Here is a 60948-nt window from a genome sequence, read left to right as displayed (position 1 = left end):
CCAAGGGCAGGAAGTGTGTGTCCTGGAGACACTGAGCTGCGGGCACCTGATGTCAGTGGAGGGAGACCCTAGGGGCAGGAGGAGGGCGGTCCTAGGAGCAGAGGTCAGCTACAGCCCCGGACCCCCCTCCACCTTGTGAAGCGGCTCATCTGCATCCGGTCCACCCTTGGCCTGCTCGGTCAGACCCCTTGGCCCCATGTGACTTAGCAGAGAGAGTAGGGCACCTCCTGGACCACCCCTCGTCCTCCTGCTCCACCAGCCAGAGCACAGCTCCGGCTCAGCCGAGGTGACTGCAGGCCATGCACAGGGTCCTGAGAGCCTGTCTCCCTCATGGGCAGCTGAGACAGAAACCGGTTCCGTCTCCTGGGAACCCCTCAGTCCATGGCCTTCTCTGGTCATAACTAACTGACTCAACCATTTACTCATTCACGCATGTGTAGCCCAAGAACTGCCTACATGCCAGACAGGAGTCAGACAACTGGCGTTTGATGACGAACAAACAGACAAGAACCCAGCCCCATGCAGCTTGCCTTCTGTGATGGGTAGGGAAACACACAACACACACAAGTAGCATGCTCAGAGGGGTGCTCAGGGGCTCACGCTAAGGAGGGAAAGCCCAGCAGGCCCAGGGGGCCGGGAGACGGTCCCCAAGGTTATCTGCACCCCAGAGCCCATGATTGTGACCTGAGTCCTTCAGGATGGAATCAGGGAAGGATGTGGAGATGAAGAGGTCCCTGTGGGCTGTCCAGGGGGAGACACAGACAGCAGAAGACGACTCCTTGTGACCACAGAGGTAGAGATGGGAGGGATGCGGCCACGGGCCAGGGAGCCTGGAGCCGCCGAGAGGCAGAAAGAACCCTCCTCTGGGGCCTGTGGGAGGAGCCTGGCACTCCCACCCCTGATGTGGGACTCTCAGAATCATTTTCTGTTGTGTTAAGCCTCCTAGTTTGTGGTAGTTTGTTTCTGCGGACCCAGGACACTAATCCCACAGGGAGGAAAACAAGACTGTCCTGGGTGGGTGTGGGGGAAAAGTGCTTCAGGAAGGACAGTCCAGAGGCAGCAGGAGTCCAGAGCTTGAGGCAGGAGGAGGGGCAGGGCCATCTGTAGAGCATGAGGTGGGGGTAAGGGGAGGGGCCAGGGCAGTGGAGTTAGAGCAGAGAGAAAAGGAGGGTCTGGGTGAGACCAGAGAGGAGACACAGGCTCCCACTGGTGGCCCAGCCTCCCTGCCAGGCCCCACCTTTGGGACTGGACACTGAGGAGGTTCTGAGCTGGGAGGACCAGGGACTGAGCCTGTCCCATCGGTCCTGTGACTCTGCGGGGTCAACACATGGCCAGCCGAGCCTCTGGCTTTGGCCTGCACCCCTCCTGACAGCAGCCTGCTGTCCCTCCCCGCCACCCTCCTGGGGATGGAGGTGTGGGACTGAGGGACAACTCAGGGACAGCGGCTCCTCAGGTTGGCCCAGGACACGGCCACCGAGCTGTATGGAGTGAAACGGGGGCCACAAGGTGGACACGCAGACCTGCCCTCAGCTGGTCCCAGAGGCCCGAGGACCCACTAATTGGTCATGTGGGCAGTGTTGCCTGCCTGGCAGGGTAATTGGGCCCTGGAGTCCTTGAGCTCCAACTGAAAAAGCCAAGACTTCTGTGCCTCCCAGCCACCCAGGCAGTTCTCCTCTCCAGAGCGAGTCCCAGTCACACTGGTCCCCGTGGCTTGCCTGTGAGTCATTGGACACCAGGAGAAGCCAGTCACAGAGAAGACCAGAGGACCCCAGGTGGGATCCAGCACCTTCCATGTTGATGCCTGTTGTTTTACTGTGATTCTAGAGCATGGTGTGTACACTGCATCCTGGCTAGTGATTTTGTGTGTGTGTGTGAGAGAGAGAGAGAGAGACTCCACCAGCCATGCCTGCCCCCTCACAACAGCCAATCTGTGGCAGGGGCTGTGCAGGACTCCCCTCTGCAGTCCCATCACCAAGACTCGAGGGTGCTCCAGAAATGGCCCTCACACCTGTAGGCCCTGTGCCGACTACACACTTGTAGGCCCTGTGCTAAGCCCGTTTCTGACATCACCCCCAGCCTCACCAACAGCCTCACATGGACTGGGAAGACCAAGGGCACTTGTCCCCATGCTGCCTCAGGTGCTGTCCAGGTGTTCCCAGGTGTGGGGGAAGCAGCTGCAGGCTGCCAGTGCCGGTGGAATCAGGGAGACCCTGCTCTAAGACTAAGTCTCTAAGACCCCCAGAGGCACGTAAATCCATCCTTCCTGGAAAGGGAATCTTCCTTTGCCCCTCTCAGGTTTTCCCAAAGGACCCAAAAGAGTTTGCATTTGCTGGCCTGGTGGGAGCCTTCTCTCTGCAGCTGCTGGAGAACTTGTTTTGGAGCAGAGAACCCCAGGCTCCTTACTGCTCTTGGACTCTGAGCAGGGGACCAGGCAGGGGTGGGGGGTGGGGGCAAGCACACCAAAAATGCAGGCTGTCTGAAAACCATGTGTGACCCTGGAATGGAACAGGGCCATGAGAGGGACGCAAGACCAAATCCCAGCAGGGCTGGGGTCTGGTTGGCGGCAGGGCACTGGGGTTAAGCCAGAGACCAGAGGAGCTCCAGGGCTGTGTGAGATGTGCCCTCAGAGCGGCGGGCATGTCACTGTTGGGTCCCTCTGCACCATCTTTGCAGCTTGTCTAAAATTCTCCCAAACAAAGGGTTTGCTGCAAAAGAAACCAGCCATTGTCCTAAGTGCAGGGAAGGAGGATGAGCTCCAGTTGTCCTGAATTTCTAAGTAAACACAGTTTTTCACTGAACCAGACAATCCAGTATGAATTATCCAGCACACTGGTGATCAGCTGCTCAGTGGCTAAGTCATGGCCAACTCTTTGTGACCCCATAGACTTCAGCATGCCAGGCTGCCCTGTTCTTCACCATCTCCCAAAGTTTGTCCTAACTCATGTCTATTGAGTCAGTGATGCCATCCAAGCATTGCATCCTTTGTCACCCCCTTCCACTCCTGCCCTCTCTCTTTCCCTGCATCAGAGTCTTCCCAATGAGTCAGCACTTCCCACGAGGTGGCCAAAGTACTGGACCTTCAGCATCAGTTCTTCCAATGAATATTTAGCCTTAATTTCCTTTAGGGTTGACTGGTTTGATCTTGCTGTCCAAGGGACTCTCAAGCATATTCTCCAACTCCTCAGTTCAAAAGCATCAATTCTTCAGTGCTCAGGCTTTTTTATGGTCCATCCCTCACATCGGTACATGATGACTGCAATAACCACAGGTCTGACCACATGGACTTTTGTTGACAAGTGATGTCTCTGCTTTTTAATATGTTGTCTTAGGTACCTGACTGGGTCTAAAGTGAGGGAGAAAAGCATGTATGTAATAGCATTTTGGTGAAACACAGGAGCCTTTATAAGGGAAGGTAATCTGAAGAAATGGCCACACCTAGAGTCTGATGCTGTGTGACGTGGACAGTCATGGACCACGAGGCTCAGGGACTACTCAGGGAAAGTGCTGAGCCTCAGCCAGGCCTGTCTGGCTCCTTCTCAGCATCTGCTTGTCCTCGGAAGTAAGGATGCTCCTCTCCTCTGGGTGCAGGAAGAGCCCCTCTCATGGGAGTGTCTTATGACCTGATCCAGGGGAGATGGTGGTAGGGTGGTTCAGGATGACCCTCCTCTCTCTGCCACTTCTCAAACTCCTTCCACTTTGAATGGTCAATGTGCCAGGGAGCCGTGTTCTGGGCTGTGCACACTCAACCCATGTATGTAGTGCGGTTTCCTTGGTTTTATTGCCACCTTTGCACGTCTCTGAGTCCTCTGCCTCCTCAGCTGGAACACAAATGCCATCCGGAACAGGACAATTGCCTCTCCGGCCCTGCCCCCAGCATGTGTTCAAGAAATATGTCTCAAAGAAAAGGAAAATAGGATAGCAAGGAGGAGGCAAGAAACGTGTGGGATCTGACCTCATGAGAGCCAACCTGGTGAGACAGAGGCCTCTTCCCAGATGGAGACAGAGGCCAGGAAAGCCTTGTGAGTCCGGGGCTCCCATGTTAGTGCTTCCCCAGCGACGCTGTGTCTTCTCACAGGCTCACTGTGTCCTTTGAGCACATCTGTTCTCGTATTAGGAAGTCATCATGTGCAAATCGAGATGTTGTTATTGTTGTTCAGTCACTAAGTCATGTCTGACTCTTAGAGACCCCATCGACGGCAGCGCAGAAGGCTTCCCTGTCCTTCATCATCTCCTGGAGTTTGCTCAACTCATGTCCATTGAGTTGGTGTCGCTATCTAACCATCTCATCCTCTGTTGCTCCCTTCTCCTCCTGCCCTCAATTTTTCCCAGCATCAGGGGCTTTTCCAGTGACATATGCCTGGAATTATTCTTCACCACCATACCCTCTGCCTGGGTCCCCTGCACCCAGCATGGTTGTGGGGTGGTGCAGGTGGTGGGATAAAAGCCCACACCTGTCGGGTGTCCAGGTGCTGCACATCCATCACCTCCTACAGCGTGGCAGGGAGATGGACACACCACTGTGTTTCTGGGTCAAAGACTCAGGGGCCTGAGGTTGGGCAAGAGCCCCAGGTGCCGTCCAGGGAAGGCAAGTGGGTAACAGTTTCAGACAGGGCCCGAGGCTGCTCTGCTGAAGCAGAGAGAAGGGGCACCTCCTAAGGCAGAGGGGAGCTGAGCAGATGAACAAGGAGCAGGACGGATGGGAGGGTGGTGGGAGCCAGGGGTCCACACTCAGGGGGGCAGGAAGGCAGTGGTCTTGCACCTCAGAGCCTCCTTTCCTGTGGTGCCACCAGGTGAGTCGGGCTCCATGAGAAGACCCTCTGCCCTCAGACCAGCCTTCATCTTGGGTGTTTGTCAGAAGTGGTCTCCTTAGCTCCCCTCCACATGCCACTGGCTCTGCCCTCCCATACATCTGCCTCCTTACCATAGGCACCCCCTGCCTGCCTCCTCTGGGACAGTCTGCCCTTCATGTCCTGCTAGTTGACCTGAGGAGACAGCCCCGGGGGCCAGCGGAGGCCAGGCTCAGCCTCTGCCCATCCCGTGATCTCCTGAAGCCTGCAGCCCTTGCCTGGAACCTTCTCCACCCTCCCCCAGCCCTACAAGCTCAGTTGCGGTTCTTCCCTTTTGGCTGGTGGCCCTAACTTCCTACAGGTCCCTTTCTTCCTGCTCAGTATCAATGGAACAGATCTGAAGGAAGCTTCCAGGCCTGACGATTGCTCCCTTCTTCCCATCTGATAGAGACCAGTGCTGGCCACACTCCCCCTGACCCCAACTTCCCACCCACTGCCCCAACCCCTCACTCCACCATGCCCACAGTCTGCGCTGGCCAGGAAAGGCAGCCAAGACTTCCTGTGTGTGTGTGTGTATGGGTGTGAGACTGTGAGTGTAGTTGTGCTGTATGAATGTGTCAATGTGTATCTGTGTGTGTACATATGGGTGTGAGACTGTAGGTGTGTGTACAAATGTGGCAGTGTATCTGTGGGCGTATGTATATGGGATGAGACTGAGTGTAGGTGTTGTATGAATAAGTCAGTGTGTATTTGTGTGTGTGTGTATGTATGGATGTGAGACTCTGAGTGTTGGTGTGCTATGTGAACGTGTCAGTGTGTATCTGTGTGTCTGTTTATATGGGTGTGAGACTGAGCGTAAGGAAGTTGTATGAATGTGTCAGTGCGTATCTGCACGTGTATGTGAATATATGAGTGTGAGAATGTAGGTGTGCGTATGAATGTGTCAGTGTGCATCTGTGTGTTTATGTATATAGGGTGAGGCTGTGAATGTAGGCGTGTTGTATGAACGTTTTAGTGTGTATCTGTGTGTGAGTCTGTACATAGGGTATGAGACTGTGAATATAGGTGTGTTGTATTAATGTATCAGTGTGCATCTGTGTGTCTGTGAGTATGTATGGGTGTGAGACCGTGAGTGTAGGTGTGCTGTATGAATGCATCATGTGTATTGTGTGTGTGTGTGTACATATGGGTGTGAGACTGTAGGTGTGTTGCATGAATGTGTCACTGTGTATCTGTGTGTGTGTGTGTTTGGGTGTGAGGCTGTGAGTGTAGGTGTGTCGTATGAATGTGTCAGTGTGTATGTGTGTGAGACTGTGGTTGTAGGTGTGTTGTATGAACATGTCAGTGGGTAACTATATGTCTGTACACATGGCTGTGAGACTGTAGATGTGTTGTATGCACAAGTCAGTGTGTTTATCTGTATGTACATGGCTGTGAGACTGTGAGTGTAGGTGTGCTGTATGAACGCGTCAGTGTGTGTCTGTGTATGTATGGGTGTGACAATCTGAGTTTAGGTGTGTTGTATGAATGTGTGACCGCATATTTGTGTGTATGTACAGTTTGAGACTCATGGTGGAGGTGTGTTGTATGAATGTATCAGTGTGTACTGGTGTGTGTGTATTTATGGGTGTGAGACTGAGTGTAGGTGTACTGGATGAACGTGTCAGTGTGTATCTGTGTGTGTGTGTATGTATGGGTGTGAGAATGTGAGTGTATGTGTGATGCATGCACGTGTGAGTGTGTGGGTATGACCATGGGTGGGGGCATGGGTTGAGGGTGGGAGCGGCAGGTCACACCACCAGAGACCTGGAGACCCTTGCTCACCTGCAACAGCTTCTCAGGCCCTGACAGCACTTCCCTCTGGGTAGGGGCAGGCATGACCCCAGTCACACCCAACTTGCCTTCCCTGTGCACCTTTCTGCACCAGGGCAGGGCACCGCAGAGGTGGAAGAGCAGCTGCCATGCATAAAACTTGGGAAAAATGAAGTTCAATATGTTTTCCTCATGCTTCGTCCTGATGCAGGTGGTGGAGGCAGTGGATGCTAGTGGTGGCCGAGGAATCCAGGCTCATGTTCTCTTGTAAAACATGCCCTACAGCCAAAGACGGGGCCGATACACCCATCCTGGGTCCCAGACACACATCCCGATGGGCCGTGCAAAGGATCTCCTCTCTTAAGTCAAAACAACTACTCCTTGCATGTCCACTCTCCCTAGATGTCCTCTGTCATTACCTCTAAATGTATGCAGGGCTTTTCTAACACAAAACATGGAAATACTGTTATCATTGCTCCCCTGCTGTCTGAGGAACCAGGCATCACCTCCTTGGATCAAAACCCACCCCCAGGCTGACCTCTGCTTTCTTTCCCCAGCCGTCCTTGGCCCTCATCTGGCCTGAAGGTTGTTTGTGGCCCTGGGTGCCCCGCACAGGAGGATGAGGGGGAAGAATGTGACCCAGGTCAGCGCCTTCATCCTGGTGGGCTTCCCCACGGCCCCCCGGCTGCAGTACCTGCTCTTCCTCCTCTTCCTGCTCACCTACCTCTTCATGCTGGTGGAGAACCTGGCCATCATCCTCACCGTCTGGGGCAGCCCCTCCCTCCACAGGCCCATGTACTACTTTCTGGGCTCCATGTCTTTCTTGGAGATGTGGTACGAGTCTGACATCATCCCCAAGATGCTGGACGGCTTCCTCCTGCAGAGGAGGCGCATCTCCTTTGTGGGCTGCATGACCCAGCTCTACTTCTTCAGCTCCCTGGTGTGCACCGAATGTGTGCTCCTGGCCTCCATGGCCTACGACCGCTACGTGGCCATCTGCCACCCCCTGCGCTACCAAGCCATCATGACCACAGGGCTGTGTGTCCAGTTGGTGGCCTTCTCCTTCATGAGTGGCTTCACCATCTCCGTGATCAAGGTCTATTTTATCTCCAGCGCCATGTTCTGTGGTTCCAACGTCCTGAACCACTTCTTCTGTGACATCTCCCCCATCCTCAAACTGGCCTGCACGGACTACTCAACCGCAGAGCTGGTTGACTTCATCCTGGCCTTCCTCATCCTGGTGTTCCCGCTCGTGGCAACTGTGCTGTCCTACGGGCACATCACCCTGGCCGTCCTGCACATCCCCTCGGCCTCGGGCCGCTGGAGAGCCTTCTCCACTTGCGCTTCTCACCTCACTGTGGTCACCTTCTTCTACACAGCCATGATCTTCATGTACGTCCGGCCCCAGGCCATTGATTCCTGGAGCTCCAACAAGCTCATCTCTGCTGTTTACACTGTCCTCACCCCAATCATCAACCCCTTGATCTACTGTCTGAGGAACAAAGAGTTCAAGGGTGCCTTGAAAAGGCTCTGGTCTTAGGCCAGGTTTCAAAGCAGCACAGTTTTTCTATAGTCTAATTTATGATGGTAGTAACACCTTATCTTCCACTTGAGAATTGTTTGCCTATTCCAACATCATGAAGATATTCTCCTGTGTAACTCCAGAAGCTTTGCTGTTTCACCTTTGTCTCGATTTATAGTCCATCAGAAAATGATTTTTATTTACAGTATGAGATCTGGGTTAGCATTAATTCTTTTCTATATGCATATGAAACTGACCAGAACCCACTCTTTGTTGAAAAGACAATGCTTTGCCCTCTGCAAAATCACCCTTTCCATAAAGCAAATATCTATCTATTCTCATCTCTTTTTGGACTCATTTTGTCCCATGGTCTGTTTGTCTATTCATGTGTATTATGCTCTTGATGTCAAGCCCAAGAATTCTTTCCCTAATCCTAAGTCCTGAAGGTTTTATCCTATGACTTTTTTCTAAGGGCTTCGTAGCTTTGCCCCTACAATGAAGGGCCATGATCCACTGTGAGTCAGTTTTGTATAAGGCGTGATGGGCATATTAAGGTTTGTTGTCCATGGACGTCCAGCTGCTGTAATGCCATTTGCTCAAAAGCCCGTCATTCCTTTGCTGAGCTGCATTGCATCTTTGGAAAGCACTGGTTGACAATACTGGTGCAGATTTATTTCTGATCTCTGTGTCAGTCCTGTCAGGACCACATGGTCTTGATTAACGTAGATGCACAGTAAATCCTCAACAGTGGAGGAATGATCCCTCCCACTTCACTCTTCCTTGTCCAAATGGTTGCTGCTCTTCTAGGGCCTGGACAAGTGAATTTTATTACAAGCTCATCTACATCAATAAAAACGTTGTTGATATTTTGACAGGACTTGCGTTAAACTTACAGATCAGTTGGGGGAGAGTTCTCATTGTTTCTCTGTTGAGTCTTCTTACGTTGTGTAGCTTTCAGCATACATATCCTGTATGTTTTGCTAGATTTGTATGTCTTTGCTAGATTTGTATGTCTGTGCTAGATTTATACCCAAGTATAACATTTTTAGAGCAATCATAAGTGGCATTGCATTCTTTTTGTTTCCCCTTGTTTTTCTGTTGGTATATAGAAATGCAGTTGATTTTCATGTTGATTTTGTAACCTGAAATCTTGCTGAATTCACTTATGATTTTTTGTAGGAGTTTTTTGTAGGTTGCTTTGAGTTTTCTACATAAACAATACATGTTACCTATGTATACAGATAGTCTTACTTCTTCCTTTCCAATCTTTATGCCTTGAAAGTGAAAGTGTTAGTCATTCAACCGTGTTCAACTCTTTGGGACCCCATGGACTGTAACCCACCAGGCTCCTCTGTCGTGCATGTGATTCTTCAGGCAAGAATACTGGAGTGGGTTGCCATTTCCTCCTCCAGGGAATCTTTCCGACCCAAGGATCAATCCTATGTCTCCTGCATTGGCAGGTGGATTAACGCTGAGCCGCCAAGGAAGCCTGCAGATATTGCAGCCTGTTTCTTATTTTAGAAAGAGTAGAAGGAAAGCATCAGTCTTTCACTATCAAGTATGAGGTTTGCTATAGGTTTTTATAGATATTTTTTATCAAGCAATTAGTAAATTGTTGCACCTTATGTGATTTCAGGATAATGCAGCTATAATATTTTTGTTACAATAAGTCCCCTACATACAAACATTCAAGTTGCAAACTCTCAACAATTTGTTTGTGTGTCCAATCACACAAGTAGAACTGTACACAAAGGTTGCAGCAGCTATTCAGAATGCAATCCAATGCTACCGTGTCATCTATGAAGAGAAAAAGAGGTACTATCCAGACATCATCGGATCATTTTTTTCCAAGAGGCTGGATAGAACTGAATCCAGGAAGGAACCATAACCTGTGTGATCCATGTCATGTGTGAGTGAAGCAGCAGCTCACCCTCCATCTCCTGTTGCTGACGATCCTCCAGTTCTACTGTCTCCCACCTCCTCTCTCTCCTCCAGTCAGTAGCTCTTCTCGCCTGTTGCGTCCATGCCAGCTCTTGCGTGCCAGCTGTTAGTATGCACTACTGCACTTTTCAAGGCACTGTGTGTGCTGTCAGGTTAAACATGCTTTTTGTTTGCTTGTTTTTTATATATTGTGAAAAGTATTATAAAGCTATTACAATACAGTATTAGTCAATTGTGTTAGTTGGGTATCTAGGCTCACCTGGTTGGATCTAGAAACGTCTTAGGACTCAGAACAGAACTCATTCAAGTGCAAGGGCCTTAATGTATTGTTGTTTTCAAAGTATCTCATACTGATCCAGAAAATCCAACTTTCTCTCTTATAAGCTAATATTGAACTTCTGCTCATTTGGTTTCACTGCTGTAGTTAAGTGATTATACAATTGCTCCAACTGAAGCTGGACAGATAGGCTAGAGACTCATAAATGGAGCTCCTTTGGAAGGGACATCCCCAAGCGCACTGCTTCCTCTCCTTGTTTCTGGATACGGAATGGCAGCACCTGGTCGTGGCTGGCTGTCCAGATCCCGGAACAAATATTCACGTGTTACTATTAGGGACATCGAACATATCATTTATTTCTGTGCACCAACAGCTCAACTTACTCTAGATATAAGAGTATTTCTGTGTAACTGAGTAAGGTTTGGTTTTAAAAAAGTAGTTGGGGAAACATTATATATAACAAACCATGCCTTCCTACAATATTCATCATAAACATTAGGGTTAAGAGCCGTGAGGAGGTCTGCCCCTGTGGACACCATCTCCTGCTCATGATCTATAGCTGGACGCAGGAACCAGGGAGAAGAGGAGACCAGGCCTGGAAAGGCCCTTGACAGAAAGGCAGTTCCCAAAATAGAGTGGTGGGTGTGGGGCCAAGGAGACTGACCATGTGATTCCATTTGGGGGAGCTGTTTCCAGCTGGCCCCAGTGGTAAAGAATCTGCCTGCTAATGCAGGAGATGAGGGTTCGATGCCTGGGTCAGGAAGATCTCCTGGAGCTGGAAATGGCAAACAGCTCTAGTATGCTTGCCTGGAAAATCCCTTGGACAGAGGAGCCTGGCAGGCTACAGTGCATGGTTTAGCAAAGAGTCGGACATGATTGTGTCTGTGTTTGCATGCACGTGTGTGCAAACGTGCACGCGCGCGTACACACACACACACATGCTGTTTGAGAAAACTTAGTACAGTGATACCTCAGGACAGTGATATTTAACTTAAGGTTATTTTGTTTCCACTGAGATCTCGCTCTCTTTTTCACTATGCCATGAGTACAAAGTTAATAAACACAGAACTTGGTCTTGGGAAGTGATAAGAAGGGTGTGTGTTTGCTTGGGTGAAGCAGGAAGGACAACCAAGTACTGGAGCGACTATGCAAATTGGCTAGTGGCACAAGGCCAGAGAACCTGACAGGGAGGCACCCTCACCCCCCACACCCCAAACTTCTCAGACATACTGGCAAGGACATGGGGCTTTCTAGACATCACAATGTGGAGCCATCACTTGGGTAATAAGTGCTGACTCCACCGGGCCAGATGGCTTGGGGCTACCTGGTCACACCTGGTCATCTAACTGTATTTGAGGCACACCTGTGCTGCGTGAGGAGTCTGCTTGGGGCTGAGGGCACAGTGGTGCAGGATCTGGACACGGCCGTTGCTCTCGGACAACGTATAGAGCCGTGTTTCTCTCAATGTGGGTCATTCACATCAGAACTAGCTGGAAGCTTGCTAAACAGATTTTAGAGCCCATCCCAGATCTTCTAAATCAGACCCTCCGGCATTGGGGGCTGGGGATCTGAATTTTGGACAAGCAGTTCTCTTACTGGAGACACATCCATTGAAAGGACATTTGTTGTGACAACTCCATGACCATTCTGAAAAGCTGAAAACCGAATGAATGTTAAACAACACTTAGGGTATTAAAAACAATACGCCTGAGGAGGAGGAGGTGGAGGAGGGTGAGGCTTGTGAGAAGTTTCAAATGTCAAGTGTAGTAGGAAAGAAATCATCTCAAGCCCCGTGGGCCGGGAAGGGCGATCCTGTTCCCGATCCCTCGTTGAGAGCCTCTCTGAGGATCACGCTTGTCCGGCGTGCGCTCTCACACCGGCCCTCCTTTCACCCGCTGACCGCCCTCCTAGCCTCCGGTGGTTTGTGAGCTGCGGAGACACTTTCAAGATGACTCTGGGTTGCCCTGCAGCCCTGGACGCGGATGAGGCGCGGTAGTAACTACCGGGCCCGGGGCGGCTTCAGCTCCCCACACTGCGCCACCTCAAAACCCGCGGCGGGCGGGCCTCCCTTTAAGATCCAGGCGGCGAGAGGACCGTCCCTCAGAATCCAGGCGGCGGTCGAGCCTCCCCTGGGAACCTGGGCGACGGGAGGACAACCCCTCAGAACTCACCCCTCAGAACTCGGGCTGCGGGCAGGCCCTAAGACGCCAGGACAGGGCGGACGCCAAGGGAGACCCCTGGCGGACCAGCCCGCGGCTGCGCGCTGTGCGCCTGCATTCGCCGCCGGAACATTCCCGTCAGGCGCGGCGCGGACACCCCAGCCGTGACGTCACGGCGGCGCGCCGGCGGCGGGAGAGGACCCTGTCGCGACCGCGTCCCCTCGGGTCCTTGAGCCGGTGCAGACAGCGGAGCCATGGCCTTGAGGCTGCTGAGACTTGTCCCACCGCGCGTGGTGAGCCGGCGGCGGGCGGGAGCTGCGGGGGGCGGGGGGGAACCTGTTTTGTCCTCCTGGCGCCGCCCCTTCCTCGCCTCCCCGGGCTTCCCAGGTCCCTTCCTGGCGGTGGATCCCACTGTCCTCTGAAGTGTCTGGTCGTGCATTGCGAGGGCAGAGCTTGCAAGAGCCGCCAGCTTCTTCAGGCCATTTTCTCTCAGCTCCAAGTAGAACGTGGGGCTCGGAGGTGAATGGGCTGCCTGGCCGCCCGGCAGGGGGAAGCCAGGTTACAGCGGTTGCGGGGTGGGCGAGTGAACTGGTGTGTTGAGCCGCGGCCAGGGGCGTGCGCGCTCATTCACTCGTTAACTCCTGAGGCGGCGCTGTCAGTGGCCGGTAAGGGGTGAGTGACGGAGAGCAGAAATGGCAGAAGGCGTTCAGGTCCGATCTGGAAGCATTAGGAGACCTTCTGGAATGACACTGTTCGCAGAGCCAGCAAGACAAGCAAAATGAGTTGTGTCAGGAAAACCAGTTTATGACAGTGACTGCATCTTAGCTTCTGTGGCTCCTAGTGACTGGAGGAACGTTGGTGGCAAATTGTAGAGACTTGACCTCTGTGCTTAGGATTTTGATGAGCAAAGGTTATTGAACAGAACAGTGCAGTGGTCTTATTAAAAAGTCATATAAATGTGTTTAGGAGATAATTCAGGCTGCAAAAGAGAAGAAAAAGAGAGAGATAGTTGTGTTTAACACCCAGTATACTTCCCTGCATTAGTGGAAGTTAGAGCCCCAGGATAGAGCGGGTACTATTCTGCTGCGGGGTGCTCACTAGATGGACCCATCTGTGACTGTGTCCATCCTGAACATCACTCCCTGCAGGGAATATAGATGGACTTCAGTAGGTCCAGAGGAAAATGAATAGGATGCAAAGAGTATGCAGCTTGTTATTAGGTTGGTGCAAAAGTAATTTCATTTCACATTGTTGAAATACATTCTTAAATGTGGTTATGTTATACATCATTTTAACGCACATTTCTCACTTTATGTTTCTTTGCTAATAACATTACTTCTTGTGTATTTTACATTTATTTTAGACTAGGGAAATGATGTTAGACAAAAAGAAAATTTGAGTGATTTTTTTTTTTTTTTGAGTTCAAAATGGGTCATAAAGCAGTGGTGACAAATTGCAACGTCAACGCATTTGGCCCAGGAACTGCTAATGAACGTACAGTGCAATGATGGTTCAAGAAGTTGCAAAGGAGACAAGAGCCTGGAAGACGAGCTCAGTGGCTAGCCATCAGAAGTTCAGTTCAGTCACTCAGTCGTGTCCAACTCTTTGCGACCCTTTGAATCACAGCACGCCAGGCCTCCGTGTCCATCACCAACTCCCAGAGTTCACTCAGACTCCTGTCCATCGAGTCAGTGATGCCATCCAGCCATCTTATCCTCTGTCGTCCCCTTCTCCTCCTTCCCCCAATCCCTCCCAGCATCAGGGTCTTTTCCAGTGAGTCAACTCTTCGCATCAGGTGGCCAAAGTATTGGAGTTTCAGCTTCAGCATCAGTCCTTCCAATGAACACCCAGGACCGATCTCCTTTAGGATGGACTGGTTGGATGTCCTTGCAGTCCAAGGGGCTGTCAAGAGTCTTCTCCAACACCACAGTTCAAGAGCATCAATTCTTCAGTGCTCAGCTTTCTTCACAGTCCAACTCTCACATCCATACATGACCACTGGTAAAACCATAGCCTTGACTAGATGGACCTTTGTTGGCAAAGTAATATCTCTGCTTTTCAATATGCTATCTAGGTTGGTCATAACTTTCCTTCTAAGGAGTAAGCGTCTTTTAATTTCATGGCTGCAATTGACAGTGACCAGTTGAGAGGATCATCAAAGCTGATCCTCTCACAACTACACGAGAAGTTGCTGAAGAACTCAGCATCGACCATTCTGTGGTTGTTTGACATTTGAAGCCAATTGGAAATGGGAAAAAGGTCAGAAAGTGGGTGCCTCATGAGCTGACTGAAAATCAAAAAAAATCGTCATTTTGAAGTGTCATCTTTTATTCTGTGCAATAACAATGAACCATTTCTCTATCTGATTGTGACGTGTGACAAAAAGTGTATTTTATATAACAATCTGCAATGACCAGCTCAGTGGTTGTACTGAGAAGAAACTCCAAAGCACTTCCCAAATTTGGCCAAGCTTTCACCAAAAAAACATCATGATCGCTGTTTGGTGGTCTGCTGCTCGTCTGATCCACTACGGATTTCTGAATCCTGGCAAAACCGTCTCATCTGAGAAGTATGCTCAGCAAATGGATGAGATGCACAGTAGACTGCAGCACCTGCAGCCGGCACTGGGGAGCAGAGCGGGCTCAGTTCTTCACGACAACGCCTGGCTGCACGTCACACAACCAACACTTTAGAAGTTGAACGAATTGGGCTACAAAGTTTTGCCTCGTCCACCATATACACCTGACGTCTCGCCAACCAACTACCACTTCTTCAAGCACCTTGATGAGTTTTTGCAGGGAAAACACTTCCCCAACCAGCAAGAGGCAGAAAATGCTTTCCAAGAGTTCATTGAATCCCAAAGCATGGATTTTTTAACCTATAGGAATAAACAAACTTATATATTGTTGGCAGAAACATGTTGATTGTAATGGTTCCTATTTTGATTAACAAAGATGTGTTTGAGCCTAGTTAGAATCATTTAAAGAAATTCACTGTCCAAAACCGCACTTACTTTTTCATCAACCTAATAATTGAGGAATAATTGAAGAAATTGGAAATGTGTTATGAAAGATCACTATTCCATGTGATTCCACAGAGCAGAAAAATGAGACTGAGGATAGGAAATTACAGAAAGACTATCATAAATGTAAAAAAGCACTTTGGAAAGATTTTGGAGTCAGAGTGACTGATAGCTTTCTACGACGTTGCTGTGCACCCGCTCTGGGCCACAGCTTGTGGTGTCTTCAGGTTGGGGACATGGAGAAGGAACAGTTTGCACATGGCTCAGAGGTAGTCTGGAGGAGTGAGTGAGTGAAAGTGTCTCAGTTGTATCCGACTCTTTGCGACCCCATGGACTATACAGTCCATGGCATTCTCCAGGCCAGAATACTGGAGTGGAGAGCCTTTCCCTTCTCCAGGGGCAAGAGTGGTTGATTTCCAGGATGCAAGGTACCAATGTGATTAACCCCCTCACTCGTCTCCTCTGCTGCTCTTTCCCCATCCAGTCCCCTTGGCACCAGCTACTCTGGCCTTGCTGACCCTTGCAGTGCTCTAGCCTCAGGCCGTTGGCGCTCACTGTTCCTCTGCCCAGATGTCCATGTGGCTAGTTCCCTCACTGCCTTCCAGTCTTTGTTCAGACATCAATCTCTAAGGGTTCTGTGACCATCCGTTTTAATTTACATCCCATCCCATGCACTGTGCTCCCTCTGCAGCACTCACTCTGTAATTTCTTTTTGCTTTGTTATCCTGTGGGATCTTTTTGAGTCACTGCCGTATCCCCATATCCTGTCTAGGAAAAGGACAGGATGGTACGGGAATCAAGAAACAGTTGCTGAATGAATCAGTGATTGACCTACTGGCACACGGCTGCTGCTTAGTGAATTAGGTTCTTGGTTATTGGGATTTGAGACCTTGGGAACACGGAGACTGCCCTGCCGTTTACTAAACTGGTCTCCTGTCGATGGGCCTTTGGGTGGTTTGTCTTTTCAGGTGTTACCTCTGGAGCATTGTGATACCTATCGTTCTGCCCGTTGGCTTCCTGTGGTCGCAAGGGTTTCTTAGGTTCTCCTGTGTTTGAGGACTGCAGCAGTCTGGGGCAGTACTGGGCAGGTAGTTTCTCCCTCGATGGGACTCGTCTGATATTTTCTCATGACTAGACTGGGGTTGTGTGTTCTGGGAGGAAGAGCACAGAGGTCAAGTGCCGTCCTCCTCACGTACTGTGCAAGGTACACCATGAATGTGACTTGTCACTGTCGACCTTAGTCCCCCGACTGGGGCAGTGGCAGCGTCTCTGCTGTGAAGTTGCTCTTTCTCCCCGCTTTTCGTCGAGTCCTCTTTGGAGGGAAGTCACTGCGTGCAGCCCATACCCAGGGAGTGGGGATTATTCTCTGTCCCCAGGGCAGAGTATCCTCATGAATTATCTGGAATTCTATCGTGTGGGAGGCTTGTCTCTCTTCCACACTTCTATATTTATACCAGTATGGACTGTGTATATTTGTTTTGTATTTCGGGCTAAAACTCAGTGCAGCTGTACTGTGTTGCTCAGGCTGTTCCAGCTGTGGCCATTGGGCACTCGTTCAGGTGGCTCCTATATCCCTGCAGCCTGCCCCTCCTGGTGTGTGTGTGAACACTTCCTTACTACCTGGCCTGGCAAGAGGTAGCCATAGAATCAGCCATTTCTCCCGGGAGCCCTTGCTCCTTTGAGTGGAGAACAGCATTAGAAACCAAGATCTAGGTGCTCGGCATAATTGATCCTGGGGTGTTGTTGCTCTAGGCCCTCTTGGCAGACAGAGCAGGGGAGTCCGTTGTACGCACCTCTGAATACCTGTGTCCGTGAGTGTTTCCCTGTGTGACCCCCTGTGTCTGTAGTGAACTGGACATGAGTTCACACCAATGTCTCTAGGTCTAGCCCAGTACTGCACAGGGCATTCCAGGTCCTCCCTGTGCTGATCTGTGGGGTTTTTTGGTTGGGATGGGGGACAGTGGCGAGGCTTGGTGTTTGAGTTTCAGTATGGAGAATAGATCTGCATGCTGGAGACAAGAGAAGCATGCTTTTGCGTTACAGACAAGGGATGTGAGATGGCTGCAGTCAGTGTGCCGAGGGGAGAGAGGGGCCGCTGGCCAGAGAGACTTAAGGGTTGGGGTCAGTGGGGTTGTGTGTGTGGTGATGGAGCTGGAGGAAGGAGGAGCGGGTCACAGGTGACTCTTGCCTTTGTTCTGCTTGGTGGGTGGTGGAGGGGAGCTTGTGAGGGGAGCAGATGGGGGTCAGGTCATGCTGAATTTCAGTTTTAGGTCTGTTAGCTTTCAAGTACTTTGAGGACATCGGGAGCGGTTTAAAAACATGAGATAACCTGTTCCACAGACTGAGGCCTGAACCAAAGAAATGTTCTCTGTCCCCTTCCTCCCACCTCCCCTCCATCCTACCTTTCTTTCATTCATCCACACACACCACACCACACACACACACACACACACACACACACCACACCACACACACACACACACACACACACACACCCCACACCACACACACACACACACACACACACCACACCACACACACACCACACCACACACACACACATACACAGAGACACACACCACACACACCACACCACACAAAGAGACACACATACCACACATAGACACACACACCACACACATACACACACACACACACACACACCACACCACACAGACACACACAACACACACATACCACACACACACACGACAGCACACAGACACACACAGCACACACACACACACAACACTCACACACACCACACACACACACACACACATACACACATACAATTTTTAATGAACAATGTAGATGTGTCCTGTTCCAGGCCCTGAGGATTTAGCAGTAGTCAAAACAGTATCCTGCCTTTATGAACTTATGCTGGGGGTGGGACTAGGAGATGGTAATTAAACAAATAGGTTATAAAGATGTTGATGTTGGTTCTTTTGTCACCGAGGGTCTTCTTGGCATTTATATCTAAAAGTTGCTAATGCCTGCAATAACCACGATGCTCCTATGGTGGTGATGTTTGGTGTGTGTTTTTCAGGGAGGAATTCATACAAGTGTCCAGTTCAAGCTGCAGTATGGCCCGTTGGCGTACATACTTGGTGAAAAAGCAACCAAAAAGATGACAGAAAAGAGCAAACTGATAACTGTAGATGGCAATATATGTTCTGGAAAAAGCAAGCTTGCGAAAGAAATAGCAGAGAAACTAGGTATGAACTTGTTATTATGCAGAATAACAGCGTTTTCTCAGGTAAACAGTTCCTTGTCTGGGTGTGATTTTATTTTGAGTAGATAGAATTGGGCCTAAGGTAGGTATTTTACATTTTTGAAACACTCATTGAAAAAGCTGTTTTTAGTCTTCCAGATAAGGGAAACTCTTTGAAGTCCAAGCCAGTTGTGAGTTTGGACTGGGGTTTTATGCTGGTGATGTAAGCTGAGCACATTAACACGAGCAGTCTCACTTGTGCAGCAGCCCCTGGAGCAGGGCCGATGGTCCCCTCACTCACGCACACGTACCCTCATAGGAAGTGGTGGCACGCAGCTCCCTGGTGCAGAGGCAGGTGTCTCCACGGTTCTGACTCTGGGCCGGTGTTGTCCGAGCCCCTTCTCTGGTATTTGACAGGCCAGTGCCCACATGCAGGCAGCGGATGCCCGCACGTAGGGGCAGCTCTCCCTCTCGGGAGCAGCTCACACAAGGCTGCGGGGGACCTGCTGTCATCAGCCCTGGGCTTCATGCCGCCCCTGCACATGTGTCTCCAGGGTCTCGCGTGCTCCCTTCTGCACACCAGGAACGCAGGCATCAGGGTACCTTTCCCCGGTCTCAGCTGACCGGCCGCAGGGATGGTGCTCAGCTGGGTCCCCGCTGCTCCCTGTGGGCTGTGACGTTTCCGCGTCACGTTTCATCTGGGGGCTTGTCTCCTCAGGCCTGAAGCACTTTCCCGAGGCGGGGATCCACTATGTGGACAGCACCACAGGGGACGGGAAGCCCCTGCCTGTGCAGTTCAGTGGCAACTGCAGTTTGGAGAAGTTTTACGACGACCCGAAAAGCAACGATGGCAACAGCTACCGCCTGCAGGCCTGGCTGTACGCCAGCCGCCTGCTGCAGTACGCGGATGCCCTGGAGCACCTGCTGAGCACAGGTGCGTGTCCCTGCGCAGCGGACGGCTGCTGGGCGTAGGCTGCGCTCGGGCCCCTTCCGGAATTTGGTCCTAGATTGCCTCTCTGTAGAGCTGCTTTTAAGGGGTATTTGACAAGGCAAGTTCTGGCTTTCCAATTAGATCATACTTGAGATCCACGATGGTGTGGTGAGGGCTGACCCCAGGGTCTCACTGAGTGGTTGGGATGGGGGCAGGATGGGGGTGGGGGCGGGGAGTCTACAGTTCAAAAACCAGTGCCTTTTCTCTGTTAGCTGATGTTTCTGTTGGATCTGCAAAAGAGCAAAACAGAACATTCTATTTCTGAAGTGGATGAGTATTCTAGTTTTAGAAAATGATTTTCTGCTTAGAAGTGCATATATGATATGTGTTCTTTTGAAAATATTTGGTATGGAAATGGAGTTGTAAATAATTTTTTTCCATTTCTAAAGTGAACAGACTGGTTTTCACTGCTGCAGTTATTCTCTGATTCTGATTTTTGTTTCCATGTTTTTAAACAGGACAGGGTGTGGTGTTGGAGCGCTCCATCTACAGTGACTTTGTCTTCCTGGAGGCGATGTACCGACAAGGCTTCATCCGGAAGCAATGTGAGTCGGTGGCAGGCTGGCCTTGTGGGCACGGGGGTGGCTTTGTAAAGGTCCTGCTAGACCCACCCTGCAGCTGGTACACGTTCTGTGAGCGTCTGTTGTTAATAAGTAGATGAATGATGCCGTTCCTCAGGGAAAGCCAGTCCCTGCCCGCCCCGTCCCTCCTAAAGTCATCTCTCCCCGTGAGAGCGCACTGGAGAGCCCCAGCAGACGGTCGCCCTGAGCGGCCTGTCCTGAAGCCTCCTGCCTGCAGCCACCGCGGCCCCTTCCTGGCCCTGGGAAGGCCGCCTTCCCTCAGGGAAAGCCAGTCCCTGCCCGCCCTGTCCCTCCTAAAGTCATCTCTCCCCGTGAGAGCGCACTGGAGAGCCCCAGCAGACGGTCTCCCTGAGCGGCCTGTCCTGGAGCCTCCTGCCTGCAGCCACCACGGCCCTTCCTGGCCCTGGGAAGGCCACCTTCGCGCCCACATGCTGTTCTGGTGCTTTCAGTGCCAGTAGCACCGGGTGGGCGGTGCTGAAGGTCTGACAAGTGGCCAGTAGACAAGGGAAAAGGCTCCTGGCTGCAGTTAGCCTGGCCACAAGGAGCGAGGGAGCCTGGGGAACGGCTGACCGCGTGGAGATGGGGTCTCGGGGGCAGCGCCCCTGAGCAGGGAGCCCTGGTTAGGCCATGGTGCTGCCCTCAAGGGAGTGGCATGCGCTGCGGGCGCTGGCGAGGCTCAGAGGGGGGCCGGGGGCTGGGGGTAGGCATGCACAGGGGAGCCCCTCGGGGTTAGGCAAGGGAGATGTGTGGTTCCGTTTGAGATTGTTTGTCTGAAGGATGTATTCAGGGAAAGGAGGTTAAGAAGGAGACCCTTGGTAGGAAGTTGGGGTTGGACGGGGCATCACAAGAGGAAGACCCGCAACAGGCAGTGGAGCACCTGCGGGGCCAGCTGGGCCTGAGGCACCCAGGATGCGCACTTGGCGAGCCTGTGGGGGAATAGAGTGGACCCACCTGCCAGTGGGGCTAACCACCGGGCCGATGGCGCTACCCATTGTACCTTGTATGCAGCCAAGGCATGTGCAGATCTGGGCTGCAGAGAACTCTTGAAGTGAAGTGAAAGTGTTACTAGGCTGGGTTTAAATCCCAGTGTCTAACTTTGGATTCTTGTTATTTAGTCACTCAGTCACGTCTGACACTTTGAGACCCCCATGGACTGTAACCCACCAGGCTCCTCTGTCCATGGAATTCTCCAGCAAGAATCCTGGATTGGGTTGCCATTTCTCCTCTGGGGATCTTCCCAACCCAGGGATCAAACCGGCATGTCCTCCATTGGCCGGCGGGTTCTTGACCACTGAGCCACCAGGAAAGCCCCTGACTGTGGGGTAGTCAGCTGGTCTCTGTGGCCTGATCCTTGTGGTCTGTGGTGATGGGGGGAGCCCTGCTGTGGGGGGGCGGCTGCGGGCGCTGTGAGCCAGCACGATGTGCATGTAGCCGGCGGTCACGGTCATGACTGTCATGCGGCTGCTGGTTGACACGCAGCTCTGAGAGCTGCCGGCCCCTTTGTCCCTCAATCTGAGAGGGACGCGTGCCTGAAGGCTGTCTGGACCACTGGCTGACAGGAGGCCTGTCTCTCCCCCCAGGTGTGGACCACTACAACCAGGTGAAGAAGGTCACCATCTGTGAGTACCTGCCCCCCCACGTGGTCGTCTACGTGGACGTGCCGGTCCCCGAGGTCCAGAGCCGGATCCAGAAGAAGGGAAACGTAACTCAGCCTTCCTGTCCTAGACCCGCCTCTCTGGGTGTCGGCATTCACGGTGGTGGTGTTTACACGTGGTGGGGACTGACTCACTGAAGGGCCCATGGGACCTGGGCGTGCACGCGCCGTCCCCCAGGTGCCGGCATGGGGGGCTGCGGGCGGCGCTGCTGCCCTCTGCTTATCCCCTGCTCCCCGGGACCTGGGTGTGCACGTGCCATCCCCCAGGTCCCAGTGTGGTGGGCTGCGGGTGGCCCTGCTGCCCCCTGCTTGCCCCTGCTCCCCGGGGCCCCCTGGCCCTGGTGTGCCATGCCCTCACCCCCTGTACCTGTGTCGTCTGCACACGTGGCGCCCTGAGGGCGGGCGTGCCCCCTGACGCAGCGTCCCTTTCTGCTCTTGATGGCCGTGCTCTGTTGCTTCCTGCAGGTTGAGTCGTCTCTAACACCCTTTGAGTTTACCTCTCACACCTAACGGGTTTGGGCCCCTTGTCCTCTTTCTCCTGCTTAGTGACTCTGTGACCCCAGAGAGGGATCTCCACACACGTCCATTCACCGCCTTAGTGGTGCTGAGGCAGTCGGTCTTGGAAGCCCTGCGATTTGAAATTGGTCCTACCGGCGAGGTGCATGGTGGCCAGGCCCGTCGTCGCCCTTACAGCTAGTCCTTGTTGGAAAGATCAGTCCTGCTGAGGGTGTTTTTTCATGGGAGGAAACACTGTCTTTTTGACACTGATGTCAGTGTGGACTTGCCTGTGTATCTGTTGTCCCAGGGTCCGTCCTGGGCACTGGGGCTCACGTGGGTGCTCAGCGAGTGCCTCTCAGGGCTGGTCCTCTCCAGGGCAGCAGAGATGCTCAGGCGCTCTCGATGCGGCTTAAGGAGCCTGTGGTCACTCTCTTGCTCCCCCGATCAGTTTGCGCATGCTCAGGGTACCTGTGTCTCTGCTGGTGGCCTGGCTGCACCTTGGAGCCTTTACTCCCGAGTGTGCTGTGTGGTTTGTGCTTTGGAGAACATTCCATCTGGTGGCCAAAGATGGGAACTACAAGTCAGAGTATTTAATTATCGCTCTAGGGAACGCTTTTGCTTATTAAAGTGACATTTATTGAGAAATAGGAAGTTATATATTAATATTTACAGTTCTCTAGATAACTCTTGTTATCTGGGTAGCAATATTTAAGAGACAGTTTCAAGGAACACATTAGATCTATTAACATTGTTGTTTTTCCAGTACTTGATGAATACCGTCACCAGCTAAAACTACCACTGTGTCTAAGAAAAGGAGACATTTTATCAAAGAAACATTATGTCATTTTTAGACATGTATTCCTATGGCGGATACTAATAGCAAACAGGGAAATAGAGCATGCAGACGCCACGAAGAAACTTGAACATGGGGAAAGATAACCTAGCCCTTAGCACTGCTAAACTAAGGTTCTCAGTGTGGAGAGTTGCGCTCACGATTGGAAGTTTACATTTCTGTGCTTGGCAAGCTTCATGTGAAAGGGAAGTGAGCTTGAGGAGGTGGGCGGGGTGGGGAGACAGCTGGTGACAGCGGGGTGTGAGGATGGGGGAGAGGCGGGCCCTCTCCTGCTGCGGCCTGCCACCTCTCATTCCCGGAACGGGAGGCGCTGTGGCCGCGCGCAGTCCACATCTTAGAGTCTGGGAAGAGAAGGCCGCAGCCCAGGCCTCCCTGGGCGGACTCCCGTGCTCTGGGCGGCAGGAGGGGACTGTTGGAACTGGCACTGCAGCTCTTTCCTGTCACCCCCGTCCCTGCAGCACCCCACACGGCTGTCCTGGGAGCACCGTGTTGGTTGCTTGTCTCACACTTTACATAAGCACAGACGTTTCCCACGTTTGCTTTCTGCTTTTGTTTAGCCACACGAGATGAAGATCACCTCCGCCTACCTTCAGGACATCGAGAATGCCTATAAGGGGACCTTCCTGCCTGAGATGAGGTGAGCCGGGGCGTGGTGGGTTTATGTGCCAGATGGAGCTCTGCACACATGGCCCCCAGCCCCGGGAGCGCTTCTAGTTCATTTCACTCCATCTCGTCTGGGGAGCCTTAATCTGACGTTTATAAGCAAGAATGACAGCAGACATTTCAGTTTGATTTGGTCGGCTGGGAGTTGGTTTGTTTTATTAATTTAGCCAATATTTATTTTGTCGTATCTTTAGGCTATTCTGATAGTAGAAGTGAGATGAAGCTATGTTCGGTGACAGGTTTTAACGTTAGAGAACTCATGTTTTCACTCTCGGTGGCAGCTGAGTGGCCCTTTTACCTAGAAAGGTTGTCTGGAGGGACTCGGTGGTTGTGATTGGGAAGGCTCAGCAGCGCCTGTCAGTCCTTTTGAAAGCTGTTGCTCTAGGGGCCTTTGGGTTCGGTGGAAACACCACTGGCCCTTTGCAGCTTTGCCTCTCCCTCCCTCTGACGGCACGGAGCATCCGCGCGCTCTGGCCAGTCGTCCTATGGCCCTCGTGTGTCAGGCACACGGCAGTCATTTCCTGCCGTCACTCACGTCCAGCTACAGTTAGGATGTTTCCGTACGCTGTTAAGGTTTCTAGTAGAATTTCTCAGACTTTTAGAAAGCGTAAGCCTTTTTTGATACCTGAAAATGTTTTGCTCTTGTTATGTAAAATTTCAAAGTAACTGAAACTGTGAGCAGAGTGTTGTCTAGCAGCTTTGGAAGAAAAGTTTTGAATTAGAATGCAGTTTTTTTAGCTGTAAACCAGTGCTTCCTTGTGATCAGCTTTTCTCTCATGGGTAGTAGAAACAGACTGCTGCTCTATTTTCAAGGCCAGAAGCGCAGAAAGAAAGTTCTGTGAATCTTGCCAGGGCGGGCATGGAGAGGTGTCAGGGAGAGGTGGCCGGCCCTAGACTCTCAGTTCCAAAGATTCCTTGTGGTGATCTTCTAGCTGCAAAGTCACTGCTGAGCAAAGGCTCCCCAGCCAGTCCCAAATAGGACATTGAGCTGTGCTGTCAGGAAAGGAAGTCTTAGATTCGGCTTACAGATGAAATAAGGGTTTTCTTGCACCTGGCATTTAATTTTCAAGAACTCACCCAGAGCCTCCTGTTGGTGAAGTGTCCAGCAGGGGTTCTGAGTGTCCATTGCTTCGTCCAGTGCTCCTGCATGCTCTGTACGCGAGCTGAGTGGGGAGTTAGCTCATACCCCTACACGGGCCTGGGCTCCTGAGGGGCTGCTTTGCGTCCTGCTGGAGGTCAGACAGCCCCCTCCTAGGAGGTGAACCCAGCCCCGCACTTGCTCTCTGGTGGCTGGTGAATCCCCTGTGGAGCCAAGAAAGTTCACATCCTCGCCCAGCAGGGCAGATGGTCAGACGCTGGGCTCCCCAAAATTACAGCAGCTCAAGTAACGTGTCCCTCCGCCACCCCATCTGCCCCACCCTCCCGAGCCGCCCCCGACTGCCTTCCGTGCGGCCCGTGCGGCCGTGGGCCCCCTGTGCTTCCTGCGATGCGTGCTGCCGCCGGTGGAGGTTTGCGTGCCCGCGGAGCTGACCCGTGTCCCTGCCCTGTAAGCACCAGCCTCCTGCCTGTGCGGTGGGGGCGGTCCAGTCAGGTGAGGGTCAGAAAACAGGCCTGCCGCTACTACCATCCAGCCTTGGGCACAGCCCTGCCTCAGGTTTGCCCTTCTTGGCCAGCCATTCCCTGAGAGCCAGTTCAGAGAATGCGGGCGTTTCTGTTTAGAGTGGGTGCCTGGCGTCAGGTATTCGTCTGTGCAGTGATGTCCACTGGGAAGACTTACAGGAAAGCATCTCGTTTCCTCTTACAGTGAGAAATGTGAGGTTCTACAGTACAGTGCATGGGAAGCTCAGGATGCAGAAAAGGTAAGAAAACGGCTGAACATTTTATAATTTTTCTTAAATTTAACTCCTGTGTAGGGGTTTTGCAAATCAAGTGATGAGTTCGGCTCCTCCTGATGTTAGAAGCATCTGTGTTTCGTGATCTGATACAAGTGCCTCGCCCCTCCCATCACATTTCTCTGAGCATGACGTTTTGATTTTCCTTTAAGGTATTCACTTTCTAGGATCTTAAAATTATGAAAGGGTGGAGATGCAAGGAATTTGGGGTTATGGTAAAATTGAACATTGGATTAGTTAATAGGTAAGATTTATTGAGACCGTTGACCCTTGAACGACAGGGGTTTCAACCGCGAGGGTCCGCTCTTACGTGGATTTTCTCAGTAGTAAACCCCACACTGCTGCACAGCGTGCGGTCCTCAGTAGGAAACACGGCGACGCCTCACGGCATCAAGGCTGTGGAGGAACCACTGTCCACGCACAAGGAGGCCCGCCTCCAGGTCAGGCTTGGGTTTCGACTCTGGATCGTGTTGTTTGGGGTCGACCACATAAAGATACCAGCTTTCCCCAAAGTAGTGGGTGCAGGTCACCCTCTGCCATTTTCAGGAGAGCTTGAGTAATCAAAACATTTGGATAGGCAGCTGGTGGGAAGGTGGCGTATGACACAGGGAGCCCAGCCTGTCTCTGTGACGACCTGGAGGGTGGGATGCGGGAGCGGGAAGGGAGGAGGGAGAGGCTTGGGAGGGGTTTACACGGTTACAGATGAGTCTCCGTGTTGCACTTCAGAAACCAGCACGGCATCGTAAGACAGTTATCCTCCAGCTTAAAAACAGTTTTTGGAAAAGAATAACATTTTCCTTCCCAAGTGTAAAAACATATTACAGATTTACGGTAATGAAGGCACTGCGCTATTAATAAAGGAGATAATAGGTGGTTTAACAGAGCAGAGTCCAGAAACAGGTGCACGTGTGCCCACGGTTGGAAAAGTCAGCGCTTTAAACGGTGATAACAGTAGAAGAGACTGGGTTAGCTCTTACATGGTGTTGAGGCAAATGAGCATCATTTGGTTAAAAAAAAATCCCTCATTTTATATTAAGTATCAATTGGAAAGTGAAATCACTCAGTCATGTCTGTCTCTTTATGACCCCATGGACTATACACATTTTCCAGGCCAGAATACTGGAATGGGAAGCCTTTCCCTTTGCCAGGGGATCTTCCCAACCCAGAATTGAAGTGGGATCTCCTGCATTGCAGGCAGATTCTTTATCAGCTGAGGTACCAGGGAAGCCAATAACTTATTTTAAAAAGTTTAAAAATTCTAAAAGAAAGTACAGGCTTTTGGTCTGGAGTTGAGGACTAGATGGTGACGGCAGACAGCTTTGCAGAGGCGGCTGCTTTAAGGACAGCAGAGCCTCGGCGCCTCCCCCGCGTGGGGAGAGAGCCGGCCCTTCTCCACAGCAGGGGCGTGGGGGCCCACGGTCCAGGCAGGCTCTGGCCCAGCTCTGGGGGTTCTCTTAGGCTTGCTTCTTTCTGCCTGGAAACGAGGCTGCACTTCGTTTCCTTCCAGGCTGCTCTGTCTGTGATGTCCGTTTCCTTGTGTTCAGGTTATTTCTGTCCCTCTGGCAGAGGCTTTACATGGCATGGGTCTGGGCAGAAGAGTCGTGCGTGTTCCCCGAGACTGTTATCACTGGAGTTCATAACTGAATGTGCTCACATTCTTGGAACCTTAAGAAGTCCCTGAGTTTGGCGTGTTTTGGGGAGAATGTGTTTGAAAAGGCCGGCCCACTGGGAGGTCCGGCTGTCCAGACTGCAGGCTGAGGAGTGTGGGCTCTTGGAGCTCTAGGAATTGTGTGCATCCTCTTGTCCTGTTGCTGCTTTAGTGGATGAGCTTGCCTCCTGGAGTCAAGTTGTGGGAGGAAATGAGTCTGGAGGAGGCCTGGCTCCCCTCTGCGCCCCAGCCCCTGCCGTCTCCAGTCTGCCCACGCCCAGGCCTGCCCCGTCCTCCCAGCCTGTGGGGAATTGCCACTCCACCAGGGCTCAGCCGGCCCGGCGCCCGCATGGGGCTCACCTCTCCCCCTGCACTTCACTGAAGGCTGACCATCAGACCTTTCTTTCTGACCCTCAGGGCGTGATCCTTCCTGCCGGGGTCTGTGGTTTGTCGTGCGCTGAATGTTCTCTGTTAAGTCCTCTGTTAAATCCCTGCACGCAGGTGGTCGAGGATATTGAGTACCTGAAGTACGACAAAGGCCCGTGGCTGGATCAGAACGACCGCAAGTTGCACAAACTGAGGATGCTGTGAGTTCTGGCGGGGCGGGGTGGGGAGAGGAGGGGAGGGGCCTGGGTGGGGCAGGCCTGGGGGCCAGGACCTGGGCTCTCAGAGCTCTCCGCAGGTGGCTCCTGTCTTCAGAGTGAGGTGAGAGACAGGTCATCAGTCCAGAGTGGCTGCGAGGGCGGGAGGCCGTGTTGGAGGCTTGAGGGAGGAGCGGTTCCGGGGTGCTGCCCAGGGGTGGGGAGAAGACTGTCGCGGGGAGGCCGAGCTCTGGAGGGGCTGTGAGTGGGCAAGGGCAGGAGGCCGGGCGCGAGTGTGCGATGAGGAGTTTAACGGGGAGGAGCGCTGTGGGCTCAAGCCGGGGAGGTCAGAGCCATGAAACCCAAGTCCAGGCTGGACCCGCATCGTGGGAGGTGTCAGAGTTTAATGCGGCTTCTTCCTATCTTTCTTAAAGTGTTTGTGTGTTCCTGTATTTCTAAATAAAAGTTATCCTGCATATGTCTTTGTACGGTAACTTTTAATAAGAGTGTGTCCCTATTTTGTTAAATATTTAAAATCAGTTTTTTAATGGCTACTCATGCCTCATAAATCTTCTGAAAGAAGCAAGTCAGCGGTGGGGGACCATGGCCTGGGGGCCCATCCAGGCCTCAGCTGCCAATAATGGTCCTCACATTTTTAAAGGATTATAAGAAAAACAAGGTACATATATGAAGCCATACATAGGCCCTTTACAGAAAAAGTTGATCTCTGAAATATAGGCACAGTCCTTTTCATTTCTTTAATATCAGTCTTTGGGGTTATTTTCACTTCTTCATATTTATAATAACAGTAATGAGCATATTGTACTTATTTTTATTCCATTTCAGGTTACTTTTCTAAAGTATGAAACTGGAGTTATGGGTCAGATTATGTGAATGCATTTTATGGCTACTGTGTGTTTTGAAATTGTTCTCCAGAAAATGTGTGCCAGCTTGCACACTTGAACCTGTATTGTGGAAGTCCTTATTTTCTCTGTTTCCTTATTTTCAGTTTCCTTGACATCTATTCCAGTTTTTGTTATTTTTTTTTTTAATCTGCTTTTTTTAGACTTCAGTTGCTCTTCTTTCTCCAGTTTCCTAAGGTAGAAGCTTAGGTGATTGGTTTTAGATCTTTCTTCCTTTCCAATATATGCATTTGGTGCTATAAATATTGCTCTAGTTTAATTCTGTTGTGGTCTGAGAACACAGTTCGTGTGATTCCAGGTCTTTTGCATTTGTTAGGGTGTTGTATATGGTTGGGGAGGTTTTGTTTGGTGTCCTGGTGGGGTCATTGCCTCATCCCCTGGGATCATCTGCCTAAACCCGCCTTTTCCCTCCTGACCCCGCCCCTTCCCCAGGTCCCGCCGCTAGGGTGGGGCCGCAGGCCCTGGTTCTGGATCTCCGCTCCTCGATTCATTGTTCTTCATCCCACCCATCCCTGTGTGCCTGCCCGCCAGCTAATCTTCACGAGTGTCACAGTGACCCCGTGTTCCCTTTTCTCAGAACCTTTCTGTGGCGTGCCTGTCGAGGCGTGAATCCAGGTTCCATTTCCCAGAATTAGTTCAGAGTCCTCATCATCTGCCCTGCCTCTGCCGTCAGGATGCAGGGTGTCCTGAGCCTGTGGCCTCCCCACCTGCCCAGTAACCCCCTCAGGGCCTGAGCATTTTCCTAGGCTCGCCCTGTGCGCCTTCTTTTCTCCTGCGCCCCTCTGACTTTTCCAGACTTTGATTTGACGCGGGCATATGCATGATTCTTGTCATACCAGCTCCTGCTGGGCAGAGTACTAGAAAAACAAAATGGTGCTGTCCCAGCCCTGACATTTGCCGGGCTGAGCCATGTGGGTGACTTACCGCTTCTTCATCAACGGGACTGAGCCATGTGGGTGACTTACCGCTTCTTCAACGGGATTGCTTCTTCCTCATCCCAGTTTTTTCTCCTCTGCCTCCCAAGGATAATTCATAACAATTTACAACGGTAATTCTGCTTATTTTCACTTAAGTGCCATTTCTTAATGTGGGCGACTCAAGCAAAATTATGACCATTTTCTAAGATAATTACAGTAAACCTGCCATTTTCCAGCTATACTCATTCTGTTCAGAATCTGACCAGATTATTGGTTTAGAGCACTTTTGTGCGTCTCAGAACGTGTGTTGTGTGTAATCATGTATGTGTGAGTACCTATTCAACCTTGATAGTGTTTTGTGTTCATGTCTGTAATCCGTAACTGACCGCTGCTGCCCTGCTTGCTTCATTTTTGTGCTGGAGACGCGTTCCCAGTCGGGCCTTCTCCATGCAGGGCTGCGGGCCCACCTCTTCCAGAGCTGGGGCTCCCTTGTTGCCCCTGCTGCCTCATCACAGGGACGTGTGTTTTCTACGACTTCTGGAGGCTGTCTTTCCAAGAGAATTCCAGTGCGACGAAACTGGAGGGTAGGCGTTTGGTATCAGAATTGTAGGGTTTCATGCAGAACTTTGCCGCTCAGGAGAAGCTAAAAGATAGCTTTGGACATGCTTTAGGAGAAAGTGTAAGCATTCCTTTAATTGGGAAACAGTTGAGTTGTAAGTCATAATTTACTGTTTTTCTTTCCCTTCTTGCCTCACTGTTGTTTTGAAATTACGTGGCAGAGCACCTCGTTCTGTGAATCAGCCTCGGGGACGCACTGTCTTCTCACGGGGACACTTTGGGCTGGGATGTGAAGGGGATGTTCTGTCAGTGTTTGACTCTCCTTAATTAGACTAAATGCTCTGTGAACAGAATGTTTCCTTTCACCGCTTTAGCTTCCTGAGTCATGAAATGTGTCCTGTTGTGTCCGTCCCCTGCTTATCTTCAGTCTGGAATGTGTCTGTAGTTTCTGGAGGCCCAGAGTTGGGTTTACGGGAGAGAGGCTCCAGGGGCTCTGCTTAGTCATCGCGGAAGCTCAGAGTGAATGAGCAGTTTACACAAGGCTGAGTATGTGGTAGAACAGTCTCTATAGATTATTTTTTTAATCTTCAAAAGTGGTTTGAAGATATTTGTTCAAAGATACACCCTCTTTGAGAGCTCCTCAGGTGGCTCAGTGGTAAAGAATCTGCCTACCAGTGCAGGAGAGGTGGGTTTAATCCCTGGGTCAGGAAGATCCCCTGGAGAAGGAAATGGCAACTCACTTCAGTATTCTTGCCTGGCAGATCCCACGGGCAGAGCAACAGAGGAGCCTGGTGGGCTACAGTCCGTGGTGTTGCAAAAAGAGCCAGACAGGACTTAGTGACTGAACACCACCTTTTCTGTAAGGGGGTATGTGAACTGTAGTTCTTCCAGATTAAATGTAGATGGCGCTGTTGGTCTCTGTCACACGCGTTCCTAGGCCAGTTTGTTCTTTTCAATTCTTCAGTATGTTTTTAGGTTTTCAAAACTATAGACAAAACCAAATCATACCCCAGTTTGATATTTATTAATATTTAAAAACACAAGATTCATTTTTATTTGAAATTGTTTACAGTGAGATCACCTTAAAAAATATCCTTACTATATAATAAGTATTGGAGAAGGAAATGGCAACCCACTCCAGTATTCTTGCCTGGAAAATTCCGTGGACAGAGGATCCTGGCAGGCTACAGTCTATGGGGTCGCAAAGAATCAGCCACGACTGAGCATATCAGCATATAAGTATAGAATAATTCCATTTGTGTTAAAAGTGAAGACATGTACTTTATTGACACAGGCTTATGAAAGATATTCTGTAAACCAGTTTACAGTTAAAAGGAAGAGAAAACGCTCATATTGAGTGTATGTGATAGCTGTGTGCACGACCAGTGACACCCATGTGAGCACACTTAGGGAAGCAGTCGTCCCAGCAGTGTGCCCTGGGGACGGTGTCTGGTTACAGCGTTGTCGGTCCTGCGAGTGATGCTGGGGCAGGCTTCCGCCTCCGGTCACTCGCATGCGGCCTGTCGCAGGTTCTCAGTGCCCTGTGGTCCCCGGGGAGGAGGAGCCGGGCCCACCCAAGGTCCTCACAGCGTGGCCGAGAGCCAGATCCATTTAGCTTCCATCTGGGCCATTTCAGCGGAGGCATCTTCTGCCATTATAAGTCATTAATGGGAAAAGGGCCTTTTAAAATAATCATTTTCTTGGTTTTGAGCCCTGAAGAAAGGAGACTTAACATTTCTTCCTAAAAGCACTCAAAATGCTTTTCATCTTCTAGTAGTTATAGTCAGAGTAAATTTAAAGTAAGCAAATTATAACAAAGCATAAACATTTTAGCATTCAGAATAAAATGGCAAGACAGGGAGTGAGTCCTCTGATGGTGTGTCTCGGCGCTGAGAAAAGCAGGAGGCATCCCGCGGGGCTCTCCCCGCCCCAGCCTCCTCCACGCGCCCTGTTCAGCCTCCGCTCCTGGAATTGGTCCCCACGCTGCGGGGGCCCCCAGGCAGAGTGCTGAGCTGGCAGTGGCGTTCCAGCGACGACAGTGGCTCTCCGCTCGGTCCCTCAGGCGTCATCAGCCGTGCAGGCTTTTCGTGGGCGCTGGCCACACGAGCAGCCCTGTGACAGGTGGTGCTGGCTCTCACCTTTGTATCCCTGCTGTGTCTGTATTCAGAGCACATGCAGGTCCTGCTTCATGTTTTCACATCTGTGTCCTTTCCCCAAAGGGAGTCGCCTGTGGCCGTGGGACTCTTAAAAGACGGTCTGTCCTGAGAGTGGTGTTGGGAGGGTGGCTCCCACAGCCCCACAGGCTCTTTGGGGAAAGTTTGGCTTCTGAGGTGAAGGGGGTGGATATTTTAAACAATCAGCCTAATAGCTTACTTTATTGTATTGACTTTGGTGTTTTGTGTGCCATATTGATTATTGATGTTACTGTATTGATTTTGATGTTTGGTCTGTATGACATCTGACTTTCCTGGATTTATTGTATTGATTATTGATGTTACTGTATTGATTTTGATGTTCGGTCTATCTGACATCTGTCCGACTTTCCAGAGTTTATTGTATTGATTATTGATGTTACTGTATTGATTTTGATGTTCGGTCTGTCTGACATCTGTCTGACTTTCCAGGGTTCAGGATAAGTTGGAGGTGCTGAATTACACATCCATCCCTGTCTTCCTCCCAGAGGTCACCGTCGGTGCCCACCAGAGTGACCAGGTCTTCCAGGAGTTCACAGAGGTAAGGCCCTCGAGCAGTGGGTGTCAGACAGCCTGTGCAAAGTCAGTTCTGGAGCGTGCTCTCTGTGGGTCTGTTTCCGTGAGCAAGCTCCATTTTCGCTGAAGTGATTCTCCTGTCCCCCTTCATCTCTGCTGTGCAGCCCCTCCAGCAGCAGGGCCACACGCAGGGCGCTGCTCTCCTGGGAAGCCGTCTGGGCCGGCCTCTCGTTGCTCCTCAGTTTCTCTCTGTCCTTTCCCGTCAGTTCTCACTCCTGGCGTCACGGTGTGTCATCCTCAAGGAGGGGAGGTGTGCGTTTCCGCAGAGGCCTAGGGTGCACGGGCGCCCTTGGGGAGGACGAGGGCAGGCGTGAGAGCTGGGCAGGTCCACGGGCTTCGTTCAGAGTGGCGTGGAGAGTCGTCAGGGCTGAAAGTATGCTGGAACCTGTCCGGCAGTGATCACTCCTGAGTCACAGCTCCAGTGGGATAGTGAGAATGTCCGCGGTGGCTGTGATTGGTTATCAGCAGAAGCGCAGAATAACTGTATTTAAATCAGAACTTCAAGCTGGGCGGTCAGTGCTCACGTGTGTTACTTGCTCAGTCATGTCCGACTCTTCCAAGTCCCATGGGCTGTAGCCCACCAGGCTCCTCTGTCCATGGGATTCTCTGGGCAAGGGCGGTCAGTGCATGGACGAGTTGGCATCTGAGTTCAGCATTGTTGTGTGACTGTAGTTCTCTGAGTTGTGTCTGCACATTGCTGGCACAGCACTGACTGGTGCCCGAGGACATCCACTGCTTTCCTTCTTACATGAGATACTTAGCATTCGCTTTTAAGTAAGTTCTTTGGTGGCTTTCGAAGTGACTTTCAGCACAGATATTTGGGGAGGACCATGAAAGTGTAAAGCTGTCACTCGAGGTCCCTGCGGTTCGTGTTTCTTTCTTCCGGATGCGCGTCTGTGTTTCACGTCCTCTGAGAGGAGCTGGCGGGCGTGGGTAGGGGGCTGAGTGGCCCGTCACCGCAGCTGCTGTCTCCACGCTGCTCTGCCGGGCCAGGGGCCTTGCCCCCGAGTGCTGTCCGTGCCCCTCACGTGGTGACCCAGCAGCCTTGACAAGCCTGGCATCAGGGCTGCCCCACGTGGTGGCCGCGGCCTTCCTGCTTGAGCTCATCCTGCCACGCCCAGCTCCGGAGTTCCAGCTCCTGAGGCCAGAAACCCAGAAGTCAGCCGACCTCTTTCTCTCTTTCCAGTACAGACTGGACAGAATATAAAAGTTCAACACTCTTGGTTCTGTCCGCAGTCTGAGCACCGTTCAGAACATCCGCAGTGACCGCCCTGGTCCACACTGGCATGCCTCCCAGCTAACTGCCCTGCTTCTGCCCGCTCCCCGTACAGCCTGTTTTTTAACCAGAGACCAGGACATTCCCACCAAGTACATCACACCCATCTTTTTACCTCCCTGTATCCTGCAGAGGACAAGCCAGAGCCCTCTGGACAACTGGAGACCTCCCTCTGCTCCAGCCGCAGGGGCCTCCTTCCTACCTCATGAATGTCCCAGGAGCGCTGAGCTGCACTCTGCATCCCTGCGTGGACCTGTACGGTTCTCCCCCAGCATCGCATCCACCCCCTCGCCCCTGCCCGCCTCTGCTCACCTGTCACCTTCTCGGCAAGGTCTCCTGGACCATGACCAAGACCTGAGCTTCAGCTCCCCCAGCTCACAGCGGCTCTGCCCTACCCTCTTCTGGGAATTCGGTTTTCTCCCCAGCAGTTGCCATCGTCATTTAAGGTTCTCTGTCTTACCTTCTGTTTATTTTCTGTTTCCTCCCACTCTGATGTCAGTGCCTGTCTGAGGTCAGGGATTCTTGTCTGTGTCACGCACAGCATTGTTCCCAGGGCCTGGGACAGCTCTGGTGCCTGGTACGCACTCAGTGAACATTTAGCGGAATAAATCATTGAACTAACAAACAGAGTAAATGCACGAAGGCGCTGGCGCCTGCAGAACCCGAGTCAGCAGAGGTGCCTACTCAAGTGTCCAAGGGCACCTTGCCCGTCAGGTCACAGCTGCAGGTCAGGTGCCCTGCCGTTCACATTAAAAAAATGTGGTACCTTTTTTTTCCCACAAATTTATTTTAAAAGGAAACTTTATGTCAGTAATGCAAGTGAAAAGCCACTGCCACTCCTCATAAACGGCAGGAAGACTAGCACAGCGCAGCCACGCCGCTGAATTCTGCACTGGCAGATGTGGGAGACGGGTGCAGCAGCCGCGCCAGCATCATGGTGGCTGTGGGAGGCACTGGGGCTCTCAGGAATTAAAGCTGCGGGCAAGCGGGCATTGACAGTCCCTGTGGGAGAAGGGGAGCGCGTGCCAGCAAAGGAGGACAGTGTCTTTCTCATCTTCAGGCTTTTTCTTAACGTTACTGTGTGGGGTGCCCCTGGTTCCTGGCTGGATAGACGTGGTGACAGTGCTCACCCTTCTCTTGCCTCTGATCTCACGGAGAGAGTTCTCAGTGATCCACCAAAGCGCCGAGTAGCCAGGTCAGTCGTAGATCCTCTCCCCGGTCAGGGAAGTTCCGTTTTAGTAGGAGTTTCCAGGGGGCTGCTGTTGAGTATGGATGTTGAGCGTTATCACACTTTTTGTCATGGGTGATTTTCTCTTCTTTCTGTTACTGTGGTCATAAAATTACACTGGTTGATTTTCTAGTGCAAGGCCAACCTTGGTTTCCCGGAGAAGTCCTACTGTGAGCTTCTTATAGTATCCTAGTCAGATTTGTCAGCAAGATCATGCTGACATCGAGCACTAAGTTGAGAGGGGGTCCTCATTTCAGCTCTCTGGAAGGATTTGCTCATGGTCGTCATGACTCCTTGCTACAGTGTTGAGAAGGCTTGACTGGGGGAGCCGCGCGGAAATGCTTTTCATCATAACTTTCTTTCATGTGGAATATTCAGGATTCTTCTTGGGTTTTCAAAGCTGTGTTTGTTGAAGAATTTGCCTCTGTTTCATATTTTCTAATTTCTTGGCGTGAAGTTGTTCAAAATGTCCTTTTTAGCGTTTTTCATTCGATCACATTGATGGTGACCCTGTCCGCTTCTCCATCCTGTTACCAGTCCTGCTGTTTTCCCTCCTTCTGTTTCAGACTCTTGAAAGCAGCTCGTTATTCAGGGAACCAGCTTCTTGCTTGTACTGTTGTACGTTCCATCACTGATGACTACTCCTTATTTTTCCCCTTTCATTTGCTGTTTTTCTAACTTCTTAGTATGAGTGGGTGGATCATTGATTTTCTGCCTGTCGTGCTTTTGAATATATGCATGTAAAGCTGGTCACATTGCCCTCTAAATTTGGCTTAATTAACTAGATCTCATAGTTCTTGATGTTGTGTTTTCATTATCATTCAATTCAAAATATTTTCTAATTTTAGTCTGATTTCTTTTTTGGCTATTGTGCTAATTTGAATTATATTAGATAATTTAGAAACACGCGGAGTGTTTCTAATGGTCTTTTTGTTGCTGGTTTCTGGCTTAACTCCTCTCTAGTCACAAATAGCCTTGTGACTTCAGTCCTTGGAAGGCGGCTGAGACTGACTTTTCGGCTCAGCATTGATCACCTTGGCGGCGATTCATGGTCCTGGAGGAGAAGGCCATTCCGCCCGTCGTGTGCTGGGCTCTTGCAGCGCCCTTGAAAGGAAGTCTGTTAGTCACGTTACTCAGATGGTCTCTCTCCTCACTGACTCTTTTTGCTTCCTCTGTCAGTTTGCCGTGAGAGGTCTGGGGAGGCTGCCGCTGTCTGTGGGTCTGTTCCTCCTTTAGTTCTGGCAGGTTTTGCTTTGTGTATATCTTGAGGTTGCATTATTAGACTTACACACATTTAGAATTGCTGCACTTTCCTAATAGAGCCACCCTTTTGTTGTTCAATAGCTAAATCATGTCCGACTCTTTGCGACGCCATGGACTGCAGCACACCAGGCTTCTCTGCCCTCCACTGTCTGCCGGAGCTTGCTCAGACTCACGTCCATTGAGTCAGTGATGCCATGCAACCTCTCATCTTCTGTCTCCCCCTTCTTCTCCTGCCCTCAATCTTTCCCAGCATCAGGGTCTTATCCAGTGAGTTGGCTCTTCACATCAGGCGGCCAGAGTTTTGGAGCTTCAGCATCAGTCTCTCTGTGTGTGATTAAACTCTCCTTGCATCACTGGTGCCGGTTCTTACTTCGGGGCACTTCACTGCTCACTTCGGTGGCGTCCACAGCCCTCCTTCGGTTACTATTTGCATGGTGGTGCTTTTTCCACGTCTTTCAATTTCATTCTTTGCGTATCTTTGTATTTCCGGTGGACACCTTCTAACCTGAGGACTTTGTCTTTAGTTTTTGCCCAGTCTAACTATGGGGGATATTTATGTGTTCACATTTAGTGCAATTGCTGATACATTTTGTGTTTAAATAGTTTATGTTAACTGTATATTTTATATTTTCCTACCTCTTCTTTGTATATTTTTTGTCTTGCCTGCTTGTGGATTAGAGTGCTGTTGTTTGTAACATTTTATTCCGTCTCCTCTTCTGCTCGCTCACTAGTTACGGCTTCTCCCACAGTTTCTTCGTGGCGGCCTGGTGATCAGCGCTCACCCTTGACTCGCTGACTTCTTACGGGCATTGGTGATCCTCTAGTCCCACAGCGTCCTCCCCTGGAGCACTTCTGCTTCCCTTTACCCGGTCCTGTGTGCTGTTGCTGTCACTGTCTATGTAGACCTTGGGGACACTGTGGTTATTGTTCATGCAGTCAGTTCACACACACTGAGCCCTGGCTGCCCTGCTGCTGAAGCCTCCCTGGTCTGCACACCCTCCTGTAGGTCGTGGTCCTTCTGTCGGAGGAAGTTTTGCTGACAGCAGAGTCTCACCCTTATTGGTTAAGATGTTCTTTAAGCTGTTCTGATTTTCATCTTGGAATTTTTCAAATTTACAAAAGTAACAGGAACAGAAAACTAACTTCCGAACCTCTGTCAGTGATGAGCATCACGCCCGTGATCTTCAGCCGTCCTGACACACGGATTCTCAGAGTGTGGTCGCGTGTCAGGGCACCTGGGCGCCCATGAGGAATGCCAGTTCTCAGGCCCCAGCCCTGGAGCAGTCCCTGGTGATGGGGCCTGGAGCCTGTTTTAGGGAGTCCTCCAGCCAGTTCTGGTACACACTAAGGTTTGAGAACCATGGCTTTAATGTGTAATTCTTACAAACAAGGACATTCTCCCACATAACCACAATACAGCTGTCAAGGTTAGGAAATTAACATTCATGCATTACTGCCTCTGATCCACAGACCTTGTTCAGAGCTCATCAGCTGTCCCAGGAAGGTTCACGTGCTGCCTGATAAGATGCAGTAAGTTCCCTAACATCCCTACAAAAACCACACAAAACCTAAGTCTGATCATGGGAAAACATCCAAACCAAACCAAATTGAGGGATATTAAAAAATAACCATCCTGTGATCTTCAAAGTGCCAACGTCTTGAATATCAAGGAAAGTCTGAAGAACTGATCGTATTCATAGATTCTAAAGAGACAAGAAAACTAAATGCAATCCATTACCTTGCTTTAGATGCCTTTGCTCTGTCAGGCAGCATGTGATTCCTGTTTGTCCTGTCACGGGTTCTGTTAACTCTGGTCACCTGACTGAGGTGCTGTTCTCACTGTAAAGTTAACTGTTTTACTCTTTGTAATTAATAAATATTTACAGTGGAAGTTCCTTGAAACCATGTAAATGTCCGTTTCCTCATCAGACTCTGACCTGGTAGTTGGCATCTGAGCATTTTCTTGGCTGAATTAATGGTTAATGTGACAGCTATCAAAGCGTAATTATCCAGATTCCATCATTCCTTCTACATCATTAGTTACTGTTCTGCTGTGAAGAGATGGTCTCTCCCCTCTCTGCTTATTCATTTATACATTGGTATCACTGGATTCCCGAGATTGCTATTTTATACCCGTGTGTCTGTATTCACTTGTCTGAGTGTACTGACAGCCACGAGTGCTCACCTTTAATTCCAGGCTCCTCCTCATTGTCCCCGTCCCATCCTGCTCAGGCAGCCAGACACCTGGCCCCCTCGGTTCAGCGTTTCCTTCCCGGCCGCGCCCTCGGGCATCACCACGCTCCCTCCCCTGCTGCCTCTGCCCCATTGCACAGCCCTCGTGGAGCCTGGTGCCGCCCCTCAGTGCCCGCTCCGACCCCTGGAGCTGCTGACCTCTTTTGAAAGCCTTTTCCGTATACCTCTGGCAGGGTCTTGCTGTGTTTGGGGGCAGTGTTTCTGACTTGGTTCTGAGCATCTGTGCTGTCTCGGGGGGTGTGCGTCTGTACCTTCGTGTCTGCTCTGCTTAGAGTTCACGGCATTCTTTGGCTGATGCATGTTGCCGGGTTTGGAGCAGTCTGGCTTGCCCCCGTTTCTCTCCTCTCCTTGGCGCCGCACGCTGGGCCCTTTCTGCCATGTTCTGTGTGCTCCTTCCTGTCTTTTTGCTGTTTGCTCTGTGACCTTCAGCCCAGATGTGCCCTTCACTCTGTCCTAATCACTGACTCTCTTCAGCTCTTCTGGATCTGCTCTTAGGCCTGTATTTTCTATATCTGAGATTTTAACTTTCATCGTACTTGTTTTTGATTTTAGAATTTCATTCTTTTTTTCCTAAATAATTTCAAGTCATCTGTTGAAATTATTTTGTTATCTAATTTCTCTTGCGTATCAGTCAAAAAGTTATCTGGTAAATGTAATATTTGGACCTCTGTTAGATCTGTTTAAACTCATTCTCCCTCTGGTCTTTTCGTTTGGGGACATCTAATCTTATGTTTTGGTATACTGGTATTTTTTTAAATGCCAGTCATTATTTTGGAGGAACAGTTAAGATGGTGTGAGGCTGTGGCACTGTGCTGTCTGTTGTCCAGCAGCATGTCAGTTGGCAGGCCCCCGTGTCCGTCAGAGGCCCCGCCGGCGGGCGCTGCTCTGGGGTTTGAGAGGCCTGGCGTGTCTCCCGTGTGTGCTTCCTGATGGAGCCCTTGTGCTGGACTGCTTCTCTGCGGGGGGTGGCGCTTGACCCCTGCTGGGGGCCCACTGGGCTTCTGACTCCTGCCAGTAAGTGCAGGCGGGGCCCCTGGATGCAGTCAGCCCCGCCTTTGCCATCCTCTTCTGGGGCCTTGGAACTTCCCTGCGTTTGATGTCTTGGCACACATTGTTTTTCAAATGTTGTCCATTTTTCACGGTGGCTCGGGGTGGACTGGGCCTGTGCTCGTCCACCAGAAGCTGGACATATTCGTCATTTCGCCGAGCAACTCAGTGAGCCTGTGTGGCAGCTCTTCATCACTGTTGTGTTTTCTCTTATTTTTAATCTGTGACCATTAAAGGGAGGCTGCTATATTGGACTTAGGATTATAGTGGTTAGAAATGTTGGGATTTTTAGTCAATATTTAAATGATTGGGGAAGTCTAGTTCATAAAATTCTTAAGTTTTTAAAAAATAACTTCATTTTTTAAGAATAATTTTACACTTATGAAAAATTAGGATGATATTAGAGAGGGCTTCCCAGGTGGCACAGTGGTGAAGACTCCGCCTGCCAGTGTGGGAGACATGAGAGATGTGGGCTGCTCCTGAGTCAGGAAGATCTCTTGGAGTAGGAAAGGTCAGCGCACTCCCGTGTTCTTGCCTGGGAAACCCCATGGACAGAGCAGTCTGGAGGGTTACAGTCCACGGGGTGGCAAAGAGCCGGACACGACCGAGCGTGCGCACACAGAGGACACGACCGAGCGTGCGCACACAGAGGGTTCTTGTTGTTGCTGTTCAGTTGTGGCCAACTCCTTGCGACCCTGTGGACTGCAGCATGCCAGGCTTCCTTGTCCTTCACTGTCTCCCTGAGCTTGCTCAAACTCATGTCCATCGTGTTAGTGATGCCAGTCAACCATCTCATCCTCTGTCTGTCCCCTTCTCCTCCTGCCCTCAATCTTTCCCTGCATCAGGGTCTTTTCTAATGAGTCGGCTCTTCACATCAGGTGGCCAAAGTATTGGAGCTTCAGCATCAGTCCTTCCAATGAATGAATATTCAGGACTGATTTCCTTTATGATTGACTGGTTGGATCTTCTTGCAGTCCAAGGGACTCTCAAGAGTCTTCTCCAGCATAACTCAAAAGCATCAGTTCTTCGGTGCTCAGCCTTCTTTATGGTCCAACTCTCACATACATACATGACCACTGGAAAAACCATAGCTTTGACTTAGCTGGACCTTTGTCATTAAAGTGATGTCTCTGCTTTTTAATATGCTGTCTAGGTTTGTCATAGCTTTTCTTCCAAGGAGCAGGCATCTTTTAATTTCATGGCTGCAGTCACCATCTGCAGTGATTTTGGAGCCCCAAGGAAATAAACTCTGTCACTGTTTCCATTGTTTTCCCATCTATTTGCCATGAAGTGATGGGACCAGATGCAATGATCTTAGTTTTTTTGAATGTTGAGTTTTAAGCCCGCTTTTTCACTCCCCTTTTTCACTTTCATCAAGAGGCTCTTTAGTTCCTCTTTGCTTTCAGCTATAAGGGTGGTGTCATCTGCGTATCTGAGGTTCTTGATATTTCTCCCAGCAATCTTGATTCCAGCTTGCACTTTATCCAGTCTGACATTTAGCATAATGTGCTCTGCACAGGAGCAAGGTGACTCCTTTCCCAATTTGGAACCAGTCCATCGTTCCATGTCCAGTTCTGTTTCCTGACCTGCATACAGATTTCTCAGGTGGTCTTCTATTCCCATCTCTTTAAGAATTTTCCACAGTTCATTGTGATCCACACAGTCGAAGGCTTTAGCATAGTCATTGAAACAGATATTTTTCCAGAATTGTCTTGCTTTTCTGTGATCCAGTCAGATCAGATCACTCGCTCAGTCGTGTCCGACTCTTTGCGACCCCATGAAACGCAGCACGCCAGGCCTCCCTGTCCATCACCAACTCCCAGAGTTTACCCAGACTCACATCCATCGAGTCAGTGATGCCATTCAGCCATCTCATCCTCTGTCGTCCTCTTCTCCTCTTGCCCCCAGTCCCTCCCAGCATCAGAGTCTTTTCCAGTGAGTTAACTCTTGGCATGAGGTGGCCAAAGTACTGGAGTTTCAGCTTTAGTATCATTCCTTCCAAAGAAATCCCAGGGCTGATCTCCTTCAGAATGGACTGGTTGTATCTCCTTGCAGTCCAAGGGACTCTCAAGAGTCTTCTCCAACAACACAGTTCAAAAGCATCAATTCTTCGGCGCTCAGCCTTCTTCACAGTCCAATTCTCACATCCATACATGACCACAGGAAAAACCATAGCCTTGACTAGACGAACCTTTGTTGGCAAAGTAATGTCTCTGCTTTTCAATATGCTATCTAGGTTGGTCATAACTTTCCTTCCAAGGAGTAACCGTCTTTCAATTTCGTGGCTGCAGTCACCATCTGCAGTGATTTTGGAGTCCAGAAAAATAAAGTCTGACACTGTTTCCACTGTTTCCCCATCTATTTCCCATGAAGTGATGGAACCAGATGCCATGATCTTCATTTTCTGGATGTTGAGCTTTAAGCCAACTTTTTCACTCTCCACTTTCACTTTCATCAAGAGGCTTTTTAGTTCCTCTTCACTTTCTGCCATAAGGGTGGTGTCATCTGCATATCTGAGGTTATTTATATTTCTCCCAGCAGTCTTGATTCCAGCTTGTGCTTCTTCCAGTCCAGCGTTTCTCATGATGTACTCTGCATATAAGTTAAGTAAACAGGGTGACAATATACAGCCTTGACGTACTCCTTTTCCTATTTGGAACCAGTCGTTGTTTCATGTCCAGTTCTAACTGTTGCTTCTTGACCTGCATACAAATTTCTCAAGAGGCAGATCAGGTGGTCTGGTATTCCATGTCTTTCAGAATTTTCCACAGTTTATTGTGATCCACACAGTCAAAGGCTTTGGCATAGTCAATAAAGCAGAAATAGATGCTTTTCTGTAACTCTCTTGCTTTTTCCATGATCCAGCGGATGTTGGCAATTTGATCTCTGGTTCCTCTGCCTTTTCTAAAACCAGCTTGAACATCAGGAAGTTCACCATTCACATATTCCTGAAGCCCGGCTTGGAGAATTTTAAGCATTACTTTACTAGCGTGTGAGATGAGTGCAATTGTGCGGTAGTTTGAGCATTCTTTGGCATTGCCTTTCTTTGGGATTGGAATGAAAACTGACCTTTTCCAGTCCTGTGGCCACTGCTGAGTTTTCCAAATTTGCTGGCATATTGAGTGCAGCACTTTCACAGCATCATCTTTCAGGATTTGGAATAGCACAACTGGAATTCTATCACCTCCACTAGCTTTGTTCATAGTGATCTAAGGCCCAGTTGACTTCACATTCCAGGATGTCTGGCTCTAGGTCAGTGATCACACCATCATGATTATCTGGGTCGTGAAGATCTTTTTTGTACAGTTCTTCTCTGTATTCTTGCCATCTCTTCTTAATATCTTCTGCTTCTGTTAGGTCCATACCATTTCTGTCCTTTATCGAGCCCATCTTTGCATGAAATGTTCCTTTGGTATCTCTGATTTTCTTGAAGAGATCTCTAGTCTTTCCCATTCTATTGTTTTCCTCCATTTCTTTGCATTGATCACTGAAGAAGGCTTTCTTATCTCTTCTTGCTATTCTTTGGATCTCTGCATTCAGATGTTTATATCTTTGCTTTTCTCCTTTGCTTTTCGCTTCTCTTCTTTTCACAGCTATTTGTAAGGCCTCCCCAGACAGCCATTTTGCTTTTTTGCATTTCTTTTCCATGGGGATGGTCTTGATCCCTGTCTCCTGTACAATGTCACGAACCTCATTCCATAGCTCATCAGGCACTCTATCTATCAGATCTAGGCCCTTAAATCTATTTCTCACTTCCACTGTATAATCATAAGGGATTTGATTTAGGTCATACCTGAATGGTCTAGTGGTTTTCCCTACTTTCTTCAATTTAAGTCTGAATTTGGCAATAAGGAGTTCATGGTCTGAGCCACAGTCAGCTCCTGGTCTTGTTTTTGCTGACTGTATAGAGCTTCTCCATCTTTGGCTGCAAAGAATATAATCAATCTGATTTCGGTGTTGACCATCTGGTGATGTCCATGTATAGAGCCTTCTCTTGTGTTGTTGGAAGAGGGTGTTTGTTATGACCAGTGCATTTTCTTGGCAAAACTCTATTAGTCTTTGCCCTGCTTCATTCCATATTCCAAGGCCAAATTTGCTTGTTACTTCAGGTGTTTCTTGACTTGCTACTTTTGCATTCCAGTCCCCTATAATGAAAAGGACATCTTTTTTGGGTGTTAGTTCTAAAAGGTCTTGTAGGTCTTCACAGAACCGTTCAACTTCAGCTTCTTCAGCATTACTGGTTGGGGCATAGACTTGGATTACTGTGATATTGAATGGTTTGCCTTGGAAACGAACAGAGATCATTCTGTCGTTTTTGAGATTGCATCCAAGTACTGCATTTCGGACTCTTTTGTTGACCATGATGGCTACTCCATTTCTTCTGAGGGATTCCTGCCCACAGTAGTAGATATTACTGGTCACCTGAGTTAAATTCACCCATTTCAGTCCATTTCAGTTCGCTGATTTTGGCAATTTGATCTCTGTTTCCTCTATCTTTTCTAAATCCAGCTTGAACATCTGGAAGTTCTTGGTTCATATACTGTTGAAGCCTGTCTTGGGGAATTTTGAGCATTACTTCACTAGCGTGTGAGATGAGTGCAATTGTGTGGTAGTTTGAGCATTCTTTGGCATTGCCTTCCTTTGGGATTGGAATGAAAACTGACCTTTCCCAGTCCTGTGGCCGCTGCTGAGTTTTCCTAATTTGCTGGCATATTGAGTGCAGCACTTTCACAGCATCATCTTTTAGGATTTGAAATAGCTCAGTGGAATTCCATCACCTCTACTAGCTTTGTTCATAGTGATGCTTCCTGAGGCCCCCTTGATTTTGCACTGTAGGATGTCTGGCTCTAGGTGAGTGATCACACCATCATGGTTATCCAGGTCATGAAGATCTTTTTTGTATAGTTCTGTGTATTCTTGCCACCTCTTCTTAAGACTTTCTGCTTCTGTTAGGTCCATGCCATTTCTGTCCTTTATTTTGCCCATCTTTGCATGAAATGTTCCCTTTGTATCTCCAATTTTCTTGAAGAGATCTCTAGTCTTTCCCATTCTATTGTTTTCTTCTGTTTCTTTGCATTGATCACTAAGGAAGGCTTTCTTATCTCTCCTTGCTATTGTTTGAACTCTGCATTCAAATGGGTATATCTTTCCTTTTCCCTTTTGCCTTTCACATCTCTTCTTTTCTCAGCTATTTGTAAGGCCTCCTCAGACAACCCAATTTGCCTTTTTGCATTTCTCCCTCTTGGGGATGGTTTTGATGACCACATCTTGCACAGTGTTACAGACCTCCGTCCATAGTTCTTCAGGCACTCTTTCTATCAGATCTAATCCCTTGGATTTGTTTGTCACTTCCACTGTATAATCGTAAGGCGTTTGATTTAGGTCATACCTGAATGGTCTAGTGGTTTGCCTTACTTTCTTCAATTTAAGTCTGAATTTTTAAAAAATGGTAAGTTGAAATTAGAATGTAAATAATAGTGAGTGTATCTCTTCATTCACAGAATTTTGTTTGGACCTTAAAGACGTGAGCAAGAGTTATTGCCAAATTTCACTGTGGAAAGGGCGTTGCGGGGAATTAAAGACGAACAGATAAAACCCGTCTGTGAATTTCTCCTCCAGTGGTCTGTATCCAGAAAGATTTTTCTCTCCCTGAAGGTTCCCTGGCCCGGCTATGAGCATAGTTCTAGAAATGGCCGAGCTAGCAGCCAGCGAGGCCGCTGTCCTCTGAGACCCCGAGACAGGGGTGGCTCCGTGCAGGGGTGAGCGAGCGGCGTGGGGACATTTTAAGGGATTGCTTCTTTCCCAGCCGGATTGATTCAGTACTAGAGCAGAGGGTGGTTTGCGGCCGTTTACTTCCTGGAATAAGCGAGAATCAGCAGGGTGCTTTCTATGGCGATAGCCTGCTGAAGTGAGTTACCTGGTTTCCCTGTACAGGAAAGCAGCATTTAAAAATGAGTGTCTAGCCGTCTGAATATGAGCGGTTTGTCCAGTCGGCCCTTTACAGTGTTGGGCAAGATCTTACAGGTGGCCCCCTCCATTTCCGCGGTCTGTGGTTCCGCCGCGTTGTTCAAGGGTCAGCTGTATCATCCTGATTAACATAGTAAAGGTAATAAGCCGAAACCTGCATCATGGTCTCCTCAGAAGCCTGAGGAGCTCTGGCCCTGCGCCTGTGGGGGCCTGGGAAGTAGGAGGGGGTGGTGTTCTCAAGACACACCCGTTGTGATGGCAGTGGAGAGGCGGGACTTAGGTCCTGCGGGGGAGGCTGAGCTTGTTGACGCTCTGGTTGGAGATGCCTGGGTAGTGCTTCCAATTCTTGGAAAAAGACATTTCTTTTTTGTTCAGCTGACACCTTCTGATTCGTTGGTAGGGTCTTCCTCCTTGCTTCCATCTTCAGTTTCTTACTCTAAACATCGTGAACGCAGTCGCTGTATTCCGTGTGTGGTGTAGGGGCTGGAGCCTGACTCCATCTTTTACCGTTTTCTCTGATTCCTACCCGTGGTGGCTTACTTCCTGCTGCCTTTGGAGACCTTGGACCCTGAGTTCATGCTTTGTGGGTGTTTACCCCTGGCCCTCCTCAGGACAGGATGGTTCAGGAAGTTTTGAATTCAGGTGAACCCAGACTGTCTGGAAATCAGTTACCTTGGTTCGTAGCTGGGTGTACTCCTGCCAGGGTATTTCATTCACGGGGCATCCTGTGTTGTCCGCTGATGCTGACGGCCCTGCTCCTAGATGGACTGTGCTGGCTCCAGGCCCAGGGATTCAGGAAGTGCTCGGGTTGAAGCTTCCTTTGCTGCTTGTGGGATCCCAGGCCCCGATGGTAAGGATCAGGAGCCCACACTTGTGTGAGGACCGGCTGAGGCAGTGAATTCTTAAGGTCCCCGTTGAGACCTCCTTGTGCATTCTCCACCCACCTCCCTCCCTTCCCCTCTCCCTGCCCCCCAGCCACTTCTGAGCTGCACGGAGGTGCATCACCACGACCACTTGCCCGAAGCCCCGGGGGTGGAGCCTGCCACTCAACGCTGCTTTCCCGCTCCCTCTCCGTTTCAGCCCCAGGTGAAATCTCACATTGCTCAGCAGTGCAGCTAAATGCGTTTCTGGAGGTTTTTCAGGGTACTGGGCTGTTGTTTTGCTGGAAGCGGAAGGCTTCTCTGTTTTTGTTTGTGATCTGAAAGCTAATTTGGAGCTGGGTCTTCCATGTCCCCTCCGCAGAGGGTCCGAGCAGGGAGCTGGGTCTCCCTTTGCTCAGTGGACAGAGAACCGTTGAGCCCCAGTTCAGGGCGCGTGAGGGAAGCCTTGCGCTGTGATGCTCCAGAGAGCTGCGGCATCTCGAGGGCGCTGAATGGTGGGGGCCACGCTCCCCCAGCCCCTGCTCCGCGAGGCACGCCCCTGGCGTCTGTCACGTGTTTCTTGTTTCCAGCGCTGTTTGCTGTTCTTGGCGCTGGGGCCGTGGAGGGATAAGAGTTAGCGGGGAGTGCGTAGGGGAGTGCGTAGCAGGGCCTCTGAGTGCTGAGGGACTCGGGTGGGGTCTTGGGTGCCTGCCCGCGTGGGTGTTGGTGTCCCTGCCGCACTTGGGGCGGGGGGCAGTGGTCCTGGGAGGTAGAGGCAGGCTCGGCTCATTCCAGGAATGGAAGCGTCCTTGCGGCGGGGAGAGGGGTAGGCAGCGTGCAGGAGAGGAGGGCTCTGTCGGTGAGAGTGCGGCCCAGGGAGGCCCCCCAAGGCTCTGGCAGGACGACCTCCCGAGACTGAGCCGGTGCCTCGCTTGTCAGCCCTTGTGTGGGCTCTGCCACTTCACCTGCCGTGACACAGGGGCCTTGACTAGTGGTGAGCTTTTTAGGAGAGAAAGTGTCTCGGAGTTTCATGTGCTAAGAATGAATGGTTTGGTTTGGTTTGGTTTCGCTGACCTGTGGCCTGGGTGCTTGTTTGCAGACCTGTGGCGGCCCTGGCCGGGCTCCCGCTGGCCTTCGCCTCCATGCAGTCTCCAGGGACTGCCTGGAGTCTCAGAGGGACGTGAGAGCCATTTATCAGCACGTTTTCCATGCACACACTGCCCCCAGCTCTGAAGTTGGAAGTGACCCTGTAAACAAATTCATATAAATACTGAATGTTTGCATGAGTGCCTACTAATTTTTTTAAGCCATTTTCAAATGCTGCATCAGGTCGCTTTTTATTTCTTCACAGCCCTTCCTTGGGGTAGACAAACCGGGAATTGGTTTCCACTTTACCGATTCTGTCCCTTTCCAATTTAAGGAGGCCAGATGCTATTAAGATACTGTGTTCCCTCCATGAGTCAGATCGTGTCCAAGACAGTGGCTGGGATAGCAGGGTCTTCAGCTTTCTCTCCTGCTGTTTGCATTTCCTTAGCACCTCAGCTCGCTATCTTCATTTTCAGTGTCAAGTTCTCCTTTACCAGTTTTAAAAATAGAGTTGTTCAATAACTTTAATATGTTAATGTTGTATGTTCTTGCCTTTACAAAGTTCACTTTACTAAGGACAAACTTGCAATACACAGAAAAGCCTTAGGATCAGTTTATCTAAATCTGCTGAAGAAGACAGGTACAGACGTGGCTGTTTCGTACTTCCTCTTGACATTCAGACCTTAGTTAGGACTAATTCGGCATCTGTTTTTTGTGCTGAAATGCCCATTCTTGGTTAGAGGCTGTTTGACTTGAGTAGATGTCTGACGCTTTCAGTCTGCCCTTCGTTAGCTGTAGCTGGAAGAGGCTCTAAGACCTGCCTGTCTCCCCCCACCGCGCCTTGGTCCCCGCGGAAAGCTGCTGTTGCAGTTCAGCGTTAGTCTGCCTGTCCCATTATTTGCATTGCTGTGTGTAGGAAATAATGTGTGTCCCTCGGAGAGGAGAGTCAGCGTCAAAGGTAGACATCCTGCCAGGTGCACCGGTTTGTGCAGAGGTGCGGGTTTCCTCGGGGCCTGCGGCTCTGAAGAGAAGGGCAGCCTTTCTTCCACAGCCTGGCCGGCCGGGGCGCCCACACTTCACTCGTGTTCAGTTGTCACTTCTGTTTTAGGATTTTTAGGAACGTCCTATTCTCAGGTGTTTGAACAGGTATTGAGTTAGGAGCTTCCTTTTCAGCTCATGTGAGTTGAGTGGAGTTAAGACGTTTACCTGTATGGCACTGCGACCCTGCGGTGTGAGGATGAGCCTCTAGCGTGGGTGTATTTGCAGTGGGTGCTCTGCCTGTCCTGCACTGCATCCCCTTCTCCCATGTCCCGTTGGGCAGGGGGCACTCAGGCCCTCCAGCGCTTTCCACCTGCTGCTGTCCCACTTCCCGACTGGCTCATGTGTTCTGTGTATTTTCCAAGCTTAGAGAACATAGGACTGGCGTTCATGTCTCTCAAAGCCACTAGGACACAGTGCGCCAGAGGTGGAAGAATCTGTTTCCTCCAGGAGAATGAGTGAATATGTGTTTGTTTTCTCAGTTGGCTGGTGTCTGAGCAGCTGGCTAACTCAGCCTGTGCCGGCATCTCTAAGCACCCGGAGCAGCCTCTGTGGCCTCGGACCTCTCGAGCCCCTTCTGGCACTCTTGCTGTCCAGGCTGGAGCAGGTGGAGCTGGGGCCTCCCCTGGCGTCAGGGCTCTCCAGGGCCTCAGATGCCCCGTGGTCAGACTCGGCGCATCAGTTTGTTCCCGCTCCCGCTGGGCCGCACTCAGAGCTCACACCCACCGTCCCTGCCGGCTCCCCCGATCAGGGCGGGCCCACGCCGGCCAGAGCGCTGAGCTCCAGCCAGGCCAGGGGCTGTGCTCCTGCTGGCTTGTCAGGCACCTCCTGAGGGACGTGCCGGGCGGCCCTGTGACCTCTGCCTTCACGGCTCCACGGAGGGGGTGTGCAAGTGAGGAACTGAATTGGTGGTGGAGGCGCAGGTTGGTGGAAAGGGGATATGGAGTGAGAAAAAGGAAGAAGCTAGTTTTGGGTCTCACTATGAAACACTGCAGACGGAAACCTCCTGGGGTTCTCTGCCGACTTCTCTCCACTGAGAGGGCTGCTGGGATCTGGGGACCCCACTCGGTGCCCACGGCCAATCAAGGCTGCCCAGAGAGGGCCAGAGGGCATACTGTGGCGCAGTTACTAGAGGCTGGCAGGCTCTGCGGCTCCAGACTCTGCTCGTGTTTATTCTCTGCTCTGTGGTTTAATATCCGATTCACAAAGAAGACGGCAGAGCCTTCCTGGACCGTCCTGCAGTGCTGGCGGCTGGCCTGGCGGGGTCTGCTGCTGTTATGGAGGCTGGAGAGCCTCTCAGAGCGTCCCTGAGATCCGAACTCTGTTCTCTGGACGTGAGGCTGCAGTCCGTCATTCAGATGAAACGTTACTTTCTGACGTGATAAACTTGAAGGCGTGCCAACGTCTTAGACTGTTCCTGCTACAGCGCCGTGTTTGTGCGGCAGTTGGCTGGGAGCGCCTCGTGGACGAGAGTGGGGAGGGGAGATGTGCCTGCAGCTCCTGCTTCGTGGCCGCTCCCGCTTCCCACCCTGTGTCCTCGGGCCCCCGCCCCGACCGGCCGTGCGGTCCCTGCGGGAGGCGCAGGCAGGAGACGGGAGGGTTGGGGGAAGGGCTGACACGTCCCCTGCCGCCACCCTTCCCGCGTGGCTGCGGCTCCCCTGGGCCAGATCTGTTTCTGCCCGTGGCTCCACGGCCCCCGCGTGACAGCAAGGCAGCGCTTGGGTTGGTGTTGACAGTATTTGTGTTTATAGCGCCCCACCAGGGTGGAAGCTCCCAGGGGCGGGGTCCTGTCGTGTTTTATTCCCAAGGAGCCCCTCACCCTTGCAGCAGGAAGCCCCAGGGGCAGGCCCCCCTGTCCTGGGGCACAAGGGACGGAGCAGGGAGGCTATCGGTGAGCGGGGGACGTGTGTCTGCTGTAAACTGCTGGTAACCACACTCTCCGTTCCACAGCTGCCAGGCCGCAAGTACTGCGCCGGGTACAACGAGGACGTGGGGGACAAGTGGATCTGGCTGAAGTGATGCCTCCCGGAGGCCGCCTTGCAGGGACGAAGACACGCCCAGGCCCCCAGCTCCTGCACTCCGCTAGCCTCACGCTGGGGGGCAGGGGTGCAGACAGAAGCCCCCCAGTTAGGGGGCCCAGCTTCCTTCTACAGCGCTTGTCCCTGGGCAAGCAGCGTCCGCTGTGAGAGAGCAGGCACCGCCTGGAGCGTCTCCTTCCCCACAGCCCGGCTGTGTCGGGCCCAGTCTGCGCCTGTGTCTTCAGACTTCGAGAAATAAAACTGTTTCTGTGGCACCTCTCTCCGTGATGCATCTGCACGCGCACATACGTGACACATATGTGTGTGTGTGCACACCATTAGCTCACAGTTTGCTTGGGTGTGGTTTGGTTTGGTTAAGACCTGTGTCAGGACTGAAGGTGGTCCTGAAGCGCTTATTTTGTGTGTTTTAGAACGTAGTTGCCGTGTTAGAGGAAAAGGAGAAAGAACGGAGGAAATAGCCAGAGGAGGGAGAAATTCCCCCCGATATATGGAGCTGGGCACTTGTAGCAGAGCTCTGGAAGTCTCCCGCGAGGACCGTGGTCAGCCAACCTCGTGACTCCTTGTTTCCAGGGGAGGTTCACGCAGAGGATGGTGGTGGGGTAAACCGCAAAAGCAAATCAGTGTACCTACGCCTTCATCGCCTGAAAGTCCAGTTTTCAGAAACGAGTCACGCGAGAGCAAGTCACGCTTCTTTATTCACCTCCATTGAAACTTGGAAAACAGAAGCGAGATTTCCTGCAGGCTAATTGTCCCCGTGTGCTCCTCAGGAGTTGAGCTGTTAAGCTGCAGAACCGCTCAGTCAGGTTTTCTGCCCCAGGGCTCCACGTGTTCAGCACACAGCTCCAAGCCACAGGTGACTGCTGAAACGTAAGTGAGGTGAGATCCCGTCAGTGTCGGGCTCAGTTCAGGTGCTTCCTCACCGCGTGGCCTGTGGCTCCAGTCCTGGACGGGGGTTGCTGCAGGAGCCCCGCCGCCTGCCTACCCGCCCACCCGCCCCCTCCTTCCCCTCTCTCCCCGTCCTCCCGCCCTCGCTGGCCTCGCTCTGGTCAGGTTTTAAGGATTAAAAAGTTTTCCAGCAGTTTCTGGGTTGGAATCCAGAGGCATTTCTCAAAAAAGCTGCTTTTGTCATTAAAAGTGAGTGCGCCAGGCAGGGGGCCAGTCCTGGAGCCCCTCACAGACCCCTTGGAGGAGAGGAAGGCAAGGGGAGGAGAGGAAGGGAAGGAAACTCGTCTGATTATCTGCCAGCATCTTGGCCTAAAGAGCCAGCGCTCACTGCGCCTACTGTCACGGCCGCAGGCCTGAGGTCAGCGGGCAGGCCTGTGACGGGCCTCGGGCAGGATGGTCAGTGCTGACCCTATGACCCTGCTCTGTAAGGAGCCAGTGCTCACTGCTCTCACTGTCACAGCCACGGGCCTGAGGTCAGTGGGCAGGCCTGTGACGGGCCTCGGGCAGGACGGTCAGTGCTGACCCTATGACCCTGCTCTGTAAGGAGCCAGCACTCACTGTCACAACTGTGGGCCTGAGGTCAGTGGGCAGGCCAGTGACGGGCCTTGGGCAGGATGGTCAGTGCTGACCTGGTGACCCTGCTCCGTAAGGAGCCAGCACTCACTGTCACGGCGGCGGGCCTGAGGTCAGCAGTCAGGCCAGTGACAGGCCTCGGGCAGGACGGTCAGTGCTAACCCGGTGACCCTGCTCCCTCCAGGCCGCAGGTGTGATCTGTGGGCTGAGGAGGGGATCACGTCGTGCTCGGGGTTTCTTTTCCTGGGAGGTTGGGCAGAAGAGCGCGTGTCCGAGCCTCTGCATGCACAGAAGGCCCAGGGAGCTACCGCGGCTGCGTCTCACAGGAAGGCCCACAGCCGCAAGAAACCCCGGGGGCAGGTCACAGCGCGCTTCCAGCCTCTCCTGCCCCAGGCTCGGGGAGGAAGCCTGTTGTCACAACCGCGCATGTGTTGTGTCTCCAGGAGGGAGGCTCCAAGAAGACGTCAGTTTCCCGTAACGCACCTTTTCTCTCAGGTTTTGTCACCAGGGGGGTGAGGCCCCCAGCTGCTTAGAGCGGGTGGCAGACAGGTCCTTACGTCCACCCCAGCTGGCAGGTCACTGGGCCCAGCGCTGACCAGGCGTGTGGCCCAACGCGGGGCAGGTGACCCAAGGATGCCGCTTACCTGTCCTCGTCTCGTCTCGGGCCGGGATCTGTGATACGACAGGAAGGAGACGTGCTCTTGCCTTGCCTACTGAAGCCCATTTTGTTTGTCAAAAGCCCGTCGGCCACCAGTTTGGCCCGGGGTCTCCGTGTCCTGTTCCCTTACCAGTGACCTGTTTCTGGGCTGGTCGTTCTTAGCGGTGCACATGTCAACACCAAGAAGCAAGCAGGGAGCATGTGTTGGTCAGCGGCGGGCTCTTCAATACGTGCGTGTGTGTGTTTAGCCTCCTGGGTCCCAGCCGCCGTTTGCAGCCCTGGACAGGGGGCAGAAAGGACACAGACCCTGGCTGCAGCTGCAGATGCGGGGTCCCTCGTGGGGAGAAGAGGGGCAAGTGGAGGTCCAGGCAGGCCCCGGGGCATCCCAGCACAGACACAGCGCTGTGCTGCTTCGGAGGAGGGCAGTGGGCCTGGAGCTGGCCAGGCGGTCCCAGTGCAGCCCCTCAGAGTCCACCTTGCGGGCTGGACCCACACCAGGAGGGCTGGCGGCCAGCACCAGGTTCCGTGTCGCAGTCCCGCTGTTGTAAGGCCTCTGCCGTCGGAGGCCTGCACGTCTCCACTGGCTTGGACCTCGCACAGCCGATGCCCTCCACCCTGCTCTGGCCCCTCCACGCTCTCAGAGGGTCTTGCTCCCCCAGCCCCGCAAACGCTGCGGTTGCTGAGCAGCCCTGCTCCCAGTGCGGTTTTCCACGTACTTAGGTCTATAGTATTTGCATACTTAACGTGAAGCTTGCTTTCGTAAGAGATGAATTTAATAAACTCATTTCTGTTGAAATAAAAAGCAAGAAGACTCTGCAATGCACCAGCCGAAGCCGAAATGAAAATGGATCCCTTCTGTAAAGAGGGAAAATCTTGCTGAGAGAAGTGATGTAGATGAAGAAGGAATTCCGGTGGCTAGAGGTCCCCACTGCATGAAGCCAGCAAGTGAGCCACTTACCTGCGGTCGTGTGGCCGTCTGTGGCTGGGAGGCGGCGGCAATGGCGGGGTGACGCCCTGGACTTAGGACCCTGATTTCCTGTCAGTGAGTCACTGCCTGCCAGCATGCTGTGCACTTGGGCATGTCCAGTCTTCTTGTTCAGTTACTCAGTCGTGTCCAGTTATTTTTGATCCCGTGGGCTGCAGCACGCCAGGCCTCCCTGTCTTTCACCATCTCCTGGACTTAACTCAAACTCATCTCCATCGAGTCGGTAATGCCATCCAACCATCTTATCCTTTGTCATCCCCTTCTCCTCCTGCCCCCAATCCCTCCCAGTGTCAGGGTCTTTTCCAGTGAGTCAACTCTTCTAATGAAGTGGCCAAAGTATTGGAGCTTCAGCATCAGCATCAGTCCTTCCAGTGAACACCCAGGACTGATCTCCTTTAGGATGGACTGGTTGGATCTCCTGGCAATCCAAGGGACTCTCAAGAATCTTCTCCAACCCCACAGTTCAAAAGCATCATCTCTGGTCTGGCTCTGGCCTTTTCTGACAGTTAACCAATTTACATTTGAGAGTACAAAAAAAAAAATCTAATGATAAATTTTTTACCTGGTCAGAAGTGACTGGAAAGACTCCAGGCTTTTTTCTTGGCTTTAGAATGAAACAGCCCTCGTCTCCGCTCCGGCAAGTGTCATCAGGTTTGTTTGTCTGGTGAGCCCGGGCCTGTCTCTGCCGCTTCCCTGGAAGGTGCAGGGCCAGCCTGTGCTCAGTCACCACGCCCTCCTTAAAAGCCGCTTTCACTTCTCGGTGCCCTCTGCTCCTCAAGCTGGCTGGCAGGAGCCCCTCAGGGCTGAGATGGCCCCCAGAGGACGTCACTGCGGGTGCTGGGGGGACACCGCAGGCCCAGGCCCGGGATCCCTGGGGAGGCAGCATGTCCTCCATGAGATCTTTCTGGAGGCGTTGGGAGCCGGGCGTGTGAGTGCAGTGCTGTGACCACGCAGAGCCTTCCCTGGGGTCTGGGCACACCCCAGCCCCTGCCTGGAGGTTGTCCACGTGGCCTGCAGCAGCCTCCAGCGGCCTCCAGCCTGTGGAAGGGGTGGTGAGCTGATGCCCCGAGAAGGGCAGTGTCCAGAGCTGCAGCCCCGATGAGGTCACAGCGAGGGCCTCAGGGTGGGGTGCTCAGCAGCGTGTCTTAGCCGGGACCCAGCCCCCCGGGGCTGATCCCACCTGGTCTCGATGGGGCCACCACTGAGCCTGCAGTGGCCTGTGGTGCCGTCACAAGTGACTGGGACTCAGCGGCTTGAACCACGCCCGTGTCCTCTCGCAGGAGGCCTCAGGGCCAGCTGTCCACAGGGGATCCGTTTCCCTGACATTTCCAGCTTCGGGACGCCGCCCAGGTCCCAGGGCTCACAGCCGCTCCTTGGGTCCCTGGCCTCCTTCCCTGAGCCTGGCCCTCCGGAGCCTCTGTCCAAGGGCCCCGTGAGAATGCAGCCCCATAAAATGCGGAGTGGCCAACTCCAGGCCCACGGTCACACCTGCAGGGCCCCCACCCCACCCACCATGTGCTGTCATGGCCATGGGTTTCAGGGGCAGGATGTGGACGTCTGGAGCCCGACACTCCCGCACGAGCCCCACTATGCAACAACAGGAAGGCCATCTAAGGACAGCGGGTGGCCTGGGGATGCTGCTGCTGGGCCCGCCCTGCGCCCCCGCCCCGTCCCCGGGGCTCCTCCCCTCCCCAGTGTCCCCTCCCGGGGCTCCCTGCCCTCCCCTCCCCGGGACCCTGCCCTGACCCAGGCCAGCTGCCCCTGTGCAGCTCATATCCTTGGGGGCGAGTCTGAGCAGTCAGCCTGTGACTTGAAGGAGGGTCTCCAGGGGCTCGCCTGGTGCAGAGGCTGCTCAGGGGGCAGGGGTCTTCCAGGAGGCAGTGATGGCCTCGACTCAGCATGGAAGTTGAAGAAAAGCCAGAAAAAGAACCCAGTGTCACCGAGGCCAGAGCCCTGTCCCCTCGGGGGCCCCCACTCTGTGCTCCCCCGCCCGCCCCACCTGCAGCCTGTCTGTCCCAGGGCCCACACCCCTGTCCACCTGCAGACCAGCTCCTCTGACAGCCTCAGGCCACATGGCATGACGGCATGGGCCAGGCCCGCGGGGTGCCCCGTGTGCAGACCTCGTGAGGACCACGGGCCAGAGTGGAGGCTCAGTGGGGCGCGCCAGGCCCCAGAGCCCCGGCCTGAGTGCTGGCAGCACCGCAACCCCCAGCTGGGCAGGGCCCCAGCCCGGCACTGCCTGCAGGCTGCAGGGGCACGCCCTCCCCACACCCGCTGCTTCGCCGGGTGACAACCAGGTGGAGCGCCGGAGGGCAGGGCCGGGCGTGGGGACCTGCCGCAGCCCACCTGGAGCGTCAGCATATGCTGTGTTTACCACCCTCCTCCCCTGCCCTGATACCACCGCACCGTGGACGGGGGAAGCGCGTTTCCCTCCACAGCCAGCACGGCCCTCGGGCCTGGTCAGGGCCCAGACCCAGGACCCCACTGCGAGTGGACAGCGGCCCCAGGGCCACCAGGGGGCGGTGGTGGAGCCGTGTTCCCCGAGTTTGATCCCGTTTCTTGGGAAGCCCTGGCTTCCGTCTAATTGCAGGCTGCCAGTCCTGGTGAAGAAAAACACTCCCAGGCTGGTGTGGTGGGAGCGCCCCGCTTCCCTGGCTGGTCCAGGCCCGGGCTGAACTACTGTAGGAGAGAAGCCCCAGCCCTGTGGGCTGCTGCTGCTGCTGCTAAGTCACTTCAGTCGTGTCCGACTCTGTGCGACCCTGTGGGCTCCTTGACAGCAAGTCTCCAGCCTGGGCCTTGGAGCTCAGGGCACCCCTGAGGGACTGCAGAGGCCCCCCTACCCCGTGGGCTGCTTTCCTGTTATGTCCTTGATGGGAAAGGCTTCAGCGTCGTGGGTCCCTTCAGGCCTGGCCTCAGGATACCCAGTGCCCGGGCAGGGAGTGGCCAGCCTGCCAGCAGCCTGGGTCTGGATCTGTGCCCTGCATCCTTGGGAGGACCAGCCAAGGCCGCCTTGCACCCTCAGGCTGCTGGCGTGCCTGTGACACACGGGAAGGAAGGAGCCGGGACCTGGAGCCCGAGGTCGCCTGGCTGTGGTTGCCAGGGCGCCCTCAGCTTCCAGCCCCAAGCACCCACGTGCCAAGGTCCATCCCTGGGAAGGCGTGTAGGGACCCCAGCCCTGAAGCGAGGAGCAGAGGAGGCAGGAAGGTGTCACAGAGAGGTGACGGGGAGGAAGGGCCGCCGCAGGCTGGCGGCTCCCTGTCCCACAGAGGCCCGAGGCCCCAGGGCCCGACTGGAGGATGCACAGGAACCCAGCTGTCACTCGTGAGAAGCTGAAGCAACGATGTGGGGCGTGGGTGGTCCCCAGATGGGCCGGCATCCAGGAAGGGGTCCACGGCAGGGAGGGCGGGCGTGCTGGGCGCCCGGGAGCCCATTCCCAGGAGGGACAGGACCTGTGGTGTGTTTGGAAGGTCGGTGAGGCTGCAGAGCGGGTGTGAGGTCCGAAGGGACGGGCGTGGAGGAGGGCGGGCGGGTGAGGGCCGTGCCGGGGCAGCTATGTGCCCGGGCTGTTCCAGGTTCCGCCGGCATCGTTGTTTAGCCCACCCGCCCGGGCTTCAACAGCCGGAGGGCACCCGAGAAGCACCTTGCTTGCCACAGAGTGTGTGTCCCGCCCGTGAGGGCGCTGGCAGATCCGGAACCTGCCAGGGGGACATCTCCCTTCTTGGTCTTGATGTTCCTGTCTGTTTTTCTGACCTGGATTTCGGGCACTCTGGCTCCGAAAGCACCAAGGTGCTCCTTCTCGTGGACGTTCCTAGCGTCCCCCAAGTCAGGTATGTTCTTATGGGACCAAGAGTCGTCCCTGCTTGTGGATATTCGAAGAGAATGTCAGAGACAGTGGTGAGGCAGAATCTCCTGCCCCAGGATGAATAGAAAGGAAATAACTAGGAAAAATCAGAGAAGAATCCCAGCAAAAAACAAGCAAGAACACAAGCTTCAGACACTGGGTGCTGAGCAAGGAGGGGACAGCTCCCCCGCGGATCAGAGGCACAGACCGCATGGTCCCTGGACCGCCCCCTGCCCCAGAGCCATGCCAGCCAGTGACTGGGGGCCAGGAGCCCTGATTTATCTGCACATACTGACCCTGGGAAGTCATGGAACAGCAGAAACGGGGTGGCTGTGGGCTGACCCTCCCAGGAGGGCATGGTGGCTCCAGGCACACCAGCCGTGGGCCCAGGATCCAGGACTGTACACACTGCCCTCCCCCTGTGAGTCCAGGACATCTCACAGATTGCAGGAGGAAGCAAGGCTAGGCTGCTTCTAACAACACCCCTCCTCCTAGACCTCCCTTCTGCCACCAGCACCCCCCTCCCCGAGCTTCCCATGGCGTCCAGAACACAAGTATTCGTGCCTCCGATGGGAAAGCAAACCATCGCCAGGCTTTGAGGGACGAGGGTTACAAACACACGGACACGTGGATAGTCGCTCAGGCTTGAACAAGATGGGAAGGTGTGGGGAGGCCAGGGGTGTGCAAATAGCCACAGGAAAATAAGTGACTCAGTGCACAGGATAGGGTCATAGCAAGATGACTACAAGGCCGACTTGGGATAAACAGCCAGCGAACGGAACCAAGTCTCATCCCACCCTCTGCCCGAGGGATTTGATAAGAACAGGGACTCGGGAGATAAACATCAAAAATATACAAAAGGCTAAGATCTGAAAACTGGACTCCAGACGTCAGAAAACAAACTGAAACCAGACAGTGTCAATAAAGAACCAGCAAATGAATTACAGACATCGAAGAGCAAAACGGGCAAGGTGGAAATCGAGCCGTTGACACAGAGCTGTGTTCTCAGAGTGTGGTCCCTGGGCCCATGGTGTCAGCATTCTGTCACAAACTCAGATTCTCAGAAGGGCGGGGCCAGCAGCCTGTGGACCGACAGGCCTTCAACGTGACGCCGAGGCCACTGTGTGGGAGCCACTGGCCTCAGAAAGGTTTCAGATGACCCAGTAAATGAAGTAAAACAAGAGGTGTTTATTATGAGTTTTGTAAACCTAAATCACATTAAGAATAAACAAGACAACCCAACATAAGGATAACTGGTGCTCTTGAAGTAATGCACCCAGCAAATGGAGCAGAAAAAGTGTACCTGTGGGGGGCGCATGTACATGCATGCGTGTGCACACGTGTCGTGGCTGTGTGTACACTTGTGGGGTGTACACGTGTGAGTGTGCATGCATACACCTGTATGCGTATGTGTACATCTGCATGCATGTGTGTAGTGGCTCTGTGTACACATACAGGGTGTGTGTGTGTGTGTGTGTGCATGTGTGTGTGTGTGCATACATGATGTGATCTTTCAAAATACAAAGCCATTTTAGGGTTTTTTTCCCATTTCAAGGGATTTTTTTTTTAATCAGAAGTACAGACTGCCAGACTTCGCTGGTAGTACAGTGGTTGGGAGACAGCCTGCCAAAGCAGGGAACACGTGTTCGATGCCTGGTCTGGTAGATGGGCACGTGCCCCAGGGCAACTAAGAGTGCGTGCCACAACAACTGAGCCTGCTCACCCTAGAGCCTGCTCACAACTAGAGCGGCCCCTGCTCCCTGCAGCTAGAGAAGGCCTGCACGCAGCAACCAAGAGCTGGCACAGCCATAAATACGTGCATGAATCAATAACAAGGGACGCACTGTTGTGATACGGAAGTATTTCACGTTTAGAAAATGCAGTAGTTCTGCTTGTTATGTTAAAACTGATGTTAAGTGAAATTAAATATATTTTAAAGTGTTGAGAGCATCCATAGTAAGATTCCATTTTACGAGAGTGCAGCTGCCCTCCTATTGGTACACACTTCAGCGTATCAGGCTCACTTATGTTAATGGCGGTCTTGCTGAAGAGAAGAACTTGGCCGGTTTCCCTTCTTCCCCACGTGGTTCTGTGGTGTGGATGGCGTGGAGGGATGTCTGACACCAGGGATCGAGGTGACCAGGCTCTCGTTCCGGGCCCGCAGTCACGGCTGTACCACAGCCCTCCTCAGTCATTTGCTGACGTTTTTATGTCCTGAGTCACCCGAGCAAAAGGGGCCATGCTCCTGTGCTGAGCACATCTGTGCCGTGTGTGTGTTGTGTGCACATCTGTGCTGTGTGTTGTGTGCACATCTGTGCCGTGTGTGTTGTGTGCACATCTGTGCTGTGTGTTGTGTGCACATCTGTGCCGTGTGTGTTGTGTGCACATCTGTGACGTGTGTGTTGTGTGCACATCTGTGCTGTGTGTGTGTTGTGTGCACATCTGTGTTGTGTGTACATCTGTATTGTGTGTTGTGTGCACATCTGTATTGTGTGTTGTGTGCACATCTGTATTGTGTGTTGTGTGCACATCTGTGCTGTGTGTTGTGTGCACATCTGTGCCGTGTGTGTTGTGTACATCTGTGCCGTGTGTGTTGTGTGCACATCTGTGCTGTGTGTTGTGTGCACA

The 60948-nt window shown here is 52.1% G+C and overlaps 2 protein-coding genes across 4 annotated transcripts; both read left to right on the top strand.

The window, feature by feature from the left end:
• Window positions 1-7107: 7107 nt before the first annotated feature.
• On the top strand, window positions 7108-8139 carry LOC133245236 (olfactory receptor 6B2-like). Its single transcript, XM_061413183.1, has one exon. The coding sequence runs from the start codon at window positions 7219-7221 to the stop codon at window positions 8137-8139; it is 921 nt and encodes a 306-aa protein (XP_061269167.1). The 5' UTR covers window positions 7108-7218.
• Window positions 8140-12666: 4527 nt separating this feature from the next.
• On the top strand, window positions 12667-51572 carry NDUFA10 (NADH:ubiquinone oxidoreductase subunit A10). Of its 3 annotated transcripts, XM_061412836.1 has the most exons (11): window positions 12667-12791; window positions 18570-18738; window positions 19453-19668; window positions 20184-20270; window positions 21887-22008; window positions 23869-23948; window positions 25779-25833; window positions 28016-28101; window positions 33118-33226; window positions 34670-34983; window positions 51230-51572. In XM_061412836.1, exons 1-11 carry the CDS (start codon window positions 12753-12755, stop codon window positions 51291-51293), a joined length of 1341 nt encoding a protein of 446 aa, XP_061268820.1. In that variant the 5' UTR covers window positions 12667-12752; the 3' UTR covers window positions 51294-51572. The 3 variants fall into 3 exon arrangements, with proteins under 3 accessions (XP_061268820.1, XP_061268821.1, XP_061268822.1); XM_061412837.1 differs by lacking the exon at window positions 34670-34983 and having other exon boundaries at window positions 12668-12791; XM_061412838.1 differs by lacking the exons at window positions 33118-33226; window positions 34670-34983 and having other exon boundaries at window positions 12670-12791.
• The last annotated feature ends 9376 nt before the right edge of the window (window positions 51573-60948 follow it).

Source organism: Bos javanicus, chromosome 3 (assembly GCF_032452875.1).
Source record: "Bos javanicus breed banteng chromosome 3, ARS-OSU_banteng_1.0, whole genome shotgun sequence".
NCBI classification, from domain to species: domain Eukaryota; kingdom Metazoa; phylum Chordata; class Mammalia; order Artiodactyla; family Bovidae; genus Bos; species Bos javanicus.
The sequence above is the reverse complement of the archived record's forward strand: the minus strand, read 5'-3'. Positions and strand labels throughout refer to the sequence as shown.

What these genes read in the sequence shown, in the direction of transcription:
- LOC133245236 (XM_061413183.1), top strand. Translation starts at nt 7,219, where the DNA reads ATGAGGGGGAAGAATGTGACCCAGGTCAGCGCCTTCATCCTGGTGGGC.
- NDUFA10 (XM_061412836.1), top strand. Translation starts at nt 12,753, where the DNA reads ATGGCCTTGAGGCTGCTGAGACTTGTCCCACCGCGCGTG. An exon ending in ACCTTCCTGCCTGAGATGAG is followed by an intron (nt 23,949 to 25,778) that starts GTGAGCCGGGGC and finishes TTCCTCTTACAG; the next exon opens with TGAGAAATGTGAGGTTCTAC. An exon ending in TTGCACAAACTGAGGATGCT is followed by an intron (nt 28,102 to 33,117) that starts GTGAGTTCTGGC and finishes CTGACTTTCCAG; the next exon opens with GGTTCAGGATAAGTTGGAGG.